This window comes from Sarcophilus harrisii, chromosome 1 (assembly GCF_902635505.1).
Source record: "Sarcophilus harrisii chromosome 1, mSarHar1.11, whole genome shotgun sequence".
Lineage (NCBI taxonomy): Eukaryota > Metazoa > Chordata > Mammalia > Dasyuromorphia > Dasyuridae > Sarcophilus > Sarcophilus harrisii.
Genome location: NC_045426.1, coordinates 48,558,740 through 48,630,828, shown reverse-complemented (window position 1 = coordinate 48,630,828; position 72,089 = coordinate 48,558,740). Strand labels below are relative to the sequence as shown.

General features: G+C 36.3%; 1 protein-coding gene across 1 annotated transcript; it reads left to right on the top strand.

Moving 5' to 3' along the window:
• Positions 1-18,614: 18,614 nt before the first annotated feature.
• Positions 18,615-56,140, top strand: SSUH2 (ssu-2 homolog). Its single transcript, XM_023498145.2, has 10 exons — positions 18,615-18,712; positions 23,288-23,417; positions 23,961-24,021; positions 26,501-26,625; positions 31,490-31,552; positions 32,771-32,856; positions 39,375-39,467; positions 40,618-40,723; positions 43,737-43,844; positions 53,776-56,140. Exons 2-10 carry the CDS (start codon positions 23,298-23,300, stop codon positions 53,920-53,922), a joined length of 909 nt encoding a protein of 302 aa, XP_023353913.1. The 5' UTR covers positions 18,615-18,712; positions 23,288-23,297; the 3' UTR covers positions 53,923-56,140.
• The last annotated feature ends 15,949 nt before the right edge of the window (positions 56,141-72,089 follow it).

Sequence of the window (72,089 nt, the reverse complement as noted above, 5' to 3'; positions counted from 1 at the left end):
AAGTATGCTTCTGTCTGTATTCAGACTGTTCTTTCTCTGGGTATGGATAGCAGTTTTCATTATAAGTCCTTCAGAATAGTCATGGATCATTGAACTGCTGAGAATAGCAAAGTCGTTCATAGCTGTATTATCCCCATTTTATAGATGAGGAAGTTTATGTTAAGAGAGAATAGATTTGCTAATGGTCAAAAGTTGACTAAATGTCAAAGGTAAGATTCAAATTTGGATCTCTCTTGCCTCCATGACCAGCCTCTATCTGCTGAGTAACTTTGTCTTTCAAGTAGATGATCTTTACTGGTGAGGGTTAGTAACGTATGTGACTTTGGAAGTTGTTGTGACTGGAATATCCATCCCTCTGTGTCCAATAGAAAGTATGCTTCTTGAAGGCAAGAACAGTTTCAATTTAGTCTTTGTATCTCAAGTGCCTGTCTCAACACTTGAAATATAGTACTTAAAAAACTTGCTTGTTTATTCTATCGATTGATAGATCTCTGACTTTAACTAGGTTGATTTTTGGACAACACTTATATGAAACTTGTGTACAGCTTGTAATCAATTGACAACTCAGTTAGCATTTATTAATTGCCTATTAAGTCCTAGGCACCATGCTAAAACCTGTAAGTCCTGGGAACACCAACCTAAAACAATGAGAGAGAGAAAGAGAGGGGGTGGAGGGAGGGAGGGGAAAGGAAGAGAGGAAGGGGGAGGGAGAAGGAGAAGAGGGAGGAGGGAGAGAAGATAAGGGGGGAGAGAGGATGGGGGGAAGGGAGAGGGGGAAAGTGGGGAGAGAGGGAAGGAGAGGGGCGATGGGGAGGGAGGGAGAGAGAGAGGGAAAGGAAGAAGGAGAGACATGGGAGAGAGTTTCAGGGAAATCCACAACAAAAGACTCAAAGAAGGAAAAGTAAAATTGTAAGAGAACTCTGTCTAGCTTAATAAAGCCCTCCAGAGTTTATACTCTGGTAACCTTTGAGTACCCAGCTAGTACTCAACCCTTGAGTATTCAGCCTAAGTACTGAGAATTAGAAGGGGGATTATTCTAGGCATGGGGATAAAATATGCAAACGAATTATGATGAGAGAAGATAGGATAATTTCGGGGACAAATGAATAGTTGATAGTGGTTTCAATATAAAATAGAGAGGATTAGAAAATAAGTTAGAGCAAGATTGCATCAGTCCACAGTAAACTACCTGAACTTTTCTAAGTAAGCAATGGGGAATCACTGGCAATTTTTAAAGCAGAGGAGATATGAGACCAGACCCAAACATTGAAGATTGCTTTGGCACCGATATGAAGAATACTTTAAATTGGGGAGGTAGTAGAGGCAGGAATGGCCATTAGAAGATTACATTATTTATTTTCAATTGAAGAATGGCTAAACAAGTTGTGACACATGATTGTGATGGAATACTACTGTGCTATAAAAAATAATGAGCTCAATGATCTTAAAAACACATGGACAGATTTGTGCAAATTAAGGGAGAGTGAAATGAACAGAACCAAGACAATATTGTATATAGTAACAACAATATTCTTTAGCTTGACATGAGGGAATCTCATGGAAAGATATTCCAATAGACAGATGGCATCTTATTCTAGCCATTAACAACGAGGACTGTGAATTATGAAGCGGCCATGCATGTGCTCTATATTGGGGGAATCAGAGGAACTGAATAAGAATTAGATTATAACTTCTCTAGAAGTAGAAGAGAATTCACCCCATTTGATATGGGCAGAGAGAATGCTGTACTATTTGATTTCCTTCCTTGCTATTTATGTTGTTTATATCTTAATTAAATGTTTTGCTATTGGCTTTATGTGGCCTGAGTATATTTCAGTGAGACAATGACTCAGTGATGAAATGAATACTAATGATTCCAAAACAGTCATGGTGGACCTAGGAGTTACTGAGTGCTATTCGTTTAGAAAATATATATTAAGATGCCTCTCATTTATTTCACTGTGAAATATACTGGGGAGACATAGAGATGAGAAAGAGATAATCCTGACCTTAAGTTGCTTATGCTTTAGTAGGGGGAGCTAAGCCATACATCCAAAAATAATTAATTTTTGTTCAATCATTTTTCAGTCATGTCTGATTCATTACCTCATTTGGGGTTTTCTTGGCAAAGATACTAGAGTGGTTTGCCATTTTCTTCTCCAGCTTCTTTTACAGATGACAAACTGAGGCAAACAGGATTAAATGTCTTGCCCAGGGTTACATAGTAAGTGTCTGAGGTCAGATTGGAACTCATGAAGATGAGTCTTTCTCACTTCATTCATCTAACTGCCAATGAATTAATAATATAAAGAATATAAAGTGCTATGGGATCAGCTGATAGCTGGAGGTGGGATAAGCATCAAACACAGTGGGATAAATATACACTTGGTTCTAGACAACTATACTTGTATTGATACTGTCCATGCTTTGGGGCAATCAGGTTACTCAGTTGACTCATTGGACCTTCGGTTCATTATTTGCGTCTTTTAAAGACTTCCTCTCTCTCTGCTTTTTACATAATTTAGGCAAGAATTTTTGCTTTTTTATAATGCAAGAAAGATAATGCTTTCATCCTTCTTTAGTTAAGCTGCAGATATGTGCATGCATATTTATATTATCCTTAGTACATATATACATATATATGCATTTATCTATATTTACTTTTGTTACTATGGGTACAGAGATAAGAAGGCTAGACATGATAGCTTTTATGCACAAGCTTTTAAACCCCCATCCATCACTCTAGCTGTGATTGTTTTCTTTCCTGAAGTTGACATGATAATGAAATTGAGAAGAATAATAGCTAGATTTAAGAAGTTTATTTCACTAACTAATCATGGAGACCCATTAACAGGAATTAAGTCACACTGCAATATTTAAAATATTTGTCTTCAAATTATTACATTCTTTATTATTTCTGTGGCTGCTGTTTTAAGAACATGTAGTGAAAACAGAATGAGGTAATTTTTATCCAGTAGCTCCGAGCCATGTATAGATGGCAACAGCTGCTGAAAACATTAGGCAAATAAAATGTTGGACTGGGTTTCTCAGATCAGCCACCATCAGGCTATCACTAAACCTCCCCCAGGGTGTTATGGCAAGCTGTAGAAGGCAAAGTGGAAAGTATAGGCTCTCTCCAGTCTGGATCAAGTGTCCTGTTAATGGGAGTCGTGTCCTTAGAATAAGGTTAGACAAGGTGATCTCTAAATTGTCTTCCATCCTTCTGATTTTAAGACTAAAGCTTAAAAGAGGTTAGTGTCATTGTGCTCAGCCCTGGTCACACCCTAGCTAGAACACTAGATTTTTTTTTTTTTTTTTTTTTTTTTTTGATGTCATAGTTTAATGGAGGCGTTGACAATTTGCAGTGTCCAGTGAAGGGTGACAAGAGAGATGAAGAGCCTCAGGATCAAAATAGACAGTTATTTCTTGAACTAGAAAAAGAAGACTTAGAGGAGATATGAGTGCTTTCTTCAAATATTGGAATTCCTCTGGTCTTGAGTGAAAAAATGAGTGAATAAACAAATTAAAATAGTATTTATTAACTCTAACTCTCACTACTTTTTGCTATTTACCAGGCAATGTGATAAGTACTAGGGATACAAATATGAAAAAATGAGCTAGCCACTTGCCTCAGGGAGCTTGCAAATAACTCATACAAAGGAGTGGTGGTCAGGAAGGTTTTGTTAGAGGAGCCAATCCCTGTGGCCCTTTTCAGAAGCAGGGCTTTGATTGCTGTGCCTAAGGAAAAAATGGGAAAATTGTGTGTTTGTGTGCTTGTGTTTGGGAACTGTGTGGAGGGTATTCATATATTCTTAGAGCAGGGTTGATGGCTGGATGGCATATGAAATAGGATCTGGTGGTCAGTTAGATGGAACATGCTAAATTCAAAGCCATTCGGTAGTTCCATCAAGACAACTCATTATTTTTAGGGTGTATAAGAATAACTTAAGGTGCCATTCCTAGTGCCATTCCTTCTGTTGACATTTAGAATTTTTTAAAAGCATCCTTTGGGGGCAGTTAGGTGGCACAGTGGATAGAGCACTAGCCCTGAAGTCAGTAGGACTTGAGTTCAAATGTGACCTTAGACACATAACACTTCCTGGCTGTGTGACCCTGGGGAAGTCACTTAACCCCAATTGCCTCAGGGGAAAAAAAAAGGGAAAAAAACTTTACTATTGTTGATAAATAAGGAGTATGAAATAGGATTGGCATTGGGTTCTTTCCAGACCTGTTGCAGACATAAACTTTGGATAATTTACTTTCATTTTCTGATCTCTCCCCATTTGTGAAATGGAGTTAAAATGGTGAGATTCTCTGCCTTATCGCCCCATCAGATTACAATAACAGCTGACATTTAGGTAGTGCTTTAGAATTGCAAAGGGCTTTAATAATGTTTTCTCTATATGAATCTCACAACAACTTTGTGACAATGGTACTGTGACTATTTTTTAATCCCCATTTTATGGATGAGGAAATGGAAGATCAGTAAAGTCTAGTCATTAGACTTGCTCATGATCACACAATTAGTACCTTTCAAAGTTGGAGTTTGAAACTCAGGTTTCTCTTGACTCTAAATCTTGCCTAGTATTCAACATTGCTTTGGAGCAGAGACTGGATTTTATTACTTCTTTCTTTTCCTTCCCTAGGGCCTCATGGCGTAGGGCTTTGCCCAATGGAGGGACTCCATAAATATGTGTTAATGGAATAGGAAACAGCTCTGGGCTGAGCTATAGTCGGGAGACTTGTTTTCTTTGAAATGTTTTCCTCTGCTGTATTCAAATTGGGTAACAATAGAAAACTTAGGACTTCCAAAGTGTCCAGCTCGGACTTTTGAGTGGGAGGGGCTTCAGTGGATTGTCTTTCCGAGCCCATGCCTTGGCATTGTGAGAGAGACTTGTATTGTGTGATTGCTGCTCTCCATCTGAAGTCTGGACCATGGATGGAGAACAGAATGAAGAAGACAGTAAGTAAAAAAAAGATGGTAGAGTCCCATGAGCCCACTTGATAGATGACAATTGTGTTGAAGCCAGTATCTAGTCCTACAATCCAATGATTTCTGTATTCAGAAGTGGGCATTTTAAAGTTCACTCTACTATTCCTGCCCTGAGGCAGATCTTGAAAGAGTATTCTTTAGTTTCCTCTCATTGTAGGAAACACTTATTGGTTTCAGGATGTGCATTAATTAGCCTTCTGTCTGGGCAAGGGAGAGACATCCCTGGTATGTTATGCTTGGTTCTTCCTAACTTTTGACCCTATCTTTTGCCATTCTCTTTGCTTAATTTCTTTAATTTGTAGAAGTATTTTTAGGAGGCTGTGTGCCAGGGACACTTTTCTTAATCAAATGCATGTCTTGTTTTAAGAAACTGTTGATTTTAGATAACTAGCAGGAAAGATCTTTAATTTTCATCTCCTTCCTCTGTGGAAAGTCTCTTGTCCAAGGTAGCTCATGATATATGACCTGGATGACCCTATTTTGTCATGAACAGGACAGAAATAGAATTCATTCTGACAGTTATTTAATTCATGCATAAGAGAGGAAAAAATGTATCCTAGGATGGTGAACTGAATGTCTCATCAAAAATAAAAATCTGGAGTCAGTATTTGATTTGGAGATTTGGGATGTCAGCATGTTTGGGTGAGTGAAGAACTGGCTTGGGTGTCAGGGAACCTCAGTTCTATACTTGGATTTTACAGAATTAAAACTCTAGAACTAAGAATAATCTAAAAGGACACTGGAGTCCATTCCCTCATTTTATAGTTCAGCAATCTGAGGCTCAGATAGGTGATAAGACTTGATCCATGTCACACAGATAGTAAGTAATAGAGTTAGGATAATAGCCAATGGTGAGCTTTATAGATGTTATCTGCTTAGATCCTGGCAACAGCCTTATGAAGTGCCATTACTATAGCCATTTTACAGATGAGGAAACTGAGGTAGACTGAGATTAAGTGATTTGTTTTAGGATTACACAGCCAGTAAGTGCCTGAGGCTGGTAAAGCCTTACTCATTCCAAGTCTAGCATTCTATCCACTGCACCACCTCTGATTCCTCAAGGCTCTAAGATTAACTTTCTATCCATTGTACCATGCTGCTCTGCCATGCTGCCGCCAAGAAAAACTCAGTATGTGTTTATTGAATATACCTCATGGTATGGCTTTCAATAAGACATTTTTAACTTCACACACCTCTGTTTCCTCATTTGTATAATGCAAAGTTAAGCTAAATGATACCTAAATTTCCTTTTTAGAACCAGAAAACACATCAGTGCTCAGCACTCAGTCCAGCCCCCTCATTTTGTAAATCAGAAAACTGAGACCTGAGAGGTGAAATGACCTAAAATTTTTTCCAGTTCTAAATTTCTGATTCTCTGTGGTTATTGACCTTATAAAACCCAAATAAACACTATATTTCAAGATTAAGAACAGTTAGATGGCACCATGGTACACAGAGTTCTGGGACTGTACTCAGGAAGTCTCATCTTCCTGAGTTCAGAACTGGTCATAGACACTTGCTGGCTAGGTGGCTCTGGAAAAGTTTTCTCATTTGTAAAATGAGCTGAAGAAAGAAATTGCAAATTTCTCCAGATTTTTGCCAAGAAAACCCAAAATGGGGGTCACAAAGACTTAGACATGATTGAAATGACTAAACAACAAAAAATTTCAAGTTTAAAATATAATATAAAGTCCATAGTACTTTATAAAGTACATAGGATCTCAGCTCTTGAACTGGAAAGTATCTTAGTAATAATCTACACAATCTCTGTCATTTTATAGGCGAGAAGTGAATTGATTTAAACAATATCACACAGAGAATAAGTAAAGCCATTCTATTTCCCCAGGAGAAAGATGACTATCAGTCAATTGTGGAATTACTGTAAACTGTTAGAAGTAAAGGATGGACTAAAGCCCATGTTAAAGCCTAACTTTATTTATGAGACTTTTCAGCAAGAAGCTATGTTTAGAGGCTCAGATTGAGTTGATGCTTATTGAATAATAAAAATGGTAGTTCATTCTTTATAACACTCACTATGTTCTAGCTAAGCACTTTACAATTATATCTTTTAAAATGTTTATTTCATTTTTAATTTATGGAATAAAACAAACATTGCAATAATAGTATAATAAAATAATTGCATGCGAAACATCTATTATGTACAACTTTCTATTCCTTTTAAATATATAATAAATTGTCATGTAAATTTCTTTTTTTTTCTTCCTTCCCCCCACAACCTAGGGAGTGCTACCATTAAATACAAATATAGATAGATAGATAGATGTGTAAAATCATTAAATTTTTTTATACCAAAACTATAATTTTTATCTCTTTTGATATTGAAGACAACTTTGTGAAGAAACATGATGTTATTGTATCCTATTGAACTTTACAGTATAACTTTATTTTCATCTTGTCTTTGTATCTCTATAATCTTGCATAGTGTCTCACACATAGTAGGTACTCAATAACTGCTTGCTGAATCAAATGCTTGTTGATTAAACATAACTGCTTTAAGATAACAAAAGAAAATAAGTTAACATTAGTTTTTACACTTTCTGGGAATTCCTTCTTTATTGCTATTATAAATAATAATCAAGAGGATGTCCCACTGAGCATTAAGATGAATTTATTAATAATGTAGAGTGACAATCTAAGCAATGGCTCTGTATCATTATTATCTTAACCATGACAACAGTGTGATGGGCTTGGGAGTCAGAAGATCTGGATTCACTTACCACTTGTCTTGAGGTTCTGAGGTTCTTATCTGTAAAATGGCATATGACTAGATGTCTTTTAAGGTTTCTTCCAGTTCTAAATCTGTAGTGTGAATGGTTTGATAATTAATAGTTCCTTAAAGGGAAAATAAAAAAGTATTTCTTTCTTCTGAATCCCAAAGAACGAATCATTGTGAACTAAAACCATGTTGGGAGCATGGATAGGGTTTGCTATAAAAAAATGAAGTCTGCTCTCAGATTTGAGATCCTCTAAAGAGATCACTAGAAATTAACCCTAACTGGGAGCTTTGATAAAGTCTTATATCACACAAATCTTTCTTGGATTATACTTTTAAGGCAAATGTATTTTGTAATTCTTTATCATAGCTGACATATAACACTTGGGATTTGAAGAGAGCTTTATATACAATCTCTTATTTGAACCTCACATAAGCTCTATCAGATGTATACTATAGATGTTACTATTCTCATTAGAAAGGGATAGATCAATAGATCTGGGAATCATCTGCATAGAGATATTAAATCCAGGGGGTCTGATTTCATTAAATGATCTTCTTAAATTATAATGAAAAAAAAAAGTCTGGGTTACCCAAAGTTAGTGGGAATAACATGCATAAATATTGGGTTTAAGAAACTGTCCATAGATGTTGGTTCCCTAGATACTCATCTGAGTCACTGGGAAGAGAGTATATTTAGGAGGAGAAAGTAGTTGATAATTTCAAATGCTGCAAAGAAATTAAGAAGGATCAAAATCAAGAAAAGGCCATCTGAGTTGTCAATTTAGAGAGAGAACGCTTTCAGGTAAATAAGGTCAGAAGCCAGACTGCAGAAGATTTAGAAGAGAATGAGATGAGATGGAATAGAAGCACCAAGCATAGACCACTTTTAAAAGAATATATTTTCTGAGAAGAGAGAGATGTAGTAAGGTAGCTCATGGGCATGATGAAATTATGAGGAAGAGGATACTTTGGTGTGTTTGTAGGCAGCAGGAAGTAGTAAATAGAGAAAGAAAGAAGATTAGAGTGGAGATTATAGTAAGGCAATTTGCTGGAGGAAAAAAAATACAGATTCAGTTTGAGTTTCAGCAAATAGGTCTTTCATTTTGTCTTCTGATTTACTTCAAATCTGCTTTTACCTTTCCATAAAATGAGACAGCTCCCTCAATTTTTATACTATTTAAATATCAAAAAGTAGGTGGTTTTCATAATTACTTTTATTGATCCAGAATTTTTATATTTTTTGGGGGGTGGAGTGGAAATTACTTGACTAATGATTTCCTAGGGGCAGGGAATTCCCTTTTAGAAATATCTCTCTATCTTTGTAGATTAGTACTGGAGAGTTGGAAGAACTTTAAAATTTTCTACCAATAAGTCAAACATTTATTAACTATCTCTAATGTATCAGGTGCTGGACCAATGTTAATCAGCAAGGTAGAACTATAATTGATTATTATAGAGAGTTGTCTGGGCATTGAGAAATTAAGTGCCTTGCCCAGGATCACATAATTTGTGGATATCAGAGGCAAATTCGAATCTATATTTAACTCTGAGACCAACTTTATCCATCATACTATGTTGCCTCATGCACATTAAGATTCCTTCCAACAGCCTGGAAGGGTAACTTGTGTAAGTATTATTATTGCTATTTTTCAGGTAAAGAAATTGACTCTCACATGACCCAATAGCTAATCAACTGAAGAACAGAGTTTTGAATTAAGGGCTCTTGATTCTAAGACATGTACTAGTCATACCATACCATGCTATTCTACTGTTTTTACATGATATAATGAGTTGAGGCACTGGCCAAATAAAAACGTGTTACTGTTTCTAATTAAGAGTTTGACATTGTTTTAATAATGCACTGGGCTTGAGCTTGGATGCTCCGATTCAATCAGTTTCTTCTGTTCATTTAGAAATAGATTTTTCTGGTCTGTCATATACAATGTGGTCATGATCAGTCACAATCATACCTTTGTTAATAAGAAATGTGTATTTCAGGGACATACAGAAACATGGGAGTTGGAAGGGACCACAGATCACAATTCCTTTTATACCTGCTAAGGATCTTCTTCTTCTTTTTTTTTTTTTGAATCCTTAACATATAACCATCTAATTTTTGCATGGAGATTTCTAGTAATGGTGAATCTCCTAAGCTAGCCCATACCCCTTAGGGCAACTCTAATTATTAGGAAGATTTTTTCCTTATATCTAGTAGCTATTTGCTTCTCCACAACTTTTATCCATTGCTTCTAGGGCTAAGTCCTCTAGGGCCAAGTGGAATAAATCAAATGGTTCTTCTACGTGATATATAGCATCATATAAATAAAGACAATTATTATTTATTCCGTAGGTCTTTTTCAGACAAAATACCCTAATTTTTTCCACTTAAACTCATAAGATACAGTCTTGAATCTTCTCTATATCTTCTAGTTTGCCAAAGTCTTCCATAAATACCAATACTCCAACTGTGGTTAGATCTGGTTACAATATAGTGGGACCATCACTTCCTGTATTCTGAGCATTCTGCCTTATGCATCCCTAATATCATATTTCTTCTTCTCTTTTCTCCCTCCCTCCCTTCCTTCCTTCCCTCTTCCTTCCTTCCCTCCCTCCTTCCTTCCTTCCCTTCCTTCCCTTCCTTCCTATCCTTCCTTCCTTCCTTTTTCCTTCCTTCTCCCTTCCTTCCTTCCTTCTTTCTTCTTTTTTCCTTCCTTTCTTTCTCTCAAACCCCCAGATCTCTTTTTTAGATAAATTGCTATCTAACCATCACTCTCCCTTCTTGTACCTGGGAAATTTATATTTTGAATCCATATAGAAACCTTACATTTATTTTTATTAAATTTCATTTTTTTGATTAAAGCATTTGATTCTCATTGTATTATATAAAATGAGATAATATGTAAAGTGCTTTATAGACCTTAAAATGGTATTTGGGCTAGCTATTATTATTGTTATTACTACTACTCAGCCCATAGTTTCAGTCTGTTATTAGACCGATATGCAAATACCAATAGAACTGGAAGATACAATTGCTTAGCCATTGTTGCTGATCCCTAAACTATCATGAGAAATGGAAATGGCATTGCAGGTCTGAAAGACTGAGATTGTCCTGATTTTCACAAAAGTAAAACTGTAAATGAATCAATGAGTTTGACCAATTCCTGGAAAAAGCAAATTACAGGACTATTAAATATTAAAAAAAACTATTTAGTAATCTGAAAAAGAAATCAGGGATTTCAATGAATCAACATGATTTCATCATGACCATGTTATATCAGACTAATTTCATTTCCTTTATTTGACAAGATTGCTTGATTGGTTCTTCAGGAAAGTGCTATAGCTACTAATTCCCTGGATCTTGGATAGAACCTGAAGTTAGGAAGACCTGGATTTAAATTTGGCTTCAGACACTTACTGTGTGACTGTGAGCAAGTTATATAATTCTGGTTACTTCAATTTCATCATCTGTAAAATGAGCTGGAGAAGGAATGGCAAACAATCCAGTATATTTGCCAAAAAATATTCCGAATGAGGTCTCAAAGAGTTGGACTTTACTGAAATGACTGACAAACACCTAGATTTTAATAAAGTTTGCTATGCAATTGTCTTGGACAAATTTTAAAGACATGATGGGTAAGATGGTAAAAAAAAAAAAAGAAAAAAAAAAGAAAGATGAATTGTGAAATGATTGAATGACAGGCCCCAAAGACTAGTCATAATTACTTTGATGTTGAGTGGAGGGAAGTCTCTAGCAGAGTGCTCCAGTCACGTGCTTTGTTCTGTTGAATATTTCTATTACTGACCTGGATAAAGGCAAAAATGGAAGGTTTATCCCTTTTTTTGAGGATTCAGAACTGAAAGTAGCTAACATCTGGAATAATGGAATCAGGATTCGAAAAGGTCTTAACAGGTTGGAAGGTGTCATTTCCAATTGGCTTAATCTGTATCTTGCCACTAGACCTAGATGGCTCTGAAGCATGATGCTGATGACTTTGGACAGCTCTCCCTCACTTAAATCCAATTCACTTGCAAGTCATGGCATCGCCATCCTAATATCATGGTCCTCTTTGAGAACAAAGGACAAACAATTGGTGAGTGGTAGTAGCTGCCTTACTGGGGACCCAACTGGCCAGTTCTTGTTGGACAATACAGATCCTTTCTTTCTTCCTTCTTTCTTTTTCTTCCTTTTCTCCCTCTGTCCACATAGGGAATCAAACTCTTACCTGGGATGCTCTGCCTTAAAGACAAAATTTTAATTGCTGAAACCTACAAAATATTTTAGGATTTATGTTCTAGAATTCTTAAAGATCATGCCTTAAATTAAATGGCTTTGGTTCTCATTAATTGGTCAATAGTAAGTCCCAACCTAAGCCTCAGTTAATCATTGTTTGGGCCCTGATGGCTCAGAAAAGTGACAGTTGTTTCTGTTTTGGCCAGAAATCTTGAGAGTCTTCCCTTCCCAGATTAATTTTTTGATTAGTTAAAAGAGGCTACTCTTTGCCTCATTTCTTATCTAATCCTAATCACTGAATAAACATTGTCTTAGTCAAACTGAGACCTGGAAAAGACATTAACTTTAAAAGGCCAAGGTCAATCACTGCATCTGGAGCCATCTCTAGTTGTCCTGACCTAATTCTTGCCACAGGACCTAGATGGCTCTGAAGGAAAGAGTGAGACTGGTGAGTTTGCACAATTCACCCTTAGTTCAATCCAATTGACTTGCAAGATATGGCATCAGCCCCCTGATATCATGGTATTTTTCAAGAATGAAGGAAAACAGCAATAATAATAAGCTGGGACGCTATGCTGAATATAAAAACATAAATTTTTTTAGAGATTGGATTTAGAAAAAAAACAACAATTGAACAGACCCAAGATGAAGGAGGCATAACTGGAAAGTAGTTTGTGTATAAAAGGTCAGGTTGTCTAGTTAGTGGATTGAATTACCAATATGAGTCAACAGTCTAGCCTGACATTGGAAAAACAATGCTGTTCTGGACTGCATTGAGAGAGGTCTAATGGTTTGCTCATAGAAAGTAAAATAAATCTTGTTTGGACTAAGTTGAATTGAAAAGTGTGCTGGGCTAGGGAAATTATAGTCCTGCTTTATTCTGTCCTGAGCTCTCTGTAACTCCTCTCTCTCTACATTGTATTCAGATCTGGGTTCCACATTTTAGCAGAAATGGTGATATGCTGAAAGGATAATCACTCTGGCAAAAGGCCTCCAGATCACTCTATATATGAGGATCAATTGGAAGAACTAGAGATATTTGCATCAGAGAAGAGAAGGTTTAGGGAGGAACATAAGAACTGTCTTCAAGATGGTGTCAGGATTTTGAAGAAGGGATATTACATGTCAGAGGGATTGGACTTGCTCCAGTTGACCCCAGAGGATAGAAGTAGGAGCAATGGGTAGATGCAGCCAAAACAAATTTAGACTTGATATTAGGAAGCACTTCTGGACAATAAGAAATATCTAATCCACAAAGAGCCTGTTCTAGGAGTACTATGCTTCTGCTTAGGGAGGTCCTCCAGCAAAGAATGTGAATGCTAGACAGCCTTGGGCTGCCTCAACAGTTAGGCTGAAAAATTGCCAGGCTCTAGCCTCCTGATAACTAGCCAATGACTTAATCTCAGAGTTTCAGTTTTTCATTATATGTCTCCTAGCTTCCTCACTGGATGGCTGTGGAGACCTAAGAGGAAAATGAAGGTGAACATGTCTTGAAAAGTATAAGGTCAACATGCAAGGAAAATGTCATTTTGATTATAATTGTTATAACCTCAGGACTTTTGTCTCTTCCCTTCTGTGATCCCAGCAAGATAATCCCTGGGAGGTAGCGAGTTAGCTTTCAATTTACCAGAGGTGGAGGAGGGAAGAGGGATGTGGCTGCAGGGTCCCTATGGAGTAAGTTAGCCTCAAAACTTTCACAATGAGAAACTACTGTCGCCTGCATTCTGTTCTGCCCAGATGGCCTTGTCCCATTCCATTCAGGAAGTGACACATTTCTATTTCTGCTTCAAGTGTCTGATTTTCATAGGTATAATAATGGAGAGATTAATTTAGCTCCTCAAAGAATTGAGAAGCCTTGTGTACAACAAACTGATGGATTGGTGCCGTGGGCCGCCCACCTTTCATTCTTTTACTCTTTTCCTGCTGTTTGGAGCAAAACACTGTGGCCAGATGTCATTTTTATGGTTCTCCTCCAACCTCTGACTCTCATGAGCATCTTGATAATGGTACAGATCCCTTCTGGGAGAAAGGGAAAGGTGAGGGGTCACAAAAGCTAAGAGCGCCCTTTATTTCTCTGTTCCAGAGCTATTCTTATTGTCTCAGGAAAGGAGGGACTATTTTTAGAACTGTACACTGAGAAAGACACAATGCTTCTCACATTGGAGAAAAGCAGCTGCTTAATTCGACTCAAGAAAGCATTGACTTAGCTCTTATTGTTTGCAAGGCTCTGGACCCGACCCAGAGGACATAGCTGGATCCATTTTGCTATGAACTTTATTGTCTTCCTACATTCTAATAGAACCAGCTGGAAGCGGTGGCAAGAATGTATGAAAATGATATGAAGGATGCACAAATGTTTATAGAATGAAGAAAGCAGGGAAGAAAAATGAAATACACATGTTGACTGTAGAAATATAATGCCCATGTGCCCTCCTTTATTCTGAACCTACTCATTAACTACTCCAGGTTCTAGGCATTTTCATGGGCCAGAACTGTTTTTTAGCTCATTGCTGTATAAATAAGATCATCTTCAATTCACAATAAAAATATTTGTTATGTTTTCTGTCTTGGCTGACTCTTAATTTTTGGCTGACGCAGTAGGACATATTAAGTGTCTGAGGGCAGATTTGAACTCAGGTCCTCCTGACTTCGGGGTCAGTGCTGTATTCACTGTGCCATTTAGCTGCCCCTTGGTTGACTTTTTTTGACCACATTTAGGATTTTCTTGGCAAAAATACTGAGGGCGTTTGCCATTTCCTTTTCTAGCTCCTTTTACAGAGGAGGAAACTGAGGCAGGCAGAGTTAAAGACTTACTTATGTTCAGACAGCTATTAAGTATCTGAGGCTGGATTTAAACTCAAGTTCCAGACTCCTGGTCCAGAATGTCATCTACTGGACCACCCAGCTGCCCTGCATTTAAGCTAATGGCAATGTAAATAGTGCCATAATATAAATTTTCCTCTTTAAAATTTGAGCTTACTCTCACACAATTATACATAGGTTAACATACACATATATGCATGTGGGTACACATACATGTATATGTACATATGCACATATGGTATAATTGAAATATGTGTGAATGTGTATGTATTTATATGCATACATATAGAATGCTAATATGGGGGCTTCAAAGCTTCTAGAAAAGGTCTTACTGTTGGCTCTCTGGGACTAGTGGCCTTGGACGTAGGGTGTGATCACAAAGCAGAGCCCAGAAGACACTGGTAGAGAACACCCCAACTCTCTCCCTTACCCCATATTTCAGTACTCTGGGCCAGAGGACCAATTTTCCTTTTTTTTTATCTCTCTTTTTTCTGACATCCAATCTCAAAAATGTAATTCAGATTTCTAACAGACCTCAGGATCCTGAAGGAAATGTTTTTTTTTAGCTGTTCTAGAAATACTGATTAAACACTTATTAAGTATTTTGCCAGGCATCAGGGATAGAAAGATAGAAAGCTTCTGCTTCCAAAGTGGCTTTTATTCTACTGAAGACAGTTAGGTAGCACCATGGATAGAGGACTGGAATTGGATTTGGGAAGGACCAGGTATCTAGGGATATATACTTATCTGTACATATGTATGTTTTTAGGAGTGTGTATTGTAGTTGAGCAGATAGATGTCTAACTGGGCATGGAAAGGGGGAACCACATTTTCTTTAACTTGTATCTTATTTTTTAAAAAAAGCATAAAAAGTTTAAAACATGTTTTAATGTGGCTTCTCTACCACATGTTTCGTTATCAGTAGAAGAAAAGACTAAGGATAGAAAAAGGTTAGCTTTCCTTTATCTGAAAAGCTCTCTTTCTTATGGAAGAGAATGAGTCATTTGTTTGTTTGTTTTTTTTAATCCATTAATCAATCCACATTTATTAAGCTCCTACAGTGTTCCAGGCTCCATGCTAAGCTTGTTGTTGTTCAGCCATTTTTCAGTTGTGTTCTACTCTGTGACCCTATTTGAGGATATCTTGGCAAACATACTGGAGTAATTTGCCATTTCCTTTTCCAGCTCATTTTTCAGATGAGGAAACAGGCAAACTAGGTTAAGTGAAGGGTCACAGAGTTCATTAGTGTCTAAGATTGAGTTTGAACTCAGTTCTTCCTGATTCCAGGCCTGGCACCTTATCCACTGTACTACATTGCTGACCCACTGTACTACTGGGGTTGTGAAGGGAGATAAAAGACAACTTCTGCTCTTATAAAGCTTGCCATCCAAAGAATGGATCTCAGAGCAATGGACAGAAGTTATAATGAATATATTTAAGTCAAGAAAACTTCACAATACAAACTGTTTCTTTTCTTTCTTTTTTTTAAAAAAATTATTTTCTTCAGTTACATGTAAAAACAACATTTTTTGTTATACATGTACATTCATTTTTAAACCTTTTCTTATGGATCGTATTGAGAGAGAAAAAATCAGGACAAAAAGGAAAAACTATGAGAGAAAAAAAAAGAAAAAAAACGAACATGGTATGTGTTGATTTACATTTAGTCTCCATAGTTTTATCTCTGGAGGTGTTTTCCACCCAAAGTTTATTGGGATTGCCTTGGATCACTGAATGGTGAAGAACCAAGTCTTACTGTACAATCTTCTTGTTGCTGTGTATAATATATTCCTGGTTCTGCTCATTTCACTCAACATCAGTTCACGTAAATCTTTCTAGGCCTTTCTAAAATCATTTTGTTTATCATTTTTGATAAAACGATAATATTCCATTGCTTTCCTATAATATAACTTATTCAGACATTCCCCAATTTTCCAATTCTTTCCCATCACAAAAAGAGCTGCTATTAATATTTTTATATATGTGGATTCTTTTTCCCCTCTTTTGAGATCTCTTTGGGACACAGGCTCAGTAGAGACATTGCTGGATCAAAGGGTATGCACCATTTTACAACCCTTTGGCAATAGTTCTGAATTGTAATGAGAGTTTTTTCAAAGGAAAATACATTCCCACCTGAGGGGATCTCACTGGAGGTCTCTAAGCATAAATTAGATGATGATTATTAGAAGCAAAAGAGGTATCATGGACAGAAAGCAGGTCTGGGACTCAGAAAGCCATTTGGATTTGAATCCTGCTTTATCTGCCCCCTGACTGGGTGAGTCTGGAGACATCATTTAACCTCTGTGTGTCTCTGTTTGTATCCTTAATAAATATCTATTAACTGAATGACTCATCTATAAAAAGCAGACAATAACTGTACTAAATTACAGGGTTCTTGTAAGGATCAAATGAGATAATAAATGTAAAGTGCTATTCAAACTTTATGGTGCTACACAAATGCTAGGTATTATCACTATTATTATATATTATTATTATTATTTATTATGGCTTATCATATATATTATTGGCTAGGTACAAGTTTGTCTAAATGAACTCCCAGGAAGAGTAGAATTTATTTAGTACTTTAAGGTTTATATAACATTTTACAACATGTAACGTTTTCTCATTTCATCCTCCCTATGCTACTGTGAGGTACATCCCCATTTTACTGATGAGGAAACTAAGGCTTACTGAATGAGTTGCTTGGAGGAAACACAATAAGGATCTGAATTAAGATTCAAATTCACATCTACCTTCCTGATTCTCCATCAAATGCTCCATTATCTACTTGCCAATCCTTCAAATCCTGAAATTTTGAGGAATTGTGATTCAAAAACATGTAGAACATTTTCATCCACGTAGTCAGTGACTGCTCAGTCAGGCTGACCTAACCCTGGCAGTGGGGAACTACTGAAAGAATGTCAGGGAGAGGGCTCTGAAGGTCATTTCTATTGAAGTTTTAGGCCATTGGATTCCATGTTATCCTTCCTAGATTGGGGTCACAGAGATGGGTGAGAGACAATAGGATATTACAAATGTAGCAGGGGCATTTTTTGGATCAGTTCTTCATGAAGACTTATTCTTTTGACAGGTATCATGGATCTCAGCTATGAGGCTGACAGCCCCCTGGCTCCTCCTGTTGAACTCCTAGAACAACTGGCTCGTTATGACTGGCCTTTTCAAGATGGTGGCAAGTTCAATTTGTCATATAAATCCATTCCTATGAAGTGTGTGTGTGTGTGTGTGTGTGTGTGTGTGTGTGTGTGATTAATGGGCTTAAATGGAGGAAACTGACAGTAGCCAAAACAGTATTGTTTTAATCCTACCCTACTCAGCATAGAATGCACTTGCACTACCAGTCTGGAATTACTTATGGATCAATATATTTGACTTACTGTGGAAGAACTAGAAAAAGAAGCAAAAAAGAAGTATTTGATGTCATTCAGAATCCAAGTTACTTTTTTGCTTTGGTATCCTTATCTTCCAATATTTGCTCAGTTGGGTTAATGATGACAAACACAAAAGCCAAGAGAACAGAGGGGCAATGGATAGCATCCACTAACTTTGAAGATTTCTGCTATCATTTGAAGGGCTGGGGCAGAGATGGGACAAGGTTCTCTGTTCATGTTCTGAAAGATGGTCAAGAGTATCTAGCCTCCCTGTACAAGGATACATAGAATTTGAGCTCAGATTTTCTAGTCCAAAACTGGACCTCTGTTCATTGCTTTGGGAACAAAACCTTTGAGAACAAGCCAACTGGAAAAGTGTGAAACATTTTGAGGGAAAAAATGGGTAGGTTCTAACAGAGATGATGAAATAATAGTTTCTAATCTCCCTTTCATCCAGGCCAACCACAAGGCTCTCTGCCTTCAACATCCTTCAGGAAACTGAGTGATCAGAGGGGCCGGCCAATATTTCTGCAACATAGGTGAGGCGCTACTTATTTTTCTGATTTTCTGATACTTGATATTGGCCACAGAAAGCCCTAGCAGGAGATTTCAAAGCACATTGTATTTTCTATATTCCCTAAACTATAATCCAGGATCCCAGGATCTTAGAACTAAAAAGGAAAGGAACTCAGAAGCTATCTAGAATACTTTCCTTTTATAGGTGAGGAATATGAATGAATTGAAGTGACTTATCTAAATTAATAAGGGTCAGAAGTAGAATCTTAACACAATTCACTAAGTTGCTTAGAATATCACCTCCCCTGTTTCCTGAAGCCTAGATGGCCCCACCTTTTTTGATGAAATTAGCTCAGTCAGGGAGATGTGGGGCTACTGGAATACTTTGAATTTTCCTCATGTAAGGCAAAGAACATCCTCACTCTTATTGATGCAATCTTTGATTCCCAACCCCCCCTAGCTAATGTAAATTACCCTTTGACTCACAAATACTGGTCCCTTTGAATTTCAATAGAAGGTCCGGACCTGTCCCAGCCCCACTCGGATCTGAGCCAACTTTGGGGCTACACCCCAAAGCCCCTCGAGCTAAGTCTCCCACTTAAAAGGACCACACTGGGAACCCCTCTTTGCAGAGATTCCAAACATGGTCGCCATGTGAGGACCCTCTGTCCACGTCCAGTGCCCTCCTTATCTCTACCTTCACCTATCTCCTACTTCTAAACTCAGTAATAAACCTCTTTTATTAATCTAGCTCTCTGGGCCAATAAATGCTTTTATTGGGAATTCCGCGCCGCTACTAGACCTCAAATATCGCCGTATCCTTGCGCCGAATCCAAGGGTGTTGCAGGGGAACTCTGTTTGACTCTCTGTACTCCAAACCTGCCACTAGACCTTAACTAAACCCTAATTTCATTTAGGTACCCCAAATGTAGACCTCAACATGTGGTCTACACCTCAACATTATCACCTTCCCAATTGGAGTTGTATGGTGCCAGCTTTGTGTGTGTCATGTGGAATGGTAGAAAGATCATGTTTTACTGGGAGTTAGGAAGATTGGAATTAGGATTGTGCCTCAGGTACTGACCTATGAACCCATGAGTAAATCACACCTCCCTGATCCTCATCTTCAATACCTAGAAAATGAGTATAAGTTTTTGTACTAGCTACCTCAAAAGATGAGAAAAGTGCTTTGAAAAACCACTCTAGGGGCAGCTAGTTGGTGTAGATCAGCCCTGAAATCAGGAGAGCCTGAGTTCAAATCTGACTTCATACACTTAACATTTCCTGGCTGTGTGACCCTGGGCAGTCACTTAACCCCAATTGTCTCAGTCAAAAAAAAAAGTAAAAAGAAAGAAAAAAAGAAAAAGCAACTCCACAAAATTGTTAAAATTATTGAGATTGACTTTTTGAGTCTTTGCTTATACTATGTTTTATTGATTAGATGAGTGATTCTCAAAATTTGTTCTAGGAAATCCACTTTATCCTTTCAAGGAGCCTATGTGGTTAAAATGATTTTCCAAATAATACCAAAAAACATGATAGAACCCACAAAAAGCCAAGCTCTTCAATAACTTTAAGGGTGTAAAAGTGTCTTCAAACCCCCAAATTTGAGAACTGTTGGATTAAAATATTTGTTAAGCAGTTACTATATTCCAAACGTGCCAAATTTAGAGAATAAAAATACAACCAAAAAGAAATACAATTTCTGCCCTCAAATAATTTACATTTTAAGGAGAAAACCAATACATACAATGGAGCTGAAAAGGGGCCCTGTGAAGGAAAGGTCCTTGGAGGGAGGCCTGAAGGTGGAAAAGTCCAGAATGTGGAGCAGAGTCTCCTCAAATGCAAATTCTGGGAAACATTTCCCTTCTCCTTCTTGTCTGCCTGTAAAAACTACTGTGATTCAATGCCTATTTCTTTCTTTTTTTAAATTTATTATAGCTTTTTATTACAAGTTATATACATGGGTAATTTTTCAGCATTGAAAATTGCCAAACCTTTTGTTCCAGTTTTTCCCCTCCTTCTCCCCACCCTCTCCCCCAGATGGCAGGTTGACCAATACATGTTAAATATGTTAAAGTATAAGTTAAATACAACATTAGTATACATGTCCAAACAGTTATTTTGCTGTTCAAAAAGAATCGGACTTTGGAATAGTGTACCATTAGCCTGTGAAGGAAATCAAAAATGTAGGTGGACTAGGGTAGAGGGATTGGTCAACGCCTATTTCAATCCCTGTTTCCTCTATGAAGTTTTTCCTGGATATTCTCAACAGCAGTGTGCATTCCTCCTGTGAATTCCTACAGTTCTCAGTCATTTAATTTTGCATTTACCTTCTTTTTATATTGCCTGTACTCTCTCATATTTCTTAACTTCCAGCAGGAGTTGGTTTGTCTCAACAAGTAGGATAGATGGGCTACAGGCAGGGCAGAAGTGGCTTATTATGCTGGTCTTATGACTCGTACAACTAGTGTAGAACTAGGCACATAGTAGGTATTCAATTAATCTCTTTTGAATAAGTGGTTATGAAAGTTAAAAAATATGAGTTTCATTTTGTTTACCATCCTATGACCTTACATAATTAACTCAACCTCCTTGGGCTTTAATTGTTTTGTTGTTGGTAGTAGTGAGTTGTTTTAGTTGTGCCCAACTCTACATAACTCCATTTTGGGTTTTCTTGGCAAGGATACTGGACTTATTTGACATTTCCTTCTCCAGCTCATTTTATAGATGAGGAAACTGAGGCAAACATGATTAGGTGACTTGACCAGAGTTCCACACTTAGTAGGTCATGTTTGAGCTCAGGAAGATGAGTCTTCCTGACTCCAGGGCCAGTGCCACGGGCACTATGATGCCATTTAGCTGCCACTGGGCTTAGTTTTTAAGAAGCATGGCCTCTAAGCCCCGCTCTGGCTGTAGGATTCTATGATTCCTTGCATGCAAATGCTGGTGATGATATTTTGTAATTGTGTGATCTTGAACAAGTAACTTTTCAGACTCAGTTCTTCTTTTGTATTGGCTTAAATGGCTTTTTAGACCCCTTATATTCTTTCTTTCTTTCTTTCTTTCTTTCTTTCTTTCTTTCTTTCTTTCTTTCTTTCTTTCTTTCTTTCTTTCTTTCTTTCTTTCTTTCTTTCTTTCTTTCTTTCTTTCTTTCTTTCTTTCTTTCTTTCTCAATTGGGGTTAACTGACTTGCCCAGGAAGTGTTAAATATCTAAGGCTAGATTTGAATTCAGGTCCTCCTGACTTCAAGGCTGGTGCTCTATCCACTGCACCACCTAGCTACCCCAACCTCTAATATTTCTAAAACTATGGTCACTCCACTCTTATTAAACTAATCTATTATTTCTCATCAATGAGTCCAGGGAATATAATATCTCTTATAATTCTTAAAATAATTTATTTTCACAAACATTTATTAAGCCCCTCTTGTGAGCAGAGCCCTATGGTAAATATTGGAGGATACACAGTTTAAATATAGTCCCTGCTTTCATGGAGCTTATTGTCTAGTAAAGGGATGTGGTGCATAAATAATTATACTGCCTGATAAGCACATTAGGCAAGAAGTTGGTATGGTGGGTAGAGAAATGTGTTCAGCTAATAGCTCTATGACACTGCACATATTACTTAACCTCTCAAGACCCCAGGCAACTCTCTAGGATTATAAATTGTAGAGAAACTTCTCATCTGCTTTGGGAGAGGGATTTTCTTACATCAAAGAAATCACAAGTCTATTTCTAATCTCAAGAGAATTAGGAAGCCTCATTTGTGACATTCAAGGGACCAAAGATATTAATTAACTGGGGGAAATGGAGAACACTTTCTGGAGGACACAGCATTTCAATTGAGCTTTAAAGAATCAGTAGAATACAACAGAACAACGAGGGGCAAGTTGTTACGATAGGAGTTAATATGAAGGTCCGAAACTGCGGGATGTGTCAGTCAGTAGACTAGTTATGAAACTTAAGGGTTATCTTTGACCTTTCCTTTTCCCTCACTTCTATAGCTGATCACTTTGCTTCTATCTGGATTGCTGCAATAATCTTATAACAGATCTGTTGAATATCATGTATTCCTTTAAGGTCCAATTGAAGTGTTGTTTCCTCTCCAAGACTTTCCCTTCCAAGTGAACAGAATCTTCTTCTTCTTCTTCTTCTTCTTCTTTCTTCTTCTTCTTCTTTCTTCTTCTTTCTTCTTCTTCTTCTTCTTCTTCGCTTAGGCAATTGGGGTTAAGTGACTTGCCCAAGGTCACACAGCTAGGATGTGGTAAGTGTCTGGGAGCAGATTTGAACTCAGATCCTCCTGACTTCAGGGCTGGTGCTCTATCTACTGTGCCACCTAGATGCCCCCAGAATCTCTTCCTCTAAAGCTCTCCATAATACTCTTTCTGTACCTCTGAATTTTCTTTGTATCATTGTGATGTTATTTTCTTTCCCAATATCAAACTGTAAGTTATTTGATGATGAGACTGGTACCCTATTTGTCTTTCTATTATCAGTACTTTGCACAGTGCTTTGCTATTGGTAAACCCTTAAGAAATCTTTGGAGAATTGACATTTGGATGCCTGCTGGTTCCATTAAACCATTTCCTCTCATAGCATTCCCGTCATGACAGAGGAGATGGCCCGGAATGCCCTTCTGAGCTTTGTGAATTCCAGGTGTTGCTATGGAAACCGAGCAGCTGGGGAGCTGGTCATTCAGGATCTGAGGCAGCAGATGCTATACAGAGTAAGTAGGCTTCCTGATCAAGGAGCTCTGAGGGCCTCTCCTGACCACTGCTGGGATGGATGAGATCTGAGCATTGTCCAGTTCTTGTCCATAAGCAGGGATGTCTGTCATGCTTTCTGTGCCTGGGGCCATGCTTGGGAGCCACAGCAGAGAGATGCTGGTAATAGCTTGTAGGGAAAATGGATATAAACAAAGTGTTTATAATGTGTACATTCCTCCCTGAGAGCTAGTTAAATACTTGCCCTAAAACATGCTGCATAGAATGAGTTCATTTTTTTTTTTTGAAATTAAAACCTTAAAGTTAATTCAGTTTTGAGACTTTAGGGAAGGGAAGCATTTCGTATTACATCAAGTCACTGAAGGCATCCTGGGCTGTTATAAGATAGGAATTATAATCACTTGCTGAAGACTCCATGTGAAACATATTTATATGGCTTTATGAAGCATTCTCAGCTAATTCCAGAGGTAGCATCAGGTAAATATTAGTTTTCTTTTATAATTTATTCTCTTTGTAAAGATAATGATTATGAATTTTTTTCCTAGTATCGACTGGAGACCTTTAGTGAATCCAGGTTAAGTGAATGGACATTTCAACCTTATACTAGTAAGTAGATGTTGAGATATCAATTAAATTATGAACAACCATTCCTCTTACCCCCAGCAAGAAAAAACTGTTATCCTCAAGAGCATGCTAAAGGTAGTTCATAGCAGCTAACTAAAGTTGAATGCTAAATTTTCAGTTTGAGAATTTACACTTCAGAAATTAGCAAATACTACAAATTAGGCACAGTGGATAGAGTGCTGTGTTGGAATTAGGAAGACTTTTCTTCATGAGTGCAAACCTGGCCTCAAACATTAGCTATGTTTTTGCTTTTTTGCCTTTTTGCTTCAGTTTCCTAATTTGTAAAATGAGTTAGGAAATAGCAAACCACTCCAGTATTTTTGCTGTTGTTCTTTTTATTTTTGAATAGCTCTATGTTTAGAGGCAACTAACTGTATTAGTGGTATAAGCAACGAATGTGGAGTAGGGAAATATCTGGGTTGGAACCTTAACTTTAGCATTTACTAGTTATATGACTTTGGCAAAGTCACTCTGTAGTTGCTTCTTTTTTTCTTTAAGAAGGGAATAGCAATATTTGCTCTGCCTTCCTTACAGGATTGTTATGAGGGAAGTGCTTTTAAATCCTTAATGTGTTAGAGAAATGTGAGTTATTACTATGAAGCATGAGCTTCCTTTGCTCTTGGAATAACTTGGTGCAGAATTTAATCACTTTTGCGACCACAAAGTTCTAGGCACCGGATGTTTCCTTGGAGCTGTTCCATCAATAAATCTTGAAAAGTAAAGCACAAATCCAGGGTGACAGCCAATTTCTAGTGTACAGAAATCCAATGTAGGAAAATGTACATTTATAAAAGACAGAAATGAGGGAGTAGATCAATAATGATTTTCCTCTTTCTCTGTCGAGGTAGTCTATTGGAACCAAAGTTTAAATCAGCAAAAGTTTTAGAATGAATTTTTGAGGTCTATCTTTAATTCCTTCCTTTCAAAAAATTGAGTTTATTTTAATGAACAAAAATCTATTTTCTCTCCCTTCTAATTCTGGTGGGAAAAAGCAAAAGCAAAAAAAGAACTTATGAAAAAATTGGTAATCTAACAAACAATTCCTATTTTCAATATGTCCAAACATGTTCTTTTGTATATTTAGGTCATTATATGAGGTAAATAATTTTCTTTAGTCTTGATCCTCTGAAATGATGGTTGATTATTACAATGAATAGAATTGTTAAGTATTACAAAGTTTAAATTTACGTTATTTTTTATTATAGCACAAATTATTCTTCTGGTTTTATTCAAATAATTCTATATCATTTTATACATGTATTCCTAGCTCTCTGTTTCTTGTGCCATGATAGTATTCTTTTTCATTCAATACCACAATTCATTCAGCTCTTTTCCAATCCACGGATATCCCTTAGTTTCTAGTTCTTTTCCAGCACAAAAAACATATTTCCTTTTTATTTAAGATATTTGGGATATAGATTTAATAATGTTATTTTGGGATCAAAGGTCACAAACAATTAACTAACTTTAGGGGCACAATTCCAAATTTCTTTTTCGAATGACTAGACCAATTCACAGCTCCACTGAGACAGAATCAATGCATCTATTTCTCCCAACTTACTCCAACATTTATAATTTTTCTTTTTTGTCAACACTTCCAAGCTAATGAATATGAAATGGGATCTCAGAGTTCCTTTGATTTGCATTGTTCTAATTACTAGTGATATGAAACATCATTTCAGGTACTTGGATTTCTGAATTTGAGAATTACCTGTTTATACCCATCAGTGATTTATTAATCAACGAATGACTTTTTTTTCTAATAACTGGAATCCTCAGATAGCATGGAAATGAAACCTTTACCAGAGAAACTTAAAGTAATTTTTTCCTCCTTACTTAACTCTTTGAGTCTCTTCTTTCGTTTGTTCCACCATCAATCTGCCATGTCCTAGTAACTCTGATATACAAAATGCCTTTTCCTCTATGAGCTCTCTTGGTCTCTCTTGTGGAAAATTCATATTCACTCATGCATGAGCTAATAATTAAAGTGTTTTTTAAAACTAAGACCTAAATTACACCTAAATTCTGAAAAGCTCCTCAAATCCACAAGAATTATAGAATCTCTGTCTAGACTAAATCATATTCCTTAAAATATCTTCAAAATAAACCATCAAGAAAGCAAATATGGTAGAATTTCAGAAACTGGAGGAGAGATTTTTATCTTGCACACCTTTCTTCTTCCCCTCTTCTCCCATGGGTGAATTGTGGGCACTATTCTTCAAAGCACAATACATGTGCTTCATAGTATGGTATTTTTTACTTGCTCAAATGACTTAACTAATGTTCCATTTACAAATTTCTTGGAGAAGAAGTCAAGTCTAACTTTCACTCTAACTCCAATCTTTGCTCTCACTTTTAACTCCAAACTTAATACCAATATATAAACTGGACTCAACCTAAAATTAATTCTAAGTAATTCTGGGCCACAGTTTAATGGCTTTCCTCTTTTTTTAAAATTTAGATCATTCAGTAGATGGTCCAACAAAAGGAGCATCTCCCAAGCCTTGGGACATCAAAGTGCACATCCCTCCCATGTTTCAGGAGGAGACTAAGAAGTTTCAAGTGCCACACTCCTCCTTAGTCAAGGTAATGTGACAATAAGCATAAACCAATAAACCAAAGCATTTATCAAGTATTTAGAATTTATCCAGTATTTAATTTAGCATGTTTCAGATACTGTGCTAGACTAAGGACACACAAAGAGAAAAGTAAAATGCTCCTTGCTCTCTAGAAGTTTACACTATTAATAGGGTAGAAAACATATGCATATATATGTATATATGTGATACATGTACATGTTATATATATTATATAACATATGATATAAAATAGACAAAATAATTTTAGAGGGAAAGTATTAACCACCAGAGAGATCAAATAGATTGCAAGCCCTTTGAGGACAGGGAGATATGTATATGTGTGTATACACACATATACATGCATATATATGTGTTGATACACACATACATAATTTTTTTTGCCTTTCTTTATATCTTTAGTGCTAAGGTAAGTGCCTGGCCCATATAGGGGCTTAATAATTGTTTATTTACTGACTGAATGATAGTCTCTCACATTTAATGATCTTCTAATTTTTGAGACTACCAGATATTGAAAATTTCCTTACCATGAGATTCTATAAGAAAGAAGTTATATTTCTTCCTACTTCTTCTTTTCATAAGTGGGGAATCATTGATTTGTAATGATGCATATGTCAGACCTTTTTTCAACATATTGATTGGTTTTTCTGAAAAAACAGTATTTTCTTTTAAACTTAATTTTTGTAGACTCTTTGGGATGACTTTTTGGGAGAGGAATGGGAATACTTTGGGAAATATTGATGATATAAAAAACAAAGAAAAATCACACACTCTTGTGGCTACTGCATTCACAGATCTTTTTTACAAGAAGGAGAAAAAATGATAGGTAAGTAGAAAAATAAGGCTGAAGTGTTAGGAATAAAAGACAACTGAAAATCTATAATAAAACTAAAACATCTTCATGGATATTATAAGGAGAGTAAATGGGAAAAGAGAATATACATTATAACTTTTTGCTGATCAAATCATTGGGTAACATTCAATAAGCCTGGAGTCTTCCAGAAACAACTCTCATATATTTTCTTTCTTTCCTGCCATTATCTATCTACCACATTCAACCATTTGAGTTCTGCTTTTAACCCATGCAGCAGATACTATAATGTACTCTTGTTCTCATAAGGGAAATTTCCATATTTCTATCCCATAAAAGAATCCTCAAATGGCTATATGTTCCTTTGCACATTATTTAATTTTAGTGTTATGGGCATCTCTCTTACAGTTCCTTCTCAGAGAAGGAACTAATCTGCATCAAGAGAGGGAGCTTCCTCACCATAGTCCCTACACTAATGAAATCACAAGCCCAATTCCTATTGTTATACTGAATAGAATCTCAGTTAATCAAAGAACCTAAGAATCTCATTAAGCTCAATCGACTGTTCTGTTTCTAGCATGCTCTTTTTCCAGCAGACTGTTCAGTGTGTTGTTTTCAGAATGAAATAACTGATTCACTCATCAGGGTTCAAAAAAGTAGCTTTCTCCTCATTGCCAAATATAGATAGCTTCCAGCTACCAATGGTTAGTATTCCAAGAAACTTTCAGTTCCATTAAAAAGTTAAGGAGCTACCTGTGAGCTCATCTGGGAAACCAACCATTATCTTTGACACTATTTCAATGGGAAAATGCTTTCTGGGATAAATCTTGGTAGTCTGAGAACATAGCTTCTCTCTTCTTTTATTGTTTGTATGAGGAATAATTTTGTGAAGTTTTTATTTTCTTTATTTTTTAATTTATTTTTTTGAAGAAACAGGATAAGGAAAAAAAACCAAAATCAATACAAAATAAAATGGATCCAAAGGAAAAAAAACAAAAGCAATACAAAATAAAATGGAACAAAAGAAAAGAGAACATTATCATGTGGCCAGAAGAACATCAGGGAAGATTCAAAGTATATAACAACAAATACCAATTTTAAAATATATATATATATATATATATATATATATATATGTTAGAAGAAATCATATTCATGAGTGTCCATCTTTTCTTTACTTCCTTGTAAATTGTTCTTTTGCTTTCTGCTGCACATCTTTTTTACTTTATGCTTTTTCTCCCCTCTTTTCCTATTTACTCCAAGCAGGTTATAGTTAAGAAAGGATATATTTACATATACATATGTAGATTTATACATATACATAAATACACACACACACATATAGAAACACATATATCTCCCTTTCATCCCCTCACCCCCAAGCAAGCTACAGTTAAGAAAAGATATATTTATGTATACATATGTAGATGTATACATACATATACACCCTCAGATACACATATACTCCACATGCATATATGTCTTTCCTATCCCTGCTCACTCTTTCATTAAATTCTGCTCTATAACTTGGCTTACTATTACTTAACTTCCTCCCACTCAGGGATCCTTCCCTTGTCTTCTTCCCTTACCCTTTGCTTCTCCAACCACCTATTCCTCTTCCTTTATTTCTTTATAGATTTTGGAGGGTGCTATATTTTTCATGCAATATGTTGCCTATTGAACCCATTCCTAATGTGAGTAGGTTTTCAGAACTATGAGACCTCCGCCATCTAATGCCTGTATGTCTATTCTTCCTCTGTATCTCATTTGAATAACATAATTATTATTTTTACCTTTATTCTGCTAATTTTTCTTTTGAGCTACCCTATTGTTGATGTAAATTTTAAGCATAAAGTATACATTTCCCATGTAACAAGACATAAACAATTTGTCCTTGTTTAAACATTTTGTCCATGTTGAGTTCCTTAAAATTGCTCTTTCATCTTGACTTTTATATATTAAATTTTTTGTTAAGTACAGGTTTGATTGATAGAAAGTCCTGAAAATCTGCAAATTCATTGAATGTCCATTTTATCTCATTCAAAATTATAGTTTTGCTGGATATGATATTTTGGCCACAAGTCTAGTTCTTTTGTTTGCCTGTAGTATAATTCAAAAACCTGTGGTCTTTTATTGTAGCTGCTGATAAGTCTTGTATTATTCTAATTGTAGCTCTAATTGTAGCTGAATTGTTTTTTTCTTATTTCTTACAAAATTTTATCTTTGATCTGGGGGTTTTGAAATTTTCCAATAATATTCCTGTGTTTTCCATAAGGGATCTTCTTGAGGTGGTAATCAGTAATTTTTTTCTATTTCTATTTTTTCCTCATGTTCAAAGAATATTCAAATTTTAAAACTCTTAAGAACTTTCATCAATGCAATGATCATCATGATTCCAGAGGACTGATGAAACAGGCCATCCACCTCTTGAAAGAGATTTTATGAACTCAAGGTGCAGAATGAGACACACATATATTTTAGACATGATCAATGGAGTTCATTATATTTGACTAAGTATATTTGTTATAAGCATTTAGTTTACATTGTTTTTGTTGGAGGGAAGGGGAGAAATATATTTTAGTTATTTTAAATAAGTTTAATTTAAAAAGAGTTTAGAAGAAATTAAAGTCATTTCTAGTCATATAAAAAATGCTCTGTCAGTATTGATTAGAGAAACGCAAATTAAGACAACTCTGAGGTACTACTTCACATCTCTCAAATTGGCTAAGATGACAGGAAAAGATAATGATAAATGCTGGAGGAGATGTGGGAAACTGGGAGCTATTGCATTGTTGGTGGAGTTGTGAAATGATCCAATCATTCTGGAGAGCGATTTGGAATTATGCCCAAAGGACTATCAAACTGTGTTACCCTTTGATTCAGCAGTTTCTTTACTGAGCCTGTATCCCAAAGAAACCATAAAAAAGGGAAAAGGACCCATATATGTTTGTAGCAGCTCTTTTTGTAGTGACAAAGAATTGGAAACCGAGTGGATGCCCATCAGTTGGAGAATAGCTGAATAAGTTAAGGCATATGAATATTTGGAATATTAATATTCTATAAAAATGATCTATAAGTAGGATGATTTCAGAAAGGCTTGGAGAGATTTACATGAACTGATGCTGAGTGAAGTGAGTAGAACCAAGAGAGCATTGTATAAAGCAACAAAATTATGTGATGATCAACTGTAATGGATTTGATTCTCTTCAATAATGAAGTGACTCAGGACAATTCCAATACACTTGTGATAAAGAGAGCCATCTGCAGCTAGAAAGAACTATGTGGATTATAACATAATATTTCTACCTTTTATGTTTTTGTTTGCTTGCTTTTTTCATCTATTTCCCCCTCTTATTGATCTTATTTTTTGTGTGTTGCATGATAAATGTAGAAATATGTTTAGAAGAATTATAGATGTTTAATCTTGGATTACTTGCTATCTAGGGAAAATGATGGTGGGGAAGGAGGGAGGGAGAAAAATATGAAACACAAGGTTTTGCAGGATGGATATTGAAAACTATCTTTGCATGTATTTTGAAAAAAAATTATAAAATGGAATGTCTACTATAGAATTGGTGGTAGCTATTCTATGGAGGCTGCCTGTCCCCTGAAATTGGGACATCCCTTTCACTTTGAGCACAAAATTGCTCAAATATATCTGTAAATTAGGTGCTCTTCCATAAAAGTTGTTTTTTCATGTCCCATAATGGCATAGAAACAAATTTCTTAAAGCTTTGGCATTGGAATATGGATCCTGACTTAATGAGCTGGATGACTTAAAATAAATACCTGGTAACTAAACTGGTAGAAAATGGTCTGCTTTGCTCAGCATGGAGATATTTGTTACCAGTAAGTTGGCTATCAGGTGATGAATTTTTTTTGACCACGACAACCCCTCAGGCCTATCTCCTATAGAATGAAAATGTTGAGAACTCTGTCACCGAGGGAATAGCCACATCAATGCCAGCAAGGATCTTTGGGAGCCTTGTAACAGTTTCTTCTATTAGGACAGTTTGACCCACAGAAAATATTATGCTTTCAGGATTGCCACAAATGCCAGGGACGAGGACGGTACAAGTGCAGTGGGTGCCATGGGGCTGGCACGGTAAGTTTGGGCCGTTCTTATTTGAAGTGTTGACCATTTCTATATTCAAGAGGTTGGTTTTCGTGGCCTGGGTTGAAGATTGGGTTAAATCATGCAAAAACTAGTAGGAGAGAACAAATGTCCCATAGTGGAAATCACATAAAGTCAGAGTATTTAGAAACTGGGTGTGGAGTACAGGAGAGTGGAAAATTCATTGACTGACCCTGGAGTCTGAGGACCTGGTGTTGACTCTTAGCTCTATCGCTTTCTAGCTCTTTTTTTTTTTTTTCACTTTTGGCAAATGTTTGAATGTCTGTGACTTACTTAATAGCAATGTGGTCTGGTTGGATTATGATCCCTTAAAGTTCCAACTCTCTATGATTCATGGGAGATAACATGATATAGTAGAAATATATTGGATTTGAAGACAGATATTCTGGACTTATATCCTATTCCAGATGTTTATAAAGTATATGTGACTTTTGGAAAGTCATTTTAATTAATTGGACCTCATTTTTTCTCATTTGTGAAATGAAGGTCTTGGAGTAGATAGGGTTTGTTAAACTTTTTCTATTTGCAACTCTTTTTCACCTGAAAATATTTTACATAACCCTGGGTATATAGGTATATGAAATATGCATACAAATAAAATATTTACTAATAATAAATCTTTGTTGTTATTGTTGAGGCAATTGAGGTTAAGTGACTTGCCCAGAGTAACACAGCTAGGAAGTGTTAGGTATCTGGGACCAGATTTGAACCTCAAGTCCTCCTGACTTCAGGGTTGATGTTTTGTACAATACACCACCTAGCTGCCCCAATAATAAATCTTAATTTTGCAACTTCCACAATCAGTTATGGAGTCATAAGTCACAGTTTTAAGAAGCTGGGATCTACATATCTTCTATGGGACTTTATTGAGAGGTTTGTGATCTTATGATCCATAAATGAGGAAGTTAATTGGTGACCTCTAAAATGCCTTCTAGCCCTAAATCTGAGATTCTATGATTTCAGCTCTACTGATTCACACAAATCAGAGACAAAGTCATGTCTCATAGTTATAATTTGATACATAATAGACCAGAATGCAGCTAACTATGAGTTAGGCTATATTAGCTATGTTAACATTGCCCATCCCCCATAATATGTGCTTCCTTCCATCAGCCACCATGTTTCCTCATGATTTCTAACAAACGACTGGGTGCTAGTCAAGTGTTGACTTGGGCGCTTTATTTTTAGATGCGATGTGCATCCTGCAGCGGGGCCAAACGCAAGGCTAAGCAGTCTCGAAGATGTCAGGTGTGCTCTGGTTCTGGGAGGAAGAGGTATGTAAACTGAAACCAGCTAGTCTTGAGAATGAAAATGAAGTCCCCTTCTAGGGGGACTTCTAGGCAGGCTATGGAGGGGTTTCTGTGAATGATCTTTGGATTTCCAAAACATTCTCTAAATCAATGATATCAGACTCAAATAGTAATGAATTTCTGCTGGACCCATATTGATTTAAACCCCCCCACAAATTATCATTATCTGTTATTTTTCATTTTAAAAAATTTGTTAAACATTTCCCCATTATTTTTAATTTACTTAAATCCCCAATTTTAATCTGGTTCTGCCAGACTTGGGAGTTTTGTCCCTCAGGTTAGAGTTTTGACATTTCTTTTCTAAAGCTTAGCTTCTAAAACTATGAGTTTCATAACAATGTGGGGGGTTGTAAAATTATTATTTATTATCAGTGAATGTTTGATTTGGATACTCATTTTATATCCCTATATACCAAGAGATGTGTAAAAATTTATCAGACAAAAAGGTGTTATAGATGGAAAAAATTACAAAGTTTTTCCCTAAAGCACCCGATTCGATATCTACTGATATATCTGCTCATGTCTTGTCTAGCTTTTTCATGTGCTGAAATCTGTCTCCCATGACTCTACTCTAAACTTTGTGAGGGTAGGGATAATGATTTCTATTTCTTTGTATCTTGTGCTGCATCTAACAGAGTTAGACATTTGTTAAAAATGTTTAAATATACCTGCCACCTTTTTCATAAAAGTTCTTTATGATTTTTCACTGAGAAATAATCTCTCACTTTTCTGAACTCTGAAAGTCCAATGTCCATGTTAAATTGTATTTCACACTATCTTTTGTACTATTTATCAACATACCTAATCTCATTACAAGATTATAAGCTTCTTAAATCTAGAGGCAAATCTTTCATTTCTATTTTCCATCAATACTGGACTTTTTATCTGATAGGCACACAATAAATGAACAAAATGTGAAATAAAGGGAGAAAAGGAGAAAGTGAAAGGTTGAAGGGAAAGCTTTCAAAGGAAAGGTAGTTATTGAAATAGGAAGAAAGAAAGGCTTGGAGGAAGAAAAATAGAAAAGAGGAAAGAAGAGAAGGAAGAAATTAGGGCAAGAAGAAATTGGGACTGAGATAGGAAAAGAAGGAGAAGAAGAAAAGGAGAAAGGGAGTTAGTGAAGGCAAGAATGGAATAGAAGAAAGAAATTGAGATAGGAGGAAAAACAAAGATTGAAGAGGAAAAAAGGGAATAAAGGAAAAGAAAGAAGAAAGAGATGAGAAGGAAAGAAAAGAGAATGAAGAAATTGAGGCAGGAGAGGCAGCAGTTGAGGAAGAAAAGAAAGGAATCGAAGATAAAAGGTCCTGTGAAAACTTTGTAGGATTCTCTAGCTCAAGATATTTTGTGATATTATTGATATTTTCTTCTTAGGCTTATGTAAGGATATTGTTTCTGAATCTAGTTTCTTTTTTTGTCCATCAACAAGTTGTAATATAATTTTTATCCTATAGAGGTGTATTTGTTTCCAAGGAAAACCAAAGGTGATACCTGTAAACCAATAGTGCAAAAATTACCACCCAAGGTCATGCATCTTGATTAAGGTAGAACCTGGATGTGTATCCACATCTCTTGATTGTGCCGTGCAACCCTGTGGAGATACTGTTGCAGTAACCACACCTGTGATTTTTACAATTTAGAGCCTACTGAAGTTAATAAGGGTTCTGAGAGCTTTCTGAATCAGAGTTAACTTCCTACTGGTTTATGCATTATGATGAACTTAGAATGGATACTATAGAGGCATTCAATACTAATGACAACTATTAGAAATTTGATTTGAGGGTCTGGAGAGATTATACTAATCTTTTCCAGCACTGCCAGGAAGCTATCATCCTTCTGGCCTAGGTATTCACATGTTTCCTGGATTAATTTCATATTTATAGGCATTGTTTATATTGGCAACAGGGATAAAGCAAGACTACAAAAAGCAGCTTTTCCATCAAGCCAGTGTTTGCAAGTTCAAATTTACAGACATAAGAATCTAGAGATTGCATAATATACTGGAGCATTATTCTTATGTTCTTAGATGAAGGGGCCTTCTGAAGCAGGATTTGGTCTATTTAGTTGGTACTGAAGTCTCCGTTGTGTGGATGGGGGGAGGGAATGTTTGACCATCATTACTTTGTATAATACTAGCATCAAAAGGTTAAAGCCCATACTTTCAAGGACCATCAGATTCCTCAGCTGACTCATTTAAATTTACTCCCTGAATAATCTAATCACATATCTCTTAAAGTCATGAATAATTTTAATGACTTCCTGCCTGCCTTTCTCTTTCCCTCTCCTCTTCCTTCCTTCCTTCCTTCCTTCCTTCGTTCCTTCCTTCCTTCCTTCCTTCCTTCCTTCCTTCCTTCCTTCCTTCCTCCCTCCCTTCCTTCCTCCCTTCCTTCCTTCCTCCCTTCCTTTTTTCCCCTTCTCTTCCTCCCTCTTTCTCTCCCTTCTTCTTACAAATACTGACTTAGTCAGCCCAAGCTTATTACAGAAAAGTGAATTAGACATGGCAATCGACCCTATGAAACTTATCTTAAAATTGACTGGACACACTTCAATGAGTACTTCTAGAATTGATTTTTTTTTGCATTCCAATTTAATGTTCACCAAGTCTATGTTAGCCATGATTTCCTAAGATTTGATCTTATTTCCTCTTGAGATTGAAAACAATACTTTAGATTTCTGAGGATGCTGAAGCATAAAAAATTTAAAGCTGGAAGAAACCTCAAAAATGATCTAGATGAGCCAACAAGACAAAAAGCACTTATTAATGGCAGGTACTGTGTTAAATGCCAAGAATATAAATATAAACAAAAAAAGGATAGTCCCGGTCTTCAAAGCTTACACTGACTGAAATGGGGGAACAGAAAATTGTAGAAGGAAACTGAAAAGTTGAGGGGAGATTACCCATCTGGGTACATAGAGTCAAAAGCAGAGCCTTGTAAGGCTCTACTGGCCTGGGCCTCTCCCCAAAATGAAGGTCCCAGGAAAAATTCACCAATGGAAGAAAAGGCCCAGAAAGGTAGACAGATGTCCTAAAATGAGAAGTTCCTAAGCACTTTTGGAATTTCCAGTGTGAGAAGGTAGCAGAGGAATGGTGGCAAAGTTCTGAAATCTCAGAAATATAACTGGGTTAGGATCCTTTACAAAAATGAAGACCTCTTTTGAATGCCAAAAAAAGATCACAAATTTCTACATGATAGTATGTGTGGTATAATGCATTCATTGATTGAGAAAATATATGCTAAAAGATACTGCGAATTTATTAATATTCTTAGTTGTATATTTTATTCATCACAATTGAATTTATACAAATTTGTAAAATAGTAACATAAATGTAAATTTTGTACCTGTAATTTCACCTGTGTGATGAGTTGTTTTCATGGATATTGTTCTCTTAATAAGAGGTCCTCAAACTACGGCCTGCAGGCCAGATATGGCAGCTGAGTACATTTATCATTTATCCCCCTCCCCCAGGGCTATGAAGTTTCTTTAAAGGCCCACAAAACAAAGTTTTTGTTTTTACTATAGTCCGGCCCTCCAACAGTCTGAGGGACAGTGAACTGGCCCCCTATTTAAAAAGTTTGAGGAGATAGTTGATTGGGAATTGAGTGGTTAAGTAATTTGATCAGAGACTCTTAGCAAGTATGTAACAGAGACAAGACTTGAACTCTGGTTTTTGAGAATGCAAAGTCAATCCTCTAGCTGCAGCATTACATTGATTCATTTATTTAGTTGACAGAAGATATGTTTGCTTATTTGTGAGTTCAAAGACCTCTTGTAAAAACTCTTATTGTTTTTCTATTTCTATTGATTAGAGCAATGCAAATTAAAATATTTCTGAGGTATCCTCCCACATCTGTCAGATTGTCTAATAATGGACAGAAAGGGAAAATGATAAATGTTGGAGAAGATGAAGGAAAATTGATTGGGACAGGGTTGATGGAGCTGTGAACTGATCCAACCCTTCTGAAGAGCAATTTGAAACTATGCCAAAAAAGCAACCAAATTGTGCATATACTCTTTGATGCAGCAATACAAAAATTAGATCAGTATTCCAAAGAGATCATAAAAAGGGAAAGGAACCAATATGTACAAAATATTTATAACAGTTCTTTTTGTGATAGTATAAAATTGGAAATTAAATTTCCATCAATTAGGGAATGGATGAACAAGTTGTAGTATAGGAAGTGCTATTGTCCTATAAAAAATGATGAGCAGACAGATTTTTTAAAAATCTGGAAGACTTACATGAATTGATGCTGAGTGAAGTGAGCAGAACTGGCAGAACATTATATATGACAACAGCAAAACTGGACCATGATCAACTATGATTGACTTAGCTCTTCTCAGCAATACAATAATCCAGGACAAAGGAATCATGATGGAAAATGCAATCCACAGAGAAAGAACTATGAAGTCTAAATGCAAATTGAAGCATATAATTTTCACTTTTCTCTGTGTGTGACTTTTCTGTTTGTTCTGTTTCTTCTTTCACAGTGTAGAAATATGTTTACATGATTGTACATGTATAACTTATATAGGATTGCTAGACATCTTGGGGAGAGTTAATGGGAAGGAAGAAGAAAAAAAAGTTGACACTCAAACTCTTATAAAAAGTGAATGTGAGGGGCAGCTAGGTGGTGCAGTGGATAGAACACTAGCCCTGAAGTGAGGAGGACCTGAGTTCAAATCTGGTCTAAGATATTTAACACTTCCTAGTTGTGGGACCCTGGGCAAGTCACTTAACCCCAATTGCCTCAGCAAAAAAAAAAAAAAAAAAAAAAAAAAAAAAAAAAGTGAATGTGAGAAATTTTCAGATGAAGAAATTAAAATCATTTTTAGTCATATGAAAAAGTGATTTAAATCATTATTGATAAGAGAAATATGTAAATTAAGACAACTCTGAGGTACCATTATACCTCTCAGATTGGCTAAAATGACAGGAAAAGATAATGATAAATGTTGGAGGGGATGTGGGAAAATTGGGACACTAATACATTATTGGTAGAGTTGTGAACTGATCCAACCTTTCTGGAGAGCAATATGGAACTATACCCAAAGGGCTATCAAACTGTGCATACCCTTTGATTCACTAGTGTCTCTACTGGACCTGTGTCCCAAAGAGATCATAAAATGAGAAAAGGACCCACATGTGCAAAAATGTTTGTAACAGTCCTCTTTGTATTGGCAAGAAACTGGAGACTGAGTGGATGCCCATCAGTTGGAGAATGGCTGAAGGAGTTATAGTATATGAATGTTATGGAATATTATTGTTCCGTAAGAAATGACCAGCAGGATGATTTCAGAGAGACCTGGAGAGACATGAACTGATGCTGAGTGAAATGAGCAGAACCAAGCTATACAACAACTACAAGATTATGTGAATGATCAACTGTGATGGACATGGCTCTTTCAACAGTGAGGTGATTCAGGCCAATTCCAATAGACTTGTGATGAAGAGAGCCATCTACACCCAGAGAGAGGACTGTGGGGACTGAATGTGGATAACAACATAGTATTTTTTACCTTTTTTGTTGTTATTTGCTTGCTTTTTGTTTTCTTTCTCATTTTTTACCCTTTTTGATATGGTTTTTCTTGTGTAACATTGGATTACTTACTTTTTAGGGGGTGGGGGGAAGGGAGCGAGAAAAATTTAGAACACAAGGTTTTGCAAGGATGACTGTTGAAAACTATCTGCATATATTTTGAAAATTAAAAGCTATTTAAAAATGAATGTGAAAACTATTTTTACATGTCACTGGAAAAAACAAAATACTATTTGCTCTTTTTCTGAAATAATAGTAACAACAATAACAACAACAATAATAATAATACACCTCTGTTCTTTCCTTCCCCAGGAGTCTATTGTCCACAGATTAGAAGGCACTTATTTTTAAAAGAAAATATTTGTTTTCTTTCACCCAAGCTAGAAGGCCACTAGGCCATGTCCAAGTCTAATCCCAATGTTGGTTGCCTTGGATGTTTTGATCCATTCTATTTCTGATCTGGATTAATTTTTTTTTCTTTTTAGGTGACCACTCAACTCTAGGGGCTCTTTGTATTGATGTCAGACTTAGTTAAGCTACCTATTTGGTTTTATCCATACTTTAGGTCAGAACTCCCAATTTCAAACTATTCATCAATTTCAACCTCCTCTTTAGCTGAGATTACAAGGGACTGATATCATTCTAGGGTGATCTACTGTTTTATTATATGCTCTTCAGTTTTACGATGAAGAAAGTAATGCTTAAGAATTGAAATGGCTTCCTTGCTTGCATAATGGTGTTGATACAGTTTAGTTGTGGACTTTCTATAGCTATAATACTAAGAAAGCTTGAACCTCTGACCATGGTTCTAAATGTTGAATTTTAAGAAGGGCTACTGAATAACGCTGTCTTAATATAATATTTGGTCATAGGGTATCAGGAGGAAAGTAGAAACATCAAATCCATGTCTATGTTACTTCCATTATTGTTATTTTCCTTCCAAAGGTGCAGCACCTGTTCAGGTAGGGGGAACAAGAACTGTGCAATATGTAAGGGAGAGAAAAAATTATTGCACTTCATCCAGCTGGTCATCACCTGGTGAGTGGCAAAAGAAGATAAGATTTTTGGTTATTTTGGCAGCTTTTAAGTATCCATTTTGTCAGCACCTATCTAGCATAAACTATAGTGGACCCTAGCTATGAATTATTTAATTTTGCCAATGTAGTTTGTCAGATTAGACAATTCAATCCCATAACATTAATTTATCCCTATCCCTATTCTCCCACAAAACTTCTCTCCCCATAGAGTTTGAATGGGTCCCTTAAATTATTCATTGATTTACCACTTAAGGGACCCATGAATTCAGTGGCTCACTCCCTTTTTGACTATTTTCATCTTTTTTTCCCCCTGGCCATTATATGTGGATTTTAAAGACAAATGTCCTATGTGCTGAATCCCTCTAAGTTAACTGCTACATGTTGGGTTGGTATCAGGTATGTTTCTGAGTTTGCAAGACTTAGAATCAGAGAGGTTGTGCTCTAGATTTATTTTATGATCTATAAATTAAAGGGTTTGGGCTAGAAGACCTGTTAGGTATTTTCCAATTTCTTCCAGGCAGGGTATTACTCCAATTTCATAGAGGAAAAAGCTGAGCCCCAGAGAGACTGATTTTCCTCACTTCTGAGAATTCAGTTTTCTTCTCTCCCCTCGCCCCACCAATGCATAGTTTTATTCTTCATGGCAATATAGAACAATGGAAAAAATGTGCTGTATTTAGAGGTAGAGAGCCTAGGTTCAAATACAGAATTTTCTACATTATCTATGTGACCAGTTTCCTTATCTATAAAATGAAAGGCCTTTATGGTCCTGTCTAATTCCAAATCTCTGATTTATCTGTCTATCATTAAAGCCTGTGGTGAAGGGGAAAAGGCAAGGAGGAACAGTATGGAAACATATTTAGTTGTTTTGATTTTGTAATTTTGTTCTGTGTTTTATACACACACACATATGTATATAATTGATGTTCTAGGGAAATGAATATTAGTATTATCAGATCACTTTCCACCAGAATAGACATTTTTGTGAAAGAGAGTTTTAAGTCCTTGTTTTGGCCAAAGTTCTTCAAGATTTTGAAGTTTCAGGATAGGTTGAGCCAATGAAAGGATAGTGAAGAAATCAGCAGTGCATCTTTCAGAAAATTCTTGGGAATCCCAGTCATAATCACCAGGCTTTTGTTCTCCTCTTCTAGGAAAAACAGCCTGTTTGAGTTTGTCACTGAGCACCACATGAACTTTCCCGAGGAGCTGTTGGTTAAAGTCAGAGGAGAAAATATATTTAAGGATGAAAATGTAATGGTGAGGACAGATAAAAGAAAGTAAAGCAAAATTTCTTTTTAAAAATTCATATTTCTATTATGCCCAATTTTCCTTTTTTAAAAATTGGACTTTTTACTGCTCATCTCACATTCGATTCCACTCTCCAACTCTATGGCTTTCCATTGTTCCCCAGGGGTCAGAAAAGTTCTCCCTCCTCATCTGCACCTCCTAGATTTCCTGGCTTTCTTCAAGATTAAATGAAACCTCACTTTTTGCAACAAGACTTTTTTGCTCTCTTCCATTGCTAATGTCTTCCCTCTGAGATCACTTACAATTTACATTGTGTAAATCTTGTATGTACCTCATTATTTGCATATGTTTCCTTTATTAGAATGTGAGCTCCCCGAGGATAGGGATGATGTTTTGACTGTTCTTTGTATTCTCAGAGCTGAGAAAGGTCCTGATATTTAGTAAATGCTTAAATATACTTCTTTGACTGAATGACTGAAAGAAAAAGTTCTCAGAACTATAAAGGTGTTTTGAGACTGGAGAGGAATCAAGGGTTTTTGTTGGGTTTTGTTGAGTGAAAAAAATTTCTTCTCGTCTTTCGGATTTTTCATAAGGAAAGAAAGCTAACATATAGTGTTGGACAAATAGTCAAGATGGTAAGAATGGTCTGTCCTTTTCCTTTCTGAGTTTTCCCCTACATTCATTGCCTACTGTCTGTCTTCATTTCCCCATGTTCCCCTGATGTTTGGATCCCTTTAGCTAAGGTAGAATGTCATTGTAAAACAGCCATTACGAGGAAGTAAGTAACTCAGTATACTCCTGGCAAATCTATAATTCTAAAGAGGAAAAGCAGGAGAGGAACAACAGGAACCACAGCAGCAGCATTTATATATGATTTCCTAGTTTACAAAGGGTTTTATATAAAAACAGGATAGTGTCATGGATAGACAGTACTTACAGTAAAGTTGCCTGGAGTTTCAATTTTACCTCAGATATTTACTACCAATTAGAGCCAGAACAAGTCAGTTAACATTTCTCAGATTCAGTTTCTCATATGAAAAATGGGAAGAATAATGCACCTTCTTCCTTGAGTTGTCATGAGAATTACATTAGATAATTATAGCTAACATTTAAATAACATGTTAGAATTAGCAAAGCATTATTAATACACATATGTATATATTATTTCATTAGTATTATCACATATATTCTTTCATTTGAGAAAATGCACTTGCAATTCTTTGCTCATTTTAAACTATTATACAAATGTAAGTTATTTTTCTATACATTATATCTATTGATACAATAGTCATGGAAGGTGGGTAATACAGGGATTCTCTTAAAGACAGCATAGGGTACAGATAAGGACACTAGTTTTGGAATCAGAAAATGTGAATTGCAGAGATGGCTCAGCCATTTATTAGCTATGTGACCTTGAACAAATCACCCATTTCTTAACTCTAGACTCCTCATCTGTAAAGAAAGAACAGTTACATTTTCTTTACCTGTTTTCACAGGATTATTGTTAACTATAAAGGACAAAACTTTTTGACAACCTTAAAGCTCTTTAGAAATTTGTGTTAGTCCCCTTACAATAGATGAGAAAACTAAGCCTTAAAAAGGATTCCAAGGGGAGAAAAATGTTTAACATAATTTCAAGCAGTGGAGGCCTACTTTTTGCTTGTTTTTGTTAAAATGTAAAGGGCTTTTGGTGCTTTTCACATTGAATCACTTTAGGGGACCATCCAGTTTATCTCTGTGTACTATCAGCCTTGCTTATATAGGCTTATCCCAGTCTAGCCATCATATGAAAAGGAAAAAGGAGGAAGGGAAATATATGTAAGTATATGTGTATATATTTGTATATAAATATACATGTGTATATAATATATATATATATATATAGGTATATATAACACACACAAACATATATATATATATGTATATTCCTTTATGGTTAACAAATAACTAACCTCAAAATAATTTTATGAAATTATATAGGAAGGAAAAAAGAAGGAGGAAAATATATGTATGTTATTGTTGAGAAATACACCCCACTTTTAAATATATATATGTAAATATATGTGTATAAAATACACATACATATAGGCATATATGATATACACACACGCATATATATGTATGTATGTTCCTTCACAGTTTACAAATAATTAACCTCAAAACAATTTTATGAGAGCATAAGCATTATCCCTATTTTACAAACTGAGGCTTAGAGCAGGTAGGTGACAAGCCACAAGTTCAGTGTTGTTAGGTGACATTCAATGCTAGGAATTGAAGTAAGGTATTTTAATCTGAATGTCCATTAGGCCCCTTATCTCAAATGAACAGAATAATTCTGAAATATAATCCCAATATATATGTATTTTGGCCAATTGGGATGCAGGTACCCATACAGTGCTTTGCAAACCTCCTCCTCCTTCTCCTCCTCTTCCTCTTCCTCCTTTTCCTCCTTATCCTCCTCCTTCTCTTTTCTTTTTCCTCCTCCTTATTCATACAGGGAGAACTGTTTGATATATGGTCCAGTGTTAGTAACTTAGAGAACACTTTTTAACTATAAAGGGAATGGATTAGACTGGATATATTCTCTATTGTTAAGGACTATGAATTACAGAATCAGAGAATTTTAGAATTAAAAGGGACCTTAAATAGTCTTCTACTTCAACCCTTACCTGAAAGGACTACCTACAATTACGTCCCTGACAAAATAGTCATTCCACCTTTGTTTGACAACTTTTGGCAATTTGGAGCCCTCTCTCTACTAAGGCAGCAGATTACACATTTGGATAGCTCTAATTGTTGAGAAATACAGCCCGCTTCTAACACAAAGACTAACTTTGTCTCATTGCAACCTTTATTCATTGCTCCTAGTTTTCCCCTTTGGGTGTAAAATAAAGCTTGTCTGAACCCTATTTTGAATAACCAGTCTTTGAATATTTGAGGAATTTCCATTTTTCTTCCTCAAATCAAAAAGAGAATTAAGGGTATGTGTTTGCTTAATCTATTGCTTATATTTCTCTTTTAGGTATATCCTATCATTGACTTCCCCAAACAGGAGATATCTTTAGCATCCCAGAGAGGCATTGCTGAGCACAGTAATGCTTTGGCTGGGAGGTCTCGAGTTCTCCAACAGGTGAGTAGAAAGGCAATGGGTGATGCACAATAGGAAGATAGAAGTTCTGAGCTGAGGGACCAGATGTGGTTTCCACATTCTAATATTCTGCAAAAGAATCTTACTAAAGAGGCAACATGATGCACTGCAGTTGTATCAAATTCAGACAGAAACAGCGGCACCTAAATAGTATATAAAGATGGCTATAGTACAAATTAGAAAACCACAAAGCAAGATTATTTATGTTTTATTGTACTTTTATTTATTGTGCTTAAAATTTTGCCAAATACATTTTAATCTTATTTGGGCCACATGAGAATGTTGTGGGCCAAATATGATGTACAGAATATGTGTTTGACACCGCTGATGTAATGGAAGGAACATAGGACTGGGAATTGGAAGGTTTGGACTGGATGATCTCTTAGGTTTTTAGTTTAAATAGAAGGCAGCTGAGACTTATGGAATAGGAAGTCAAGATCATGCAGTAGCAAAGACAAAACAAAACCCCAAATTTGTTATCTTTTGTAATTAGACTATTTCCATTGTCCACATCCCAATTTTATTTACCCAGTATAATTAATTAACTGAAGTCTTTTGGACAACATCAACTAGGAACAACATCAAATGGTAGAATAGTGAAAGAGCCAATGAGAAACAAAAAGACAAGAGTTTAGGTCCCACTTCTGGCATATACTAGGAAAATTACTTAAGTTCTTGGTGCCCCAAGCAACATTCTAAAACATTGTTGTTGCTTGTCTTTCATTCTTGAAGAAGACCAATGACATCACAAGAATAGTGTCTTTACTTGTGCATGAATTAGATTTAAGTGTCAAAGTTGCACAAAGTCATCAGCTGTACTCCTCCAATCATTGAAGACCAAAGTCAAGATGTCTGGCAATGGTCTGAGATACAGGGGTAACTTTGAATTTCTAAATTTAGGTCTTTCCCATGCTCCACTTTGTCTGAAATAACCTATTCAATGACTCCTAGAATGACTGACAATCTAAATTGAAGAGGAAGTTTCTCAATTTGAAACGACCCTTTACTAATGAAATTATAGGTCTGAATCAAAAAGTGTCATCGGGGAGTTATCATGTGTCTTGAATTTCATTAAGGATGTTGTTTGAGTAACAAGTAAATCAATCATATTGACTGTAAACTGATTTTTTTAAATTGAATCTAGTTCTTTTGATTCTTATCTTGAATCTTAAGAATCTACAAAGGAAATTAAAGTCACATGTAGGAACATTCAGAGGTTAATGGAAACATGCAAACAATGAGGTCCAGACAAGCAATATAAGGAATAAATAGGAGATAATCAACAGAGGGAAGACACTAGTACTAACAAGGTTTGGGGAAAGCTTCTTACAGGAGGTGGGATTTTATCTGAAGCTTAATGGAAGCCAGGGATGCCAGAAGGCAGAGTTGGGAAGAAAGAGAATTCCAAACATGGAAGGCAACTAGTGAAAATGCTAATTGTCAGGAGTCAGGAAAAACACACATGTATGTATGCATGTATATATGCTTATATGTGTGCATGTGTAATAAAGTATAAGAAGTCTGGAAAGGTAGGAAGGGGACAGGGTAGGAAGGAAAGGGTAGGAAAGGAAAGGAAGGAAGATTATGGAAAGCAAAGAGAAGAATTGATATTTTATCTTGGAGGTAATAAACAGCCACTAGAATTTTTATTTTATGGGCAAGAGGTATGTGTGGTTTGATATGGACAAACTTAGACTTTAGGAAGATGAATTTGACAGCTAGCTGAGTGGAGGATGGACTGGCATAGAGAGACTCAAGGAAATCAAACATCAGACTGTTAAAAGAATCAAATGGTCCAGGCATGAAGTGGTGTGGTCCTAGACCAAGGTAGTGGACACCCCTTCCTTTGAGAGGAAGAAGGGAGTATATATCAGAGAGGTTCTAAAAGTAAAATTGACAGGATTTGACAACCACACAAAGATGGGGGTGAAAGAGTAAGGAGTCAAGGATAACACATAGATTGTGAGCTTGTGACTGAGAAGATGGTAGTATCATTGGACAGAAATCAAGAAGTTAAGAAGAAAGAGGTTGTATGGATTGAGAGCAAGCATTCCTGGCATTATGGGTAGCCAGTGAAGAGACACAGAAATGGAAGACAGAGTAATGGATGTGTTGAGTGGCAAGAAAATCCATTATGGCTTTCCTCACAAATGAACTTCTCTCTGCCTCCATTTCTTGAGTTCTTTACACAGAGTTTTGAATGCAACAACCTTAAGACATATGAAGCTTGGTTGAGGGATTAGGATGCATATCTAGAAGAAAAGGAGTCTCAGGAGAAATTATAATAGGTGACTTCAAGTATATGAAGGGTTGTTTTGTGAAACAGAGATTATATTTGTTCTGCTTGGCTCCAAAGGGCAGAAATAAGATCAACATGGGGTAATTCAGTCAATTCAAATAAAATTAATAACCATTTTTAAGTGATTGCTTTGTTCCAGCACTGGACTAAATAAGTACAAAGTTAAAATTCCAGGGTAAGAAAGTATCTGTGATATGGCTAAAAATGAAGGGAGGGGAGAATCCTATAATTAGAGACATCTACAGATAAAATGCGTTGTCTTGGGAGATAGTGACATTCCCATCATTGGAGGTTTTCAAGCAAAACCTGGATGATCACTTCTCTGGTATATCGTAGAGGGGAATATCTTTCATTTACAGTCTAGAATTAAGGATGTGCTGATAAAAATTTAACTATCGGCTTTTGGATCCGGGTTATATACATGATACATATTGAAATTTAATCTCATTACTAACATTCTCTCCATCACTTTCTCAAGTCTAGAAGTCAACAAAATAATAAATCATTCTTTGATTTGTAATATTTTCAGATTTCTGAGTTGTACATTTTCACACTGAAACTTTAAACAATTCTGGAGACCGAAGTGCCAGTTGGCAAAAGCACGGGACCATATTTGCACTACACGGTTGCAGAAGTCCCTTCCAACTTGGAATATTTCTGATTCAGAATGCAAGGCTCTCTGCTCTCCACAAGACTATTCCTTCTTTCATTTCTTTGTGACATCCCAGCAGGACGACAAGGATGAAGGGCAAGAAGCAATATTGGTTTTACCGGCCTGCTTTTTCAATCTGGCTGAATTAACTGCACTTCTTTTTTGTAATGCACTAGATGGCAGTAGATACCCAGAAACTTCTGTCAAAGTTTAGTCTGGGTGAGAACTTTACCAGTCTTAATTGTTTTCTGGTAGGGGCACTTGCCCAAACTCTGGGAATGAATTAGTAGTAGACATATCCAAGCAACAAAGGGATTGAAAGGAACTCTATTTTTTATTCAAGTGATAAAAATAATTATAGAGATTGCAGGAATAACACCGCTGGGGGAAATGGGTCAGGACATTTTGTCCAAACTACTCATTTTCTAAATCAGGAAACTGAGACCCAGAAACTGGGTCACTTCCGGTCACACAGCTAGTGAGCTGTAGATGTGGAATTAGAATTCAGGGATTCTGAGTTTTTTTTTTTTTTTCTTCCAGACACCCATAAGGGCAAGCAGAGCAATTTGAGCAGTTAAATTGTCAATTTGTTCTTGTAAAGAAGACTCAGCTGTTAACTGTGTTTCCCGGTTCCCAAGGGCTTGAAATTTCAGGAAAGGATTTACATTTGATTGATCCTTGATTACAGGTGTATCTGGTACAGTGGAAAGAAAACTAATGTTGAAATTAGCAGACCTAAAATCAGACACTGCCTCTAGCATTTATACCTTGTGTGTAAATCACTTAATTTCTTCAGCCCTGGGTTTCCTCATTTGTAAAAGAGAGGTGTCCACGAGATTATCCCTAAATTCCCTTATTTTTATGAATGATACTGAGATCTTATTAGTATTAAGAAAACAGAGATGTATGAGAGGAAATGATTCCTGTGACTTTCATAGGACAAAATATCCCTAAAGTCCTTTGCATCTAAAGAGAAAGGAAATTTGGTCTGGGGATTCTGATGGTCTACCTAAGGGAATACTCTCTGATTACATAATCATTTTCAGTGACCAGGTTTCTGTACTATTCACAGAAGCAGCATGGTGAGAATAGAAAACACACCAGAATGAGAGATTAGAAATTTCAGCCTAGCTCATATTTTGTTGTGTGATCTTGAATAAGTGAATAGACTTTTCTGGTCCTCATATTCTCAAACCCTGAAATAGGAGACGTAATCACTCAACTAAGGTTGAGTGATTGTATTTGGACTTTTGGCTCCTAGAACTAGGGCAAAGGGAGCAGTAATGGGTAAGGTGGCAATAGCATCAAATTGAGACTTGATGTCTGGAAAAACTTCTGAAGAATTAAAATTACTCCCACAATGGGATGGGTTGCTTTTGGATGCCAGCTACTAGAGGTACTTAAGTAAAGCTGGATGCCAACTCTGCTATCTTGTGCCAAGAAACAGATTCTTTTTTAAATGTAGCTTGGACTTGTTGGTCACTGAGTACAATTGGGGAACTGGGGGGAATTCCATGATTCTTTTCCTTCTAACATTCACATTGGAACTGATGTTTATTAGGAATTAGAAATTCTTTGGGAGAATAGTGATAGAGGTGGGTTATTTGGGTTACTTTCCCTCTAGAAAATTGGACAGATTCATCTTTAAAGTAAGCTTGTGTGCTAGTGCTGGAGACTCTCTCTCTCTCTCTCTTTCTTTCTCTCTCTCTCTCTCTCTCTCTCTCTCTCTCTCTCTCTCTCTCTCTCTCTCTCTTTCTCTCTCTCTCTTTCCTCCCCTTCTGTCTCTGTGTCTCTCTCTGTGTCTCTCTCTCTCTCTCTCTGTCTCTCTCTGTCTGTCTGTCTCTTTCTCTCTCTCCTTCTCTCACTCTCTTTCTCTCTCTCCCTGTCTCCCTCTCCTTCCCATTTCTCTGCCTCTGTTTATGTCTCTCTGTCTGCCTCTCTGTCTCTGTCTCTCTGTCACTGTTCTGTCTCTGGCTGTTTTGTCTTTTCTTCTGGCAGTAAGATATCTTAGAGATATCTGAGTTTGCCTCGCTTGTTTGATGGATGAAGAAACATCTAGGTGTTTTTTCCTACCATATTGCCTTGTCCTGGCTATGTGTTATCAACTGTTTGAAAATCCTAGAGAAAGCAGGAGTGAGGAGGAGGAACAAGCATTTATTAAGCACTTATATGACAGGCTCTGTATTACACATTTTTGGTTTATAAAAATCATCCTATTTGATGCTCCCAACAATCCTGGGAGGTAGATACTATTATTATCATCCCTTTTTTACAAGTGAGAGAACTGAGACAGACAGATTTACATAGCCAGTCAAGTGTCTAAGGTAAAATTTGAATTTAGCTTTTCCTGACTCCAGGACCAGGGCTCTATCTAATATGCCATTTATCTGCCTTGTAACGGTAAAAGAAAAGACAAGTATATGGGCTTCTATAAACATAAAACACTATTTGGAAAAAAAGATGATTGCTCAAAATTGCTTCATAAGATTGTTTTATTTTCAATGCAAAGACCAGAAGTCATACCAATATGTGAAAAAAGGATGAAAAAGAAAAGAATGGTCAGTAATCATTGGTGGGGATAGCTATCATTCAGATTTGCCCATAGAGGGGAGATCTACTTTTGCTCAAAGAAATTTCACTATTTATCTCTTCAGGGATGGCAAAGAAAGACAAAGCAGGTGTCCAGTGAATTACTGGCCAGCCACTTGGATGGCTTTGGAGGTAACAGGCAATCCGGCGCTCTTCCTAGGGCTTTAAGCCAAACTTAGAGGAAGAGGTGTGTTGCAATGATCTCCCTTTGTGATCCAAAGAAAACAACTTTTGTGTTTTAAAAAGCAGGGTTTACAACTGGTCACCACAAATTTGGATATCTGAAGGGCTTTGAAAAAGAGCTTTTTTTTCCCTCTAGTCTTTGAGTTCTAACTTCAACTGTGCCCTGAATGTTTAGCATTAGAGAGAGTTTTGGGTACGCATGAGCCCACATTTCCAGAACATACCCCTTTTAACCACTACCACTGGTCTTCAGGGGTAAGGGGCTCCTTCCTTTTAATGGGCTATGTTCCATTGCTGGGAGAAACCTTTGAGATCATGTGGTTCAAATCTCTCATTTTGCAGATGAGGAAGTTGAGGGCCTAGGAGAAAAATACTCATGCAGGTTACACAGCTGACGAGGTGAGTAGCAAAGGCAGGACTAGACCTCCTGTCACTTAGGTTTTTTTCCATTGCTGCCAACCACAAAGGGAGGGCAGAGGGGTATGGTATCAGGAAACCTGGGTTTTTGCTGACCACTGAATTTATAGGTCATAGAGGGAATTCTTCCTCAGATAGGGATGATAGACCCAAACCTAAAAACAAATTAAAGGGCTTTCTAGTCTAATCTTATTTTAAAGAGGGAAACTGAGGACCAGGGTTGAGAAAGTCCCATCAAAAGGAAACATCAGAGATCTGAGCCCAGGCTTTCTGATGCCAGACTTAGCTTTCCTTCCTTGGTTGCCTTCATTTAATCTGGATCAGATTGTATCTGATCAGATGTAGACATATACTTATATGAATAATAACATACACACAAACATATATTTACATATGAATAATAACATACACACAAACATATATTTACATATATATATATACATAGATTATTTTCTCTTTCACCCTTTTTGATATATGCATATATTTACATCTACACACATATATAAATGCACATATATGCATATATAAATACATATATTTTGTATGTATGTTTACATAGGTATATCATTATTGTCTTGAACTTTCGATAATATTTCACATCTTTCATTTCACAGGGTAATTCCCTCCTATCACATTTATAAAGTCACTATGCCCATTTTAGAGGCAGGGAATACATCATTATTTCTACAAACATGCAACCTGACAGGCTATGGGATTTACCCATAGTAAGCAGCCAGTAAATAGCAGGGTCTGGAACTGCATCCTATTCTCTTGATTCTACTTTTGATATTTTTTTAATTCTCCCATTCTGTCTTTTCAGTTCTCTATTCCTAGCTTCTCACTAGACATTTCGTATCTGGCTATGCTGAAATAATCTCACACTCAATATGCATAAAATCAAACCTGTGCTTTGTACTTCCCAGAATCATAGCCCTAACATCATCTTTGATCATTTGCTCTCCTATGACTCCTGTGAATATCAAGGATCAAGACTGATCTATCTCACATTTCTTCAGGGTAGTGCATTCTCTCATCTCCATTTTTACTCCCAATATTCCTTTTGAGGACAGAGCATGTGGTTTCTATGCTATTTCCTCCTTTCAGATTATATAATTCTGAATTCTTATCCTGATCCTGAACCTTGAAATAGTTATATTACCTTTCTAAGCTTTGGTTTCTTCATTTAAAATGAGGTTACCCCACAGGGTGATCACGAGGAACATTTTTTCTGTACTTGTAAGTGTTATATAAATGTGAGTTACTATTATTATTCCTTCTGTATTCTCACTCACTAATAAGTATTTGGGTGGTATTTCCACCAATGGAGAGAGAAAAAAAGAGTTATTCCTGGCTAGGAAACTATGGCTAGGCCAAGAGAACCCAAACATCTGCTTGGCTCATGAACATCCAGAGTATTGCTAAGTCTTGATCCCCATGGAAACCAAACAGAGAATGATGGTATGGAGCCAACTATATAAGCCCTTAATAGTCTGTAGCCCCAACTTTGACTTTAGTTTGTTTTCCATTACTTTTTCTTCTTTCCTCCAATAGATCATGAATAATTGAACTTAATACTATGCCTTTCCAATATTTTAGCAAGTGGATACCCTTCTTAAAAATTGATGATTTTGGCATCCAGTGTGCTAACTATTCTTCTAAGCTTGTTGTCATTTCCAATTTTGATGAGTATGACATTTTTTACTTTTATTCAAGTCATTGATTAAAATATTAAATAGCATAAGGCTGAGCATAGATCTCAGAGACACTCTTTACTGAAGATGACACATGAAGTTGACAGTTAACGACATGTTAATGACAACTCTTTGAGTCGAGGCAGTCAACCCATTCAAAATCCATTTAATTATATGATTGTCTAGTTCACATCTCTTCATTTTCTTCACAACAATAGTATGAGATACTTTATCAAATGCTTTGCTAAAATCTATGTAAACTATCTAGCATGCTCAGATGTGCGAGTTTAGTAATCTTATCATAAAAAGAAATAAAGGGAGTCTCACATGATTTGTTCTCAACGAAAACATGATGGATCTTTAAAAAAAGTGCTTCTCTTTCTAGGTGTTTGTCAACCATCTTTTTAATTATATCTTCTAGAATTTTTATGGGAGTTTAAATAAGTTTACTGGCCTATAGTCTGCAGACTTTTTTCTCTATTCCTTAAAAACAAATAAATGAACAAACTAGGACATGCCTTTCCCATGATTTTCTATGTAAGAATCTAGGCAAATGTATTCTTCTCATCATTTATTAGATGCTTCATGCCTGACCAAGAACCCATTGCTCCTGTACTTCCACCTGGATCAAAAATCTAATTCCTATTTTTTATAACATTGTGATGTAATTAAAGGAAATTGATTTGGAATAAGGAAAACTGAATTTAATGATAACTTTTACCTACACTTATTAGCCATGTGATCAGGGGTAAGTCACTTGAACCCCCTAAGTCTCAGTTTCTTTAGCTATAAAATTCAGAAATTAATAATAATTATAGGATCTATCTCACAAAACTGTTGCCAGTAATTTGTAAACCTGAAAATACTAACTATACAAATGAAGTGTTGATATTATTATTAATTATTATTATTTTCATATCTTCCTTTCTTATTTGAAACTGAACTTTAAACTATAGCAATGAGAAAACAGAAATCCAGCATCTGTGTACCTTCAGTTTCATACTAAAGACTTCAAAGAGCCTGGAGATAATGGAGAGGGTGCTAGACATGGAGTCAAGAGAGATGCTTTCAATTTACTGCCCAGGTGTCTTCTGAAAGGTCATTTAATGTCTCCAAGGCTCAGTGCTTCTGTCAATAAATGACATTTTCCTCCCCAATACCATCTATGATTGCCTTTCAAAATCAATACTGTGTTCCATGCTGGTCCCCAACCTTTCTTTCAACTCCCATTTGGGTATTGTCTTCTGCAATTCGAATGGAAGTTCTTTGAGGGAAGAAACTATCTTTTTACTTGTATTTGTATCCCCAAGTTTTAAGAAAGAGCCTGAAACATTTTGTTCTAGGGATGTGGGTGAGGAGCATTTTCAACACTTTCACCCTTTTGCTGTGGTCTGTCAATACATTTATTAAGCACTTATTAAGTGATAGGATTAAATGGATTCTGGAAATAAAAAATCAAAAATAAATAATTCCTACTCTCAATGAGCTTACATGCTATAAATGTACACAGAGCAAATACATGCACAAGAAATAAAAAATAAATGTAGCGGAGTTAAATACAGTGTAGCGAGGGGTCACTGTTGGGGATTAAGAAGGTGGTTGTCTGTAGGTTTGTGATTGGTATAGACATGTGGTAGTGATCTGTAACATGTAGAAGGTAGTTCATGAGCTCTACCATGAAGAAAGTGAGATAGTCTATATAAGGTGATGGGATTAAGGAAGTATATTTAGGGTAAGGTCGATGACCGATGTGATACCAAGGAAAGAGAAGATGGGGTATTATAAGTGAGGAACAGGGGAAGAACAGCTCAATTTGATTGGATCATGAGGTATAATGGATGGGGAATAGTCGGCGATAAGTTGGAGCCAAATTGTGAAGGACTTTCAAAACTAATTGGAGGGATTTAATTTTATCTGAGAAGCAATAGGGAACCATGAGTTTACAGAGTTGAGGAGAGACAGGTTTAATTTGAGCTTAAAGAAAATAGCTTTGACATTTATGTGGAAGATAGATTGGAGTGGGGGAAGGCTTAAAGCAGAGACTATACTTACTTAAGACTCTTTTTTATTATGTTTCCTCAGCGTCAGACCATTGAGCTAATCCCATTAACAGAAGTTCATTATTGGTACCATGGGAAGACTTATGTCTATTACATCTATGGTTTGGAGAACAAGGTGTATGCACTGGACTACCCAGAGAGATATTGCTGTGGCTGCACTATCATATGACCACTGGTCAGAGCTCTTTCTAAAGAAGAGGAATAAGAGACTGAAATACATATCCACCAAGGAAGAAGAACAAGGATTACAGTTTGAGTACTCTGATTCACTTTAAAAAAAATTGGAAATCCTCCTATATTGGATTGGATCTATATTGCAATTGGAATTCCCAAATAAATATTTGGGAGCATCATCTTAAATACCACTGATTAATGCAGGAATAAATATTTGCACCTAATAAGAACAAAGCCCTCTCCTAGAACATTCAGCTTCTCAACACACACTAGGTGCTTAATAAATGCTAGTTGATTGACTTAACTGACTCAACAACCATGTATTGAACACTCACTTGAGACAGCAACATGACAGCATAGTGCCCTCCTCTCACATTTCTTTATACTTACTTTGTACCTTTTTTGTATACAAAGGCAGTTAAGATGTAATGAATAGAGAGCTGACTTCAGAGGCATAAAATCTAGGTTCAAGTTTTGACTCTCCCACATAATGGTGTTTGATTGGGCAAGTAGCCCAAGTGACACTCATAGATTATATTTCAGAGCAGGTGCTGATCTCCACTGATAGAGGGAATTTCCTTAACATGAATTCCCTATGGATGAAATCACAATTTCCTCTATTTTAATATTGACATGATCTGTGTACCTGTTATTTATCCCCATTGTATGGAAACCTTTTGAAGTCACATAGTGTTTCATTTTTATCTTTATAACTGTAGTTCTTCACACAGTCAGAGGTTTAAAAATATACTTGTTGAATGAATAGATCAAATAATTAATTAATTATTAGTTTAGGCTTGACTTTAGAGTTAGAAAGACCAAGAATTTAAGTTTTGCTGTAATACCTCTGACCATGAGTAACATGACCCCTGGCAACTTGTTTAAGACATAGTAATTACAAATTTGCATTGCTAGAAGTAGTTTCCATATGAATAGCTTTTTTACAAGAATAAACTCTCAGTTCTGGGGGGAAAAAGCAAACAAAATATAGAAGTAATGTTGTACAGTGGTTAGAGCATTGGATTTGGAGCCAGAGAAACTTGGATTCAAGTCCCCTTCTCCTGATGGACTTCTCCATACAACCTGTGTGACTCTAGGCAATTAATTTCTTCTCTTAGGCTCAGCTGCCTCTGAAATAATAATAATAATAATGATGATGATGATGATGATGATAGTTGATATGTATATATAGTCCTTACTATGTTCCAGTAAACTGTAATCTCATTTCATCTGTAAAATGAAAATTATGACATCTTTAATATCTCCCTCCTTGACTGATGCGATATTTGAAGATCTTATATACAAATAACAGGAAAACCTAATGTTCTCTATAAAAGCCAGTCATTATGATCATGAACAGAGAAGGTGCTGGATACTAGGGGGAGAGGGGTGCCTCAATGAAACCTGGCCCTTGTCTAGTGGGGAGCTGTGTTGGTAAAGCTTCTGAGGTTTATCTTCTCTATCAGCGGGTGTACAGTAAGGGCTTAATTGCCTGTCGGACAGTCTAATGACCATGTCGACTGCTGGGAGGGCTAACTGAGAGACTGGATGTGAAATTATTTGACCTGAGTCAAATCCAAATCCGCACAGTACGAGTCCCTGTTGTTACACAGGCTTCTCCAAGTCTTATCTCATCCTTCACTATATTTGGAAGTGATTTGGTCGGCAGGGGAACCGTTCCAGAGAAAGCACTCTGGAAACACTTTACAAAGTCCTCTCGAGATGCTTTACCTCCTGGCTGCTTCTCTCCGGTCATTAATGGGCCTTGGCAGATCTCTGTGGATATTGGCACAGGAGACCCTGCAGGTTGTGAAAGTCACAGATTTAGAACTGGAAAGGAGCTTAGGAACTCTTGGCAACTAGACCGAGCCTAATAGTTCTGTAGATGGGGAAACCAAGGCTCAGGATGGCGAAGTCGTTTGGCCAAGTTCACTTCAGAACTGAGTGCAGTGCAGAAATTGAAATCAGAACCTCTTAATTCAAATCCAGCCTTTTACCATAGCATCAGGCTGAGGACGTGGTTTTAGGGGGATTTTAACAACAGTCATGAAATATGCTGTTATTTTGATTTTTTAAGGGACAAAGAAATCTTTTTGGTTCCTAATCATCTAAACAATTATAGGAAGCTTGGCTTGCGAACTTATTGACTCTCTGACCTTCCCATTATATATGTGTGTGTGTGTGTGTGTGTGTGTGTGTGTGTGTATAAAATATATATAATATATATATTATATATACATACACACATGTTTATATATATTTATACACATACACATATATGCATATGCACATGTATATGCTACTATTTATGTTTAAACATGCATATATACACACATATACAAATACATGCACATAAACACATACTCCTATATATAAATACATACTCATACACACATATACACACATTTGCATATCCACATACATACATATCCACATGCATATACATTGCTGTTTAGTGCACTTGTCTTTGCTGACATTATAAATAGAATTATTAATAAAAACACAATAACTGAATCATGCCTTGTATGCTTGGGGCAGAACTCCCAGGGAAAGACTGAGTGGGATCCCATTCTGGGGGTCGAAGTAGGATGACAGGATCAAGTTTTTAATCCACATGGCATAATGCAAAGCTCACTGGACCAAGAATTAGACAATATGGGTTCTAGTCTCAGTTCTGCCCCGTGGGGCTAGGAGAACTTAGGTTTATACTTTCTGGGCTGGAGTGGCGGTCTCACTATAAAATGGGAATGCTGAATCGCTTCTTCCGTCCATCTCTTGGAACTGGTGTGAGGGCTGAATGACATAATGGATGTAAAGATCCTTTGTGGGGGTGAAGCCCTATGGGAGGGCAAGCAGAAGGGAAGGATTCATAAGAGCTAGTGAGTGGTTGTTGATAGGAAACAATGCTTAGTGTTAAGAGGAGAAGAGAATTTAAAATGAGCAGAGCCTAAAGTACAAATCATTGTGCTGATGGCAAGCTCCAAAAATTATTCTCTGGGATAAAGGGTTCAAAAGACAGGGTTAAAGGGAATATGGGGAAAGGACTGGGACATACCTTGTGAGGAAGGACAGAGAGATTCCCGGGACACTTTAACGATCCCTGAAGATTCTGCTAATCTTAGAGTTTAGGAGGATGAGGCTCCTTCTCACACACTGCCATGCCCTCAATGCCCTCTAAATTCAGCCTCCTGGGATGAAGCCCAGACTTCACATCTCGGTTATGCTCCTCGTGATTGTTGTCCTTTTACCTAACCAGACTTGGCCTTTTCTACAGTTAATGAGAACCTGAAAATTCAGGAGACAAAGAAAAGAGTGTAGAACTATGTTGAGACAAAATGGATATTTGTCCCTTTGAGGTCTAGAATGCAATCAAAGTCTTACCTTAGATTGGGAAGACTGATTATAAGGAAAAGGAAACCAAAGGCATTGCCTGCCATCTCCTGGTTTGTCTCTCATGTCCAGTGTTTTCCAAACACACCGTTTAAGAGAGAAGTGTTGGTAAGAAATATGTTAGCTTTATCCTATGTGGAAAATAATGTCAGACTAAGCTGATTAGGTGATGATGATGATGATAATAACTGACGGTTATATTATTGACCAACAAGGACCTATTTGGTGCTTAGTGTATGACAGATGCTATTCCACACTGAGAGAATAAAAGAAAAAAAATAGTTCTTGACCTCAAAGAGCACTTCATTCTAATATATAATACTTTAAAATAACTTTAAATTAATATGTATATAGTGCCTTAAAGTTTACAAAAACTCTTGCATATGCAAAATTACTTTTGATCTCCTTTATAACCTTGTGAGAGTGATACCATAGATATTATCATAATTTTATAGATGAGAAAATGGAGGTTTAGATTAATTCAGTAGGTGGTGATTGATTGAGGCTAGTTGAATAAATTATGGTACATGAATCTAATGGAATCTGTGTCATCAGAAATGACAAAGATGAAGACATCAGAGAAACATGGAAAAGCTGTTGGAGAGAGAAATAAGCAGAATGATAATATAAATGGGAAGGATAAAAAAAGTAAAACTGAATTCTGATAATTACGAAGATCAAACTTGTTTCTGAAAAGAGTTGAGAGATGGGCTTCATGTCTTTTATTATAGAGGGGGGAAATAATGAGTAAGTCATACTACATTACTAGTTGTACACTCCTGATAGGTTACTTGGATTAGCCAAATTCATTTTTTCCCCTCCTTTTGAAGAATAGCTTGTACTTTTAGGATTTGTGAAGTGCTTTACAAATATTTCATTTCACCTTTCCAACAACCATTGAAGGTAGGGTTTATTATTAGGTGCATTTTCAAATGAGGAAATTGAGGCAGGCAGATTAAATCATACAGGTAATAAGTGTCTGAGGTAAGATTTAAATTGAGATTCTTCTGACTATAAGTCCCTAACTTCATGTATTTTGATGCCTAGATTTCTTTTTGGTTGGATCCAAGATATGGCTTGTTGGGTATGAGAAAAAAGAGGGATGTAGTGGGAAATGAACAAATGCCATCAATAAGAATATTCTATGTATTAAAGTCTTTGCTTCCCCCTCTGAATCCTAAACTTCTACATTTCTAGGCTCCTTGATCTTGACTTATCACCTCCACTCTCCACCAAGTAAGCATTGTCAGAGCACTAAGACAATAATAAAACTCTCATCATGTAGCAGGAAAGTGGACCAACAGCTCTATGTTCTAATAAGTTTTGTTTTCTGCCATTAAAATGTAAGAGGCAAAGCAATACCCTTTATGACCACTAACTCACCCCAGGCTGTCATTAGGATTGTTTGTGGACAAAAATAAACTGTCTTTTCTCTTACCCTTTTTTGAGTGTTGAATTCTTCTGCTTTGTTATTATTGACTTTTATTTCTTTCATTACAGATATGAAATGACTAAGCATTATATCCTGAAGGCTGACTATCATCACAGGGTCTATCTATCATTGCCTGTCTGTGCCAAAAGCCTTGTGAAGTCAGTAGAAGTGGGGCAAAAACTAAATGATGGCAGAGAATCCATTTCCCCAACCCTCAATGGGATTGTCCTGTTCTATTTGTCAATGATGTCTTTAAGACGAGAATAACTTTAATGGGGTTTTGATGTCTTGCCCTTGTAAGATTTTCAAAATTTATGGAAAGGGAAAACACATATACATACACATGGGTGCACACACACACATAATTATTTATTGATTCTTTTCCTAAAAACTGGCTCCTGTTCTATACTAGGTAAGGGAGATACAAGAATAATAGACAAACACTGTTCTCCAAGTTCTTACAATTTAGTAGGGACACTGAACACATATATAAATAGAAAAGTGGGCTTAGACTCAACAAGTCTGGGCTTAAGTCCAATCTCATGAACTTACTAGTTGTGTGACTCTGCTCCATATGAACCAAGGGATGACTCTATGCCAGGTATTGGGCATCCTGGGAGGTATAGAGATAAATCAGAAACAGGACCAGAATGGTTCATAACCTCAAAAAACTCACATATTATTGGAGATGGGAGTAAAAAAAAACATAAAATAGACAAGAATAATTATAATCATAGTTAATAATTGTTAAGCATCTGTTATGTGTTAGATACTGTGCTGTTCACTAGGGATACAAATACAGAAAGAAACAGAGAAAGAAAGAAAGTGAAAAAAAGAAAGAAAGGAAAGGAAGAAATAAAGAAAAGGAAGGAAGGAAGGAAGGAAAGAAGGAAGGGAGGCAGGAAAGAAAAGGAAAGAAAGAAGGAAAGAGAGGAAAGGGAAAGAAAGGAAGTAAGAAGAAAAGAAAGAAAAGAAAGAAAGAAAAAGGAAAAGGAAAGAGGGAAAAAAAGAAAGAAGAAGGAAGAAAGGAAGGAAAGAAGAAAGGAAAGGGAAGAAAGGAAAAGAAAAGGAAAGAAAGGAAAAGGAAAGAAAAGAAAAGGAAAGGAAAGAAAGAGACAACAAAAGAAAAAAAGATAATCCCTGTCCTCAAGGATCCTATTTTCTTTCTTTTTTTTTATTATAATAACTTTTTATCGACAGAACCCATGCCAAGGTAATTTTTTACAACATTATACCTTGCACTCACTTCTGTTCTGATTTTTCCCTTCCCTTCCTTCACCCCCTCCCCCAGATGGCAAGCAGTCCTATATATATTAAATATGTCGCAGTATATCCTAGATACAATATATGTGTGCAGAACCAAACAGTTCTCTTGTTGCACAGGGAGAATTGGATTCAAAAGGCATAAATAACCTGGAAAGAAAAAACAAAAATGCAAACAGTTTACATTCATTTCCCAGTGTTTTTTCTTTCGGTGTAGCTGCTTCTGTCCATCATTGATCAATTGAAAGTGAGTTAGGTCTCTTTGTCAAAGAAAGGGATCCTATTCTAATGGAGAAAACTACACACATAAGGAAGCTGAAAAGACAAGGCCTCTAGGTGGCACATTGGTTCAAGTGAGAGCTTGGAGTCATGACTTTATCTTCCCAAGTTCAAATCTGAGATCAGATTTAAATCCTGTCTGCCTCAGTTTCCTCATCTGTGAGATGAGCTGGAGAAGGAAATGGCAAAGTGCTTCAGGATCTTTGCCAAGAAAAATCCAAAAGGAGTAAGGGAAAGTCAGAAGTGAGTGAAATGACTAAAAAACAAAAGACGTACCCAGATGAGGGGCATGATGATGTCAGAAATGTCAGAGTATTGTGTTCAGGTGAGAACTGAGATGTTCTGAACTGAGTTTAAATGGAGGTTTTGGAGTTGATGACTATCCTTCAATCAGAGGGGCAGAGAGGGTAGTGATGAGGTAGAATACCAAGACTCATGATATATTGCACGATGGTGAGGTTTTCCAAGAAAGAGCTTCTTGGGACTTTTTTGAGAAAAGAGAGAGTGCTAAGAAGTAAGAGGACTCAGGTTTCTATAGAACATAGCCCAGCAGCTGATTGAAGCTGATGATTCTAAATGATGGCAAAGAAAGGGAAGTGCATACAAACTGTATAAAGGTCCCAGGGGCAGGAGATGGAACATTGAATTCACCAGATAGCAAGTAGGTTTCCTTCTGCCTCTGGAATATAGTGTGTCTGAAAGGGAATGATGGGCAATGAGCCTGGTACGGTTGATAAAGACAGATTGGAAAGAGCTTTAAAAGCCAAGCTAAAGAGTTTGTATTTTATCTTGAAGACAAAAGAAAGTCACTGATGGCTCTGAAGGAGGAAAGAGACAAAGATAGCTGGAGGAAAATTACTTTGACAATTCTTATCATGAATAAATTGCCTAAACTCAGACTAGTCTTAGTTTTTTCATCTGTAAAGAGGGAATTTAATACTTGTACTGTTCATTTAGGTGTCATGAGGAAAATGTTTTGCAATATGTTTCTATAGAAAGATAAGTTGATATTATACGATATTGACTATATGTGCACCGGGAAGGGTACAAACAAAACATTAAGGAAGTTCATAGAAGGAAAGGACATTTCCAGCTGAGGAACTTGGGGAAGCACCAAGCAGATTTTTTTCAAAAACTATTTTATTTTTAGTTGATAGAATAAAATATGCATTTCTGTAACAGTAAAACACTCTGTTAAAGATTTCTGTTTTCGTTAGACTGGAGACCTGCTCTACTGATATAGATGGAAAACTATATATAATTTGAGAGAACCAGGAAGCACCAAATAGAATATTTTTAAAAATTATTTTATTTTTAGTTTATAGAACTTTTAAAACATGCATTTCTATAACATAGTAAAGTACCCAATATGTTAAATATTCCTGATTTCATTAGGGTGGAGCCCTGCTCTACTGATATAGATGGAAAACTATGTATAATTTAGAAGATCTTCTTAAGGAGTTGCTTAATAACCAGAGAGTTTAAGTGACTTGCCCATAGTCACACACATCATGGTAAATTCATTTTTGTTGTTGCTTTTGCTGAGGCAATTGGGGTTAAGTGACTTGTCCAGGGTCACACAGCTAATAAGTGTTAAGTGTCTGAGACCAGATTCGAATTCAGGGCTGGTGCTCTAGCCACTTTACCACTAGCTGCCCCCCCATCATAGTAAATTTTAAATTTACCATATCTCACCTGATGTCACATGCTCACTGGTCAGTTTGTTCTCTGAGAGTGACCAGCTTACTCTGAGAGTGATACCAGGAGATACATTTCCTTCTTCATAGTAAGAATTAACATTGAGAGTGGTGTATCCTTTGAGGAAAGTCATTCTGCGTCTTCTAGCCTCTCCCACATTGTTCCTTTCACTATATTTCTAAATTTTCCATGATTCACTGTAGAGAAGTGATTGCTTCTGGGATAAGGACAAAAGAACTGGGGTGGGGTGGGGAAGATTACAATGTAGTGGGTTGAGTCCCTAGATTGATTTAGAAGGAGGAAATTTTCTGAATTCTCTTTTCCTTTACTGAAAGAACTGAAGGCTTTGGAGATAAAACTTATGTGACTTGAGAGGACATAAATCCATTGCCAGTCATTGTCACTTGAGTTTGGAAGGTTAGTTTGTTGGTTGAGAGGATGGGAGTGAATAAATTTGGTGTTAAAGATTGGGAGAGGAATTTTTCAGGAGAAGTTTAAAAATCCTGGGGGGCTGTTTTTGGGATAGAAGCCACTGATATATTAGGTACACTATCTACGGCTGTTGAGGGGAGAGAAGAGAATGGAAAATTAATACCAAGACAAACTCATCATTTTATGGAAACTCAGACTTTTCTTCCTGACTTTGACCAAAAAGATGGTCACCAGAGGGCAGTAGATAACAGGACACAACCTTTCTATCTCACCAAAAAAAAAAAAATCTTATCAGATGTAGCTAGGTATAAAGACTTGAATGAAGCTTTTTTTCCTTCATAGGTAGAGTAATAGAAAAGTGGAGCTAGAAAGAATCATAGAGAAAATCTGGTCAAAGTCCTTTCATGGTTCTTTACCATTTACCAATGGATTCCTCTAGTTTGGATAAGCATGGATCTAAAACTTGAGAAATTCTAGCTAGATTCAAGAGTAATTGGTTTATAGATAAATAAAAATTAGATAAAATTAGACCCAAAGCTGACAATGAACAATAACACCCTACTCTAATTAGGCTCTTGGTGTTTTTGTAATTGAATGGATAGTTTTAGCTATAGTAAAGTGACAAGGAAACTGAATTTGTAACCACTTTCTTAGCTGTGCAAATCATTTCCTGTTTTAGCCTCAGTTTCCTTCTCTGTAAAATGAGTTTAAGAGACTAGAGTATCATAGAAGGCTTTATGTCTAGATAAGTATCTTTCTGATCTCCATCTCCTGGAATGACTTGGGTAAAAGTGTATTTATTAGGAGATAATCCCCAAAATGATTTCCCAGGGGACAGAATATGAGACACACACATATGTCACTATGAGTAAGGAATATGGAAAACGGGGGAAACGGGTGTAGAGTTAATATGGCTTTTGTGACTGAGAATTTTTTTTTTTCGTCCCTTCCTGCTGAGATTGGAAATTGGGTATGGATGTTATTGTACTGCTGTAACACTGGGAGGTGTCATTGATCCTGCTGATATCTAATTTTCAAACTTGAAGTGACCAGCAAGATTTGTGGCAGATTGCACCTCTGCGCCAGATTAGAATTCTTCTGTTAGCAACGTTCCTAGTCAGCAGCTATACTTCTTAGTCCTAAAGACATTCTGTTCTTGTGGTAATGAGCAAGTTATTTTCTCATCATTTTCAGTTTCTCTAAGATGAATACAGGACTAAGACCTGCCCGGGATAAGGAATAGATCTATATTCCCTAGTAGGTTGGAGTAAAACTTAGTGGCTTTGATGGAATATGAGTGGTAAGAGTGCTCTCTATGTACATAATTCCTTGATATTATTAAGTATTTTTCCTATTAATCAAGCTAGTTGTTTAACTATAACACTGGTTTGAAGGAATGAAAAAATATTGAATCTGCAAGGGAGGAGAGTGACCAGCAGTTGAGGATTGGAATGGATGAGGGATAAATAATAGCTCAAGATAAAGATACTAGGGTGAGGTGCTGGGATACAGTCAAATTAAATGACTTCTCAATAAAAGAATTGCATAAGACCCTTTTACACGAGGTGGTGGGGTCAGGTGATTTCTGAAATCCCTTGCAGCTATATGGTTCCGTTATCTTGATATAAGAGAGAATTTGCTAAAGACAGCCTGGTCCTTCACGCTTGTGTAATACAGTATTCTCTGCCTGGTATCAATACACCTGAAGAGTTAATGAGTTGTAATTATGTGAATTCCATTTCTAATCTCTTGATCATTTTCTTTTAAGCCCTTGTGGAGTCCTTGTGGTGAAGCAATTTTTTTCTTTTCTTTTTCTTTTTTTTAATAGTATTTTATTTTTCAAAATACATGCAAAGATAGTTTTCAACATTCACTTTTGTAAAGCTTTGTGTTCTAGATTTTTTCCTTCTCTCCCCCTTTCCCCATCTCCAAGATAGCCAACAATCTGATATAGTTTAAACATGTACAATTCTTCTAAACATATTTCTATATTTTTCATGTTGTGCAAGGAAAAATCAGATCAAAAGGAAAAAAACACAAAAAGCAAAAAGCAAACAAACAATAACAAAAAGATGAAAATACTATACTTTGTTCTGCATTCTGTCTACATAGTTCTCCCTCTGGATGTGAATGACTCTTTTCATCACAAGTCTAATGGAATTGCATTGAATCACCTCATTGTTGAAATGAGCCAAGTCCATCACAGTTGATCATCACATAATCTTGTTACTGTATACAGTGTTCTTTTGATTCTGTTCACTTCACTTAGCATCAGTTTATATAAATCTTTCCAGGCTTTTCTGAAATCAGTCTGCTCATCATTTTTTTTATATAACAGTAATATTCCATTATGTTCACATACTATTATTTATTCAGCCATTCCTCAACTGATGGACAGCCCCTTAATTTCCAGTTTCTTGCCACCTCAAAAAGGGATGCCACAAACATTTTTGTACTTATGAGTCTTTTTGCCTCTTTTATGATCTCTTTAGGACACAGACCTAGTAGTGACACTGCTAGAGTAGCCGAGCCATTTTTCTTTACTGAGGGTTTATTTAATGTTGTGGTGGAGTTATTTTCTTCCTTCTGGAAACATTTGGTATTATTTTTCTTCACAGCATTTGATATTATTTTTCTATCTCCGACATTAGTTCCCACTTTGAGATTTTATGTTATATCCAGGCTCTACCCCCTATTAGAATCCTAGATGGGTGATCAGGACCCATTTAGTATTGATCTTGAATTCTTGAACTCCTGCCATTGGCTTCCATCTTCCACCAATGTGTTTTTATTCAGAGAATGGGTAGGCATCAGTATGTCTAATCAATTCTCTGTGGCCAAAGGTCTCCAGGCCAGGTCCTACCCCAGACATTCATTTTACTTCCTGCCTCCTCCTTGGAATCTTCTTATCAAGGTTCTTCCTCAAGTTCTGCCAAAAAAAGCCTGAGGTTGTGCATGCTTTATTTTTGGCAGAACACCTTTACTGTCATTGGAGCTTCTGTTTCTTTATGCGGTTATTGCAAAAAAGAAGGGATTTACTAATTTCTTCTTTGGACTCTTCGATCATTATTTGAATTAGTCCCTTTTAAAAAGAGAATTGCTGGAGTATTTGTGGAGGATCCTTTTGTATGCCACCTTAACTAGGAGTTCAGTGTTTATTTTATACAACAACCAAGAAAAATAAATCATGCTGTGTTTTGTTTCTAGTTTATCTCCAAAGTGGTTTTTATCTTCTCAAACTGAAAAGATCATTAGCATTTAAGGAGGAGGCTAGGGGAGCAATAAGATTCCTCACTTGGAGCTGGTGGGTAGATGAAATGAATGGCTGGAGTAAGTAGGATAATACTTGAATTTGTGGTCTCCATGGTTAAGCCCCCCGGTTCAGGTCCATTAGAAAAACATTTTTCCCCTCAATGTTTCATTCTTAGTTTCAGAATCCATTTGCCTCTCCTACGTCTCTAAAGCTAGCCATTATCTAAACCCTTCAGGTTTGATTTCTTCATAGTCCACACTTTCATTCACACATCATTTTCTTTCCAAGTTTTCACTTAGGAAATTGATTCTTGCTGCTTGACTTTTATCACATAACCGATTGAGGTCATTTATCAGCCATACCATTACTTATATCCCTGGAGACTGTCCTTTTACTAGTTGCTGCGGAGTGGAACCAAATGACAGACTCCAGGAGATAGAATTCTGTTCAACCCCAGTTAAATAGCAGTGTTCTGCCTTTATTTCGGAGGACTGTATTATCAAAGATTTTTTGACCTTTGTCAGGACAAAGCATTTCAAATGAGAAAATGTTACCAAAACATTAAAAAAATAGCTTAAGGGGTCAAATAAATGTAAGTTATCATTATTTTTTCTTAATCACTTCACTGGTCCTCATTTTTCTCATCTCTAAAACAAGGGAATTGAACTAAATCAACTCCATCATACTTGCTAGTTCTAAATTCTGTGACTTAGGTCCTTGGAAATGATGGAAAGAGGCTTAACCCTAGAGTCAGAAGTCCTTATTTTGAATCTAGCCTCTGACACCATATGATTATGGGCAAATCACTTAATATCTCAGGGTTTCAGTCAATTCTTTAAGACTACATTTTATGGAAAAGTTACGCACCTACTAATGGATTCCAGGAGATCCCCATACCTGTGAGGAACAAGTTTAGATCTCCTCTCGCCTACTCCTGGTGTAGAAATTCTTGATTTTGGATATGAAGTACTTGGGAATTTTCATTTGGGCATCTCTTCAAAGAAGTAAGTGGTAGAGTCTTTCTATTTTCACTTTGCATTCTGTTTCTAAGAGATCTAGGACATTTTCTTTCATGATTTCTTGAAATGTGATGTCTAAGCTTTTTATTTCTGTTCAAGATACTTAAATGACCTCTTCTAGATCTATTTTCGAGGTCAGTTTTTTATATTTTGCCTTAGGTTTTCTTCTGTTTTTCATTCATTTGACTATGTTCACATTAAATATGTGACTCTTCTCTATTGTATAAGTGGCAGAACAGTTAGCTACAACATCTTGCCCCTTCCTCCAGAGCATCAGACCCTCCAAGCATAATCTTGAAAATTCTTCTTGCCCTTATACATAGATCCAGACTCCAATTTAGTCTCTATGATTGAATGCTCCAAGAAGTGCCCTCTTAACCATAGGATGAGTCCCATGTCTGTAGACTTTTATCTCCTTTTGTTCATCTGGGCTGGAAAAATGATTCACTGTGGATTACCAATTAGAAAAAAGTTAGACATGTTTTCTAGGTCTTTGTGTAATAGTTGTGAGAAAAAAAAGCTTGGTTATACTACTTCCTTCTATTCTACCATCTTGGCTCATTTTCTATACTTAGAACTCATATATAGTGTTTTATTGGTTTCTGATTTGTTTGCAGAACAGCAATGCTTGCTATTTAACTTGGATGATTCACTTGGAATTATAATTCCATCAAAATGTTCAATATCTTATTTTGAGCACATACAAAAGGTAAAGTTCTAAAAGCCCAGAATTTTCAAATCTCAGAGATAAGAGTCTCAAAGTCCATCTAATTCAATCTATACCAGATTGAAAATTCCTTCTATCTTGTCAACAAATAGCTTTTTATCCTTCTCTTGAAGATCTTTAGTGAGGGGAAATATAACTACCTCTCATAGCACTTTATTCCACTTTCACACAGCTGTCATCACTAGGGAGATCTCCTTTATATTGAGTCAACTTACTGCTGCAACTTCATATATCTTTTGCACCAATTACTGCCCTTTAACAAACTTTGGGGACAAAATGCTTATTTGTCGTTGTTATTCAGTACCATTCAATCATGTCAAACTTTTTCTGACCTCACTTGAGGTTTTCTTTGAAAATATGCTAGAGTGGTTTGCCATTTTCTTTCCTATATCATTTTACTGATAAGGAAAATGAGGCAAATATATTTAAGTGACTTGCCCAGAGTCACATAGATAGTGTCTGAGGGCAGATTTGAACTCAGGAAGATGAGTCCATATTTATGTACTAATTATATCTACACTTTAAAGAGAAAAGTTTACATCTATCCCAGATGTTGCAAGAATACAAATTTCTTAACTGAAAAAAATAATTTGAAGAATAAAATAGAAAAGAGCACATAGATGCCATTGTAGTTTCATCTTTGAATAGCGCTGCTATTGGTGGTCAGCCAACTTTTCAGCACAAATAAATAGATGGTTGTTAGTACCTAATAGCAGTGGAGGCTTTTGGATTTAAAATCAGGTGTGCTCCTTAGGTTTATCAACAGTGTGTAAATAAGCAAGTTTTAGTCTGCAACAGGGAAGAGAGCTATTCCAAAAAGAACTCCACTTATTTTTCTCAATTTGTAGAACTACAAAAAAGGCAGGGGGGATGGTTAGATTCATCCATCCATTCAACAGTTGCTCTTCTAAAGTTGTGGTTCAGCCTTGAGAAACATCAGGAGTTGGGGTAACAAATTATCCAACAGTGTTCTGAGGAATGATAAGGGAGCATGCAAATGGAGAAAACAAACATACTCTAAAGAGAAAAAAAAAAACATTTGTGTCAATAATGTGTTTGTGAATGTAAATTTTGTGTATCAATTCCTAAGCAAGTTCTATAACTAACAATGTGTTTGTGTACACCAATTTAGTGTACCAATTCCTAGTAAGTTTTATAATTAATAATGTGTATGTCTACATCAATTTGCTATAACAATTCTTAAGTAAGTTCTATAACTAATAACAAACTGGTTGGATAGTTAAAATGCATTAGTGATCTCTCCAGAATAATTCTCACAGCTCAGCAATCACTTAACAGATATAGAAGGTGTAAAGTTGAAGATTTTGGATCTCTTGAAGAATGACATGTTACTCCGAGGCCCGATTCTCTCCAAATGACATGGACCTAACCACCTTACTCTGAGACTCAAAATCAGCCAAGATCCAGCCTGAATTTTCTCATTTGTATCTCAGACTGCAGTGACAGTGAAAAGAGAGACTACAGAATCCATCCAAACACATTGAGTGTTACTGGACAAACAAACCAAACAAATTAGAAGTAGGGAAGGATTGGTGGAATCTTATGGTAATCCACATCTGTTTGTTTCACTTCCCAGATGTTTCATTCTGTTAGGGCCAATTCTACAATTCCTCAGAAAGACTTTGGGATGGTTTTGGTTTAGAACTGAAAAAGAAAGTAAGATTTGGGGTGGATTGGAATGAGGAAGAGCACCAACTTGCTTAGACTAAAATTTACACCTTGCTTGTTTATATGGAGGAATGGCCATACTAGATAGAACTCTCAGATTTATAGGATACAGAATGATCACCAAAGAGTTTGAAATTTAAGCCCCTTTGAAAGAGCAATGATAACATCAGAAGTATTGTATCCAGTTCTGAGTGTTACCATTTAAGCATATTGATAAACTAAATAATTTGATCAGGATGGCAAAGAGACTCAAGAACATGCTTTATGAAGATTCATTTAGGGAACTGAGGATATAATTTAGCTTGAAGAGAAAATGCCAGGAGGAGAAGACTAGATAGTTGTTCTTCAAGTGTTTTCTGTCACATGATAGAAGGTTTAGTCTTATTCTGGCCTGCCATAAAGAGCTGAATGAAGAGTTATGGGTGGAACATTCAAAGAGACAAAGTTAGGCTTAGAGTAAAAAAATGCTTATTAATAATCAGAACCATCAAAAATTAGAAGTGTCTGTCTCAAGAAAGAGCTAGTTTTTTTTTTTGGATGGGATGTCTTCAAGGGAAACCTGGATCATCACTGATTGATCTTGGAGAAGTGATTACTGATCAGAGAAAGCTACTTTCTTGAAGCAGAAAATTCCATACTTGGGTAGGTCTAATTGATGGGATATTTTCCCTAAATGTGAAGCTTAAATTTTTGTATGTCGTTTTCATTCTTTGCTACTCATACTGACATCTGGGAACAACTAGAAAAAAAAACAAACTGAATTCTTCCACATGAAAGCGTTTTACCAACTTAAAGATAGCAATCATGTTTCTTCGTAGTCTTTTTTTTTTCTAGGACAAATAATTCCCCTTCAGTCAACCTTTAAATGACATAAACTTGATTCTCTACAGTCTAATGCTTTTTTCCACTACAGGGACCTCCTAGAGTTAATGTCACAGCACAAATGATCAATGGCAATAATTTCATATCCAATGGGATGGGAAGTCAATATTTTAGCAGGCCAAGGAATGAGATAGTTGAGGGAAGATGGAGTCTCATCATATTTTCAAATAATATGTACATAGCTGCCTGTTCTGAATATTTAGAATGCTGGGTTTGTCCTGAATGTTCAGAAGAGGGTGTGTGAGTTTCTAGAAATTTATAATGGTGACAGTAGCAAATATTTCGCCTCCAAAATCCCTCAGGTTTCAAGGCTCATGGAAGTGGCAGTTATAGGTTTTATGAACTTCCTTAACCCAAGCAATGTTTGTATTGTTTGGTCTGGTCCATTCCTGACAGCATCATTGAAAAGAGAGATAGCATTATGCAGACTTGACATTTAGAAAGAGGCCCTTTTCAAGGAAAGTCTGATAAGATAGGTTGCTATACTCCCTGGCATTCCAACTCACAGAAGATCTTTTTTGTTGGTGCCAGATTTATATATAAGCCGGTTGTGTGGTGGCAGTAAAACTTTGATTTTTGGATTTCATTGATCAACTTTTGATGGCCTGGCTCGTACCTGGGAAAGAAATAGGGAGGGTTAGATGCTGATTGGCAAGCCTGAAGTAAATGCCAATAAAATAAGCTTAATTCACATTTGCATTGCACTTTCACATATATATTTCCCTCACAATCAGTCCTGTGTGTGAGGAAATGAAGCACAAGAGGTGACATAGCTTATTCTGAGTCACAAGGCTAATTAGTGGAAGGACTTGGTCTTGAACCAGACACAAATATCATTCAGACAAGATGCTCCTTGTGTACCAGAGACTGAGGTAACTGTAATGGAAAGGCTACTCTTGAGGTTTATACTCACTTAGAAGTAAAATTCAATTCTCCATCTCTATCTTTTTCAGTCTATATAAAATGCATACTGAATGACCTCAAAGTCTCATTGCCATTTTAAACTTTAATAATGTAAAACTACATGCACACATATATACATAATATGCATATGTATATATTTTACATACCAGAGCACTCTATTAGCTACTTCTGGACCCTGCCAAGAAAAAAAAAAGTCTAACTCAACCAAACAAAAAAGCTTAAATTCTCTGCCCCTGCATATGGATATCTTTTTCTTTTTTCTTTCTTTCTTTTTTTTTTTTAATGACTATCTTTCTTGACTCAGGTGGTCTAAAAGTGTATTCAAGAGCCTTGAGGTACTGATGGGAAACATGACAGTCTGGAACTAATATCTTTCTGCCCATGTTCTCTCCCCATGACTGACATTTTCTCATTGTATTTTTCAATTTCTTGGAAGATGAAGCTGACTGTCTTATTCAATGTCTCACTTTGGAAAAAAAAAAAAGGAATGGTTTCTTTTGTTGAACTACAGGAGAGTCTCATGCAGGAATTTCACAATAAGGAGGTCCCAGAAATAATTATAGAGTTCTTAAAAATATATAGTCCAAGACTATTGCCTCCCCCTATTTCCATCAGCCTTTTATTTTATTTTTCTGAGTTGTTCATAAAAGGTTTAAGTACACAACATGAATTTCTTTGTCCTGTATTTGATATGACAAAAATTCAAACACTGAGTTAAGGTAGAGATCATATAATAGACTTTTTCAGTATTTATTTATTCAAATTCAGGTTCACTGAATCCTCAATGTACTATGTGAGGAAAGGGAGGGATCATTTCTGAGTCAGACCTATCATATCACTTGAAGTAGGCTACCTATAGTGCCAAGATGGATGAAAATATTCAACTGGCATTATGCAATGTTATTGTACCTTACTCAGCATGTCAAAATTACTTAATGGCCAGAAACATAATATTGTTAAGAATTTTCTCCTAAGAGAAAACAATGAACAATATTGACTAAGGCAACAAAAAATGAATCCCAGTCAATAATTCAATATTAGATAATATTCCTTAAACCAGGAACTAAGAATGTTCATGATTCTCTACAAAGAAACTTCTAGCTCATCCTTCAACTAGGGTTATTTTCTACATTTTATTTTATTCTGCATACTCATATACAAAATAAGTGATTGA

Bases quoted from the DNA above. Each gene is read 5' to 3' on its own strand.
- SSUH2 (XM_023498145.2), top strand. From the start codon at position 23,298: ATGACAGAGGAGATGGCCCGGAATGCCCTTCTGAGCTTTGTGAATTCC. The intron at 24,022-26,500 runs GTAAGTAGATGT...TTTAAAATTTAG, and splicing joins GACATTTCAACCTTATACTA to ATCATTCAGTAGATGGTCCA. The intron at 40,724-43,736 runs GTGAGGACAGAT...TTTCTCTTTTAG, and splicing joins TTAAGGATGAAAATGTAATG to GTATATCCTATCATTGACTT.